At 37.9% G+C, this 72,089-nt stretch overlaps 1 protein-coding gene across 1 annotated transcript; it reads left to right on the forward strand.

The window, feature by feature from the left end:
* Positions 1 to 456: 456 nt before the first annotated feature.
* LOC128317503 (uncharacterized) lies at positions 457 to 34,910 on the forward strand. Its single transcript, XM_053229704.1, has 3 exons — positions 457 to 1,079; positions 3,077 to 3,158; positions 30,694 to 34,910. Exon 3 carries the CDS (start codon positions 33,781 to 33,783, stop codon positions 34,672 to 34,674), a length of 894 nt encoding a protein of 297 aa, XP_053085679.1. The 5' UTR covers positions 457 to 1,079; positions 3,077 to 3,158; positions 30,694 to 33,780; the 3' UTR covers positions 34,675 to 34,910.
* Positions 34,911 to 72,089: the final 37,179 nt, after the last annotated feature.

Below are 72,089 nucleotides of genomic sequence, written 5' to 3' on the forward strand. Positions count from 1 at the left end.
ATGCCAGACAATTTAAGGGCCTGTCCCAAACACTAGTGTTCAGGGCTTATTAGTGCTCTTATGGCAGCCATTTTAAGGATCCATCCTAAACACTAGAATTTAAACCTAGTCAGAGTTTTTGTATTTTAACCATTTTCAGGCTCCCTTCAGTTCATTTCTTGTTTTTTTATTTTCTTTTAAAATCATTTTCTTTCATTTTCATTCTTCCAATCTTTCTTTTGTCTTTCTTCCATCAACCCATCTTCTTTCTTTCATCTTCTAGTCCTTCTTAATCTGTCCATCTTTTTCTTTTTCTTTCATCCATCTTCCCATCATGTGTGATCTTCTGTTCTTTCTTTCTTTTTGCCATTCATCGTTTTCTTTCATCTTTCCTTCTTTTCTTATATCCCACCTTTCTTTCTTTCTTTCTTTCACTCACCACTATTTAAACAATGAACATTAACACTTTTAAGCTGTTACTTTTTTAATGAATTTTTTATAATATATTTTTAAAAATCTTTTCTTCATCCCTTGACCACGTTGAGCTCTTTGCAGGCTCAGTGTTTCCATCAGACATTAACACACCAACTTACTTTTTGATGATCTTTGTGATGTGGCTGTGATGTTTGGGAAGGTGCAGTAATAAATGGAAGTCATTATTGGTAATGGAGATTAGCCCTGCACTGGATTGAGGAGCTTCTCCTTTATCTCTGCTCCGTCACCGTGCTGGAGCTCTGAACCATATTTACAGCTCGTTTTTACACTGGCACCTCCATAATGAATCCAGTAAATGGAGGTGATGCATACTGTTCCGAGTGATCCATCTCATTAGATACGAGTGCAGGAATGGCATAATTACACAGGGCAGCCACTGCCCCGCCCGTACTGACACCGGGCCAGCTATTGACCATTACGTCTGGAGCAGTGAAGCAAGCATAAAGAGCAGCTCACGGATAAAAAATGTACGTAAAAAGCACCTGGTTAACTTTTATAGCTCCTTCACGGCGGCAGGAGTGATCATCATTTGAGCTATAAAGAAACTTTCAGAGTCTCTGGGTCACTGGAAAGTTCAGCATGGGCCGACAAACACAGATACTGAGGTATTAATCCAGCTGATAACAACCGCAGAGTGTGTGTTTGTGTGTGTGTTTGTTAAGTTTGTGTTGCCAGGTTAATAATTCACCTCCTCCTGATAGAATTTGCCAGCAGATGATGTCATATAGCAACCAGCCAATCAGCAGCTTCACTTCTGCTCAACCTCAGTGGTGTTCTCACACACACACACACACACACACACATACAAACAGTATGCGATTACTATAACCACATACTGGCTCTTCTTTTTTAATCTTTCTTTCTGTTTATCTTTCTTTCTTCGCTAACAATTGACATACAGTGGGTTTGGAATTTGATTGTGTTATAGATGTAATTTAAAATGGATTAAATGTTCTCTTTGGCCATTAATCTGCACACAATAACCCTTTATGACAAAGCAAATACAAAAAAGAAAAACAAGTTTTTGGAAAATTTTGGAAATGTATTAAAAAGCAAAAAAATTTAAATCTCTTATTTAGATAAGTATTCAGTAATTTGGCAGCAATTACGGCTTTGAATCTTCTTGTGTAAGTCTCTACGATTTTGAACAATTTTGGACGGGGAGCACCTGTGAACTGCCATCTGCAGATGTGTTCACAGATGTTCTATGATGGGGTTCAAGTCTGGGCTTTGGCGCGCCACTCAAGGACATTCAGAGACTTGTCCCGAAGCCAGTCTGTCATTGTCTTGGCTGTATGCATCGCTGTTTTGCTAAAAGTGAGCGTTCACACTCTGGAGCATATTTTCTTCAAGGGCCTCTCTGTATTTGGCTGCATTTACCCTTCCCTCAATTCTGACCAGTATTCCCATCCCTGCTGATGAAAAGCACCCCCACAGCATAATACTAACACCACCATGCTTCACTGTAACGATAGATCAGCCAGTTGTTAAGCAGTACCTCATTTTGCCAGATGTTTTGCCTTTTACTCAGGAGTGACTTCTGTCTAGCTACTCTGCCAAGGCCTGATTGATGAGTTTTTTTTTTTTTTTTGAGATGGTCGACCTTCCAGCAGGTTCTCCCATTTCTGTAGACTTCTGAAGTTCTGTTAGAGTGGCCATTGGGTTCTGGGTCACCTCCCTGACGAAGGCCCTTCTAGCCCACTTCTGGTGGTTTCAAACTTCTTCCATTTCACAATGATGGAGCCCACTGTGCTTCTGGGAGCATTCAAAGCTTAAAAATGCCTTTGCCCAGATCTATTTCTCAATTTGATCACGGATGTCTACAGAGAATTCTTTGGACTTCATGGCTTGGTTTTTGGTCTGACGTTCACTGTGAATTGTGGGACCTTATACACACAGATGTGTGCCTTTCTAAGTCATGTCCAATCAATTGAATTTGCTGCAGGTGGACTCCAGGCAAGTTCTAGAGACATCTCAAGGTAATTAAAGCAAATAGAATGAACCTAAGCTCAATTTGGACTGGTTTAGCCAAGGGTCTAAATGCTAATAATAAAGGAAAGATTTCAGTTTTTGATTTTTAAAACATTTGCATAAATTTCTAACTTTATGTTTCTGTTTTTTCATTATGGATTATTGTGTATAAGTTGATGGCAAAAAAAGTCAAATTGATCAATTTAAAATTAAATCTATAACACAATAAAATGCACACAAACTGAAAGTCTTAATACTTAATACCAAACTGTACAAGGCAGCACAGCAATGTTGACTATTATTATATTATATGCACTACAAAACAAAAATAAACTAGATGGCAAAAAAAAAACATTATATAAAACACCATTTTCCATTATTCTCGTAAACGGTGTAAGAAACTAACAAAACCGTTAGGCAGAACTAAAGAACATTGTCCTTAGAATAACACTATCACCCTTAATGTATGCATACTAAAGAAACAATATCTGAAAGCACTTACATTTTTTTCTCTTTTAGTATAAATATATATATATATAATTTAAGACAATTCACTCTGTGGTATGGGTTTGTCCACCTAATTGTTGACCACACTTTTTTTGCTGTTCTGGCTTTTTTTTTTTTAACACAGCTCTGACACTATCATGTGCCTCCTGCAGGGAAGCTCTCGGGTTCCCCAGACAGAAAACCTCTCATTGGCCCGAGGACTGTGGGTAAGTGTGTCAGGAACCTTATTGCCGTATCCAGGCTTGTGGACAAGGCTGAAATCTTGAAGTCTTGCAGATGGAGGGACCATCTTGCCAGCTGCCCAGGGGGGTTAAGCCAGGACATGAACCACCTTAAGTTAGTTTGTTCAGTACATATAGTCACATGGGGGCCCTCTATGTATGGCCCAAAGTACTTCAATGCCCAATACTCTATTACAGCCAAGCATTATTTTTCTTGAATTTAATATGAATTTACCTCCTTGGATGGGTACTAACTTTGGATGGGTCTGGCAGGATACATTCTGGATACAGAGGTCTTCCAAGTTCTATTCAATGGTTGGGGAAGCAAATATAGTGTAAAGCAAATGTAATGAGGCCAGCAAGGACTGTGTTAATAAGTCTTTGAAGTGTCTCTGGTGCATTACTTAAACCAAAGGAAAATACCATGGATTAGTCCTCTATGTATGGCCTAAAGTACTCCAATTCCCATATTACAGCCAAACATTCCTTTTCTGAAGTTGAATATGATTTTTTTTTTCATCTTGTGCAAGGCATGGCATACATATGCCACAGCGACATCTTGCTCTTCATCATTGTTTTTGCATTAAAGCATCACAGGCATCTGTGTGAATGAAAAATACACGTGTAAAGTCAGGAAATCTGAGGATTTGTGCAGACATCAGGCAGCACTTAAACAAAATCCATGGCAGCTTGGCAGTTACTGGCCCATGTAGGAGGTAGCCTACAACATTTCTTGTGAGGGCGAACAGTGGCTCAGCATGTTGAACATAATCTTGGATAAATGGTAGTACCTTGTCAAACCCAAGAACTCTCTGACCTCTTTCACATTTGATTGGATTTTGCACCCTGATGCCTTACTTTGGACAGTAACCAAGGAACAGTGGAGTCGAGTGAGGACCTCAAAGAGGTCTTCCAAATATTATTTGAAGGTATGTCTGTACCACTTATCCTGTCCCAGGGGTCTCAGGGCACACCCTGGATTGGGTGCCAACCCATTGCAGGGCACAATCGCACACACACAATTTAGAGATGCCAATCAGCCTACACGTCTTTGGAGGGGGAAAGCGGAGTACCCAAAGGAAACCACCGAAGCACAGAGAGCTCCCCACACACAGGGCAGAGGCGGGAACAATCCTGGAGGTGCAAAGCAAACGTGCTAACCACTAAGCCGGTGTGCCCCCCATGAAGCAAATGTAATGTGCCTTTGAAGAGTTGCCTGCACATTACTTAACCTCCACAATGTGAGATGAAAGCAGTCTTGGGTCTTGAAATTCAAAGACTCACCAGTCATCCTCTCCTTTTTTCCATTCTCTATTTTTGATACATATTTTATTTCCCTATTACTTTAATCATGATCTTGAACAATTTTTATTTACATTTTTTAAAACTCTATAACTATATTTTAGAACAAGATAGCATATCCTCTTCAGGGTGTTCTCTTGCACTGATTTCCTCTTCTCTTGCATTGATTTGCTCAGCTGAACAGCCAATCAGAGCTTTGCTCTCTGATTTGCCATCTCCCTTTCTGTCTCTGTCTCTCTATATCTCTCCCTCACACCCACACCACCAGCTGCCTAATTTGACTTTAGCATGAAATCATCTCACCTCACACTAGCACACAGTAACCTCTGACACATATGATTCGTGAATAATGGCGCTAGGGTCATGTTTAATGAGTCCAACCTGAGGCCCTGCCAATTTCTGCCTGCAAAGATTGTGGACTTTTACTTAGCAGGGCTTAAGGGAGCCAGATAGTAGGGCTTAGTGATCAAGCCAAGATTGTTAGACAAGGGATTGGTGCAGAATTCCCTCAAAAGCCCCCTTTCTCAAGAAAAACAAACAAAAACATGAATGGAGAGAGAGAGAGAGAGAGAGAGAGATGGCAAATCAGAGAGCAAAACCCACAATTCCCTAGCTATACTTTCTGTCATTCATTCTATAACACTTACCATCATCAGTCCATCAGTCCACTGAGATAACCACTAATTAGGGCACTACACAGTGAAGAAGTTGTGGTTTTAGGCACGATTTAAGAGCAAACCCTACACTCACTGATCTTAAGTATACTGAATGTGCACTTTCACTGTACATTCGCTTGATTTCCTGCTTACTTTACCAGAGTAAATGTCAGCGCCCTTTGAAAGTCGAACGCTAATGTCTTGTCGAGAGCAGCTGCAGGAAAATAGGAAGACGTCGAGCGTGAAAAGACTGAAAACTTCATGAGGAACGGTATCGTGCTTTTATCTGACCTTTTACGCTGAACATTAAACACTTATTCATTGTCGAGGGAAACACCTCAGCTCAGGGTACAGAAAAACAGCCTAGCAGAGATGCTAAGATGCTGTTATGTCGTCGATACTGTACTATTGGCTTAAATCAGTCACATGGCTACTTGCACTGCGTATTCGAAATCCTGAAATGTGTTAGCTAAAAATGGATTGCTAGCTAGCTAAGTGCATCATAAAATAATGCATTAAATAGAACAGGCTGCTTAGCGTTAGCTATGGAAGCCCTGAAGGGTGAGGTAAATAAGTAAATAAACAATTAATTTTTTTTAAATAAATAAACAAACGCGTTCCTTAGTCAAATTTCCAATTTATATATTTTTCTGTTTTCTGTACCATAACAAAATAGGAGAAGAAATAATTTCCAGCAGAAACGTATCGCTGGGAAAAAAAATATTGGGAGCTAACTGGTTAATGGTTAGCATATTAGCTAAGAGCTAGTTACTTACGTTAAATGTAGGGTTTAACGACAAAAAGGCTAAATGTAGGCAGATAACACAGGAAAAATTAACATTGACTAACATTCACTTGAATTTTTTTTTTTAGGTTGCCCTAATCTCAGACACTAACAGCTAAGCTGCTAATGAGGAAACAAGTGACTCATTAGATAAATCGCTAAATAGGATCAGCTCTGCTAGTTCGCTAAATAGGAACAGCTAAGCTAGCTTGCTAAATAGGAACAGCTAAGCTAACTTGCTAATTTACCTTTACCTGGGGATTCAGGTAGGGATTCAGATGAAGCAGCTGTAAAGGGAACGCTAACAGAAAATGTTAACTAACGTTAGCTAATAACAAATAGACATTAAGGCTACACAAAGAAGGAGTAAAAAGTGTCAGCTGTAACAGGGGACTTCCTAAAATGACACAATCTGAAGTTACACACACACACACACACACACACATGAAGCTGTAATGGCTAAACAATTCATTAGATTCCTCACAAACACCTCATCTGTGTGTGGACGCGTCCCAAACCACATGCCCTATTCACTTCGTAGGCCACATAAACATCATCATGAGTCTGCTGTGTGTGCGTCCCAAATCAGTGTGTGTTTTTGTGTGTATTTACTGTAAGTATATTCATCCTGGATTGAAGACGTTTGCATTAGTGATACTGAGATGACTGACTGCTCATCCATCCAATAGGATGCTGCCGTAAATGGAAAAAGGGCGGAGCTTTGAGTCTGTTAATAAGTAAATATAAATGAAGTGGTGAGGAAATGTGTAACTTCTGCTGCTGGAGGTGTGTGTGTATGTGTGTGCGTGTGTGTGTGTGATTCATAAGGTTCATTAACACACACACACACACACACACACACACACACACGCTTGTCCTCCTCCCAAGTTTACCACCAGAAAAATAATCAGACTCAAGTGTGTGTGTGTGTTTGTGTGTGTGTGTGTGTGTGTGTGTGATAAGAAGATAAAATGAGTAAACAATAACCTTGACACAGACACCAAATAATAGTCACACGTCTCCACTTCCTGTCCTTCATCTGATAGAGAGAACAGAGCAAAGAGAAAAGAGTGAGAGAGACAGAGATAGAGAGAGGAAGAGATATGGAGGAAAATAGAGAAGGAAATGAATGAGGGGAAGAAAGAAGGAGACTGTAGGACTGTTTGAGTTTGATCGTTGGCGTATCACGGTTCTCCGTACAGTAAAGATCCAGAGCGCTCGGAATACGTTTCTTATCTTCATTACTGCATCATCATCATCATTCAGCGATCCGGTTTACATCACTCTGCTTTTTAATGAAAATCTGCATACACAACATCATTATTAATGAAACTATCCCTAATTAAACAAAATCTTCTTTCTTTCCTTCTTTCTTTCTGTCTTTCCTTCTTTTGTCCTTGCTTTCTTTCTTCTTTTTGTGCAGTATTGCTTTTCTTTTTTTCTTTCTTTCTTGCTTTTGCAGCCATAAGTTCTTTCTCTTTTGCTTTTCTTCCTTTCTCTCTGTAGTCTTTAGTTCTTTCTTTCTTTCTCTTTGCAACCATAATTTGTCTCTTTTGCTTTCTTTCTTTCTTTCTTTCTTTTTGTGCAATATTATTTTCTTTCTTTCTTTCTTTGCAGCCATAATTTCTTTCTCGTTTGCTTTTCTTTCTTTCTCTCTGTAGAGTTTCTTTCTTTCTTTCTTTGTTTTTGTGCAATATTATTGTTTGCTTTTCTTTCTTTCTTTCTTTCTTTGTTTTTGTGCAATATTATTGTTTGCTTTTCTTTCTTTCTTTCTTTGTTTTTGTGCAATATTATTGTTTGCTTTTCTTTCTTTCTTTCTTTCTTTCTTTCTTTGCAGCCATAATTTCTCTTTTACTTTTCTTTCTTTCTCTCTGTAGTGTTTCTTTCTTTCTTTCTTTCTTTGTTTTTGTGCAATATTATTGTTTGCTTTTCTTTCTTTCTTTCTTTCTTTGCAGCCATAATTTGTCTCTTTTTCTTTCTTTCTTTCTTTCTTTCTTTGTTTTTTGTGCAATATTATTGTTTGCTTTTCTTTCTTTCTTTCTTTCTTTGTTTTTGTGCAATATTATTGTTTGCTTTTCTTTCTTTCTTTGTTTTTGTGCAATATTATTGTTTGCTTTTCTTTCTTTCTTTCTTTGTTTTTGTGCAATATTATTGTTTGCTTTTCTTTCTTTCTTTCTTTCTTTCTTTCTTTGCAGCCATAATTTCTCTTTTACTTTTCTTTCTTTCTCTCTGTAGTGTTTCTTTCTTTCTTTCTTTCTTTGTTTTTGTGCAATATTATTGTTTGCTTTTCTTTCTTTCTTTCTTTCTTTGCAGCCATAATTTGTCTCTTTTTCTTTCTTTCTTTCTTTCTTTCTTTGTTTTTTGTGCAATATTATTGTTTGCTTTTCTTTCTTTCTTTCTTTCTTTCTTTGCAGCCATAATTTCTCTTTTACTTTTCTTTCTTTCTCTTTGCAGCCATAATTTGTCTCTTTCTTCATTTCTTTGCAGCCATAATTTCTTTCTATTCTGCTTTTCTTTCTTTCTTTCTTCTTGCATTTCTCTTTTTGTGCAGGTCATTCAGCAGATGCAAATTTGCACAGATAACTTCATTAGCATTGTTTGTGCTCGTGACACAGAAGACTCTCCCGGCTAGTCAAGGATCACTTCATCCTGAACCTAGAGAAAGTCCGTTTCAAATGAAGTGTCCTCGATCTGCTTAGTGAAAGTGCGAATTTCCTCAACAACTGTTGCTATGATCTCCATATTTTCATTACAACCGCTAGAAGGTTAAACCCATTTCGGAGTTTCCTCAAAAAAAAAAAAACAAAAAAAAAAAAACCTGTTAGTCCCACCATAGTGTTTGATTGACAGATCTACAGTAAAAACATGTCTCATTTTTGGTGGAATTGAGGAAGTGTGATGATGAGAAAGCACAGTAGCAAATGGAGCAATTGCCAAAGGACTTTGCATTTGCATTTTAATTCCTGCAGCCATTTTATATGATATATATATTTTCATGATATATTTATATCATGAAAGTGCAACTGAAAATATATTTTGCAGTTGAATTTGAATGATGTCTTACATTATGTGCACAGAGAAAGAGAAGAGGACTGTGAGACAAAACAGAAAAATACACAGAAATGGAAAGAAAGAGAGAGAGAATATGAAAGAAAAAACAGTGCAATGAAAAAAAAACAGTGAGGGAGAAATGGAGTGAAAGAAACAGTCAGGGAGGTAAAAAGAAAAAAATAGAATGGAATAGCAAAAGGTGGAAAGATGAGAAAGATGGGTTAAAGGATTAAGGAAAGAAGGGGGAAATAGATAAGAAAAGAGTGGGTGAGTGTGAAAGAGAGAAGCAGAGAGAGAGAGAGAGAGAGAGAGAGATTAATTGAAAGGGAGAGAAAACGGGGAGGTAAGTAGACAGAGATTGAAAAGAAATAGATGAAGAGAAAGAACAAGAGGGAGATAGTGAATAAGGGACAGAGAGTGAAGAGAGAAAGAAAGACAGAGATAAAGACATGGGGAAGACATGAAGAAAGAGGAGAAACTACAGGAAGAGACACCACTAGATGGCAGACTTGAGTGGTGCATCACCTGTGTCTCTCTCTCCATCTCTCTCTCTTTCTGTCGTGAGAGAGAGAGAGAGAAATAGAGCAACTAAGAGACAAGACCGAAAGAGATCAGTGTGCAGTCTCTCTCTCTCTCTCTCTCTCTCTCTCTCACTCGTTAACAGACACACACACACACACACACACACACACAGAGGAAACCAGTGCATTTCCCAAGCACCTCTATCGATTTTGTGTGTGTGTGTGTGTGTGTGTTTGAGAGAGAGAGAGAGAGAGAGAGAGAGAAAGAGCCTGCACATTAAGAGTAAGAGTCATCTATAATGATGTGTTCTGTCTGTAAGTCCCGCCTCCCACATTTGCATATTCATCGCCTGCGTCACCTGTGACATCACTAAGCCAATTTCAGCAGTAGTGTTTATTTGATCATAAACAGGGAATCAACTGAATCCTTTTTTTTTTTTTAATCTTGTTATACATTGCACAATACATTGCACATTAATAACAAACCCAGTTTCCGTGCAATCGAAAAAATGACCTTGTAGTAAACAATAAATGTTCACTGCAATAAATATAAACATAAAATATTTAATATAAAATATTTTTTTAATTCTTAGAGGATCATATTTATTATTATATATTTTCCACACTGGGTTTAGAGAAATCACATCCACCCTATAAAAAAAAAAAATTATAATTATTTTAATTTAATTTAATAATATTTAAAGATTTTTAAATGTTATTTTTCAAGCTTTAAATATTGAATATTCTCATATACTCCTTTTTTTTTTTGTTGTTGTTTTTTTGTCTTTCAGATCCGGTGACTGAAGTAAACAAAAATACTTCAAGACGAAATTTTTTTTTTTTTTTTTAAATTCTTGGTTATAGGGGGCGGAGCTACAGTTGTCATAGTTTTCACATATCCTTATAATGATGTAATAATATGTTCATATATTAATATTTATATCAATACAACACAACAATATTGAATTCTGGATTCTGATTGGTTAGAGGGTGTTGATTCCTTTTCTACATCAGTCACTGATATGGTAAAGGAGATTTTTTTATGTAACATTTATGGAAGGAGTCTCCAGTGTCAGCACTTGTGTCTGATGGAAAGCTGTAACTGTAACAATACACCTACACACAACTACACAACTGACATACTAACACAATGCACAAAGTGATTCAATACATACAGCTAAACAATATGTACAACTACACAATACACCCAACTATATCATGCACACAACTCTACTGTTGCCTATACAATGTCGGCTATGTGCTAGCAAGTTATGTGCTGCACAACACACACAATTAGATTATGCACACAAATACAGAATACATACAAATACACAATATGCAACTGCATTATACACCCAGCTAAACAGTACAGGCTAGAATACACAATATATACAACTATACAATACACACTAGACAAATGTACAATACCCGCAACAATACACAAGTACACAATATACCCAAATACACAATCAGACACAATAAAACAATTCACACAGCTAAACAATATGTACAATTGTACAATAAAAAACACAATACACACGGCCACATAACACACCTAGAAACATAATACAACTACATAATTGATAGTCACTCAATGCAAACAACTACTCCACACACAGCTACACAATCGTGTGCACACAGCTAAACAATACGGACAACTACACAGCACAAACAACAAAGAGCATAAGTTCACAATAAACACAACTACACAGTTGCATAGTCACATAATACATAAGACTGCACAATGCACACAAGACAATATACACAGCTACACAATACAAGTGTTGTCATGAATTTTTATTCACTTGAATGGCGAGCATGCTTCCTACACGTTACGTTTCACTTCAGTCCCCATGCTAGTATCAACGTTTGTTGCTCATTAGCAGTATTGCCTTGAGCTGTTGTTAGCTAGTTAGCAGTAAGCCGTACACTGTTGTTAGCAGCTTAGCGGTTTAGTCCTCGACTGTTGTTAGCAGGTTAACAGGTAGCCTTGTGCTGTTGTTAGCAGGTTAGCAGTAGAGCCTTGGCCTGTTCTTAGCATGCTAAGGGTTAATCCACTCCCGTTTCTCTGGTATCTTGAATTAGAAGTTGTAAAGGCCACCTGCAGTGAGTTTAATGTTCACTGAGGAGGGAGGAACGTTCCAAACGAAGCTCAGCGCTTTAGCTGCAGGGAAGGGAACAAGTGAAAAAAGGAAGTAAGCTTTAGAGATCATTCTAGACTTGATGAACCGAAGGGTTAATGATGCTCGTCTTCGGCTCATCACTTTCTTCCTTCAGCGCTTTGATCTTAGTTTTAATTAGAAACCCGCTCAGGTGTTCTGGAGGGTGTGTGTCCCAAACGGCCGCTCGCGCCCTCCATAACTCGCTTACTAGCGTTGTTGATGTAACACAACATGTAGAGAGCGTATAGGGAATATTGTTACATCACACTCTGTACATGTTGAGTTATATCACACTCTGTACACAAGAAACTACACAATATATACACTACACCATGGATTACACAGACACAGCACACACACTACACCATAAACTACACAATACACATGCTACACAAAATACACACTAAACCATAAACCACATAATACACACTACACCATAAATTACACAGACACAGCACACATAATACACCATTAACTACACAATATTCACACTACACCATAAACTACACAATATACTCATTACACCATGGATTACACAGACATAGCACACACACTGTGCCCTAAACCACACAATACACACTACACCATAAACTACACAGAAACAGCACACATAGCACACTGTTAATCACACAATATTCACGCGACACTATAAACTACACAATACTCACACTTAGCACACCGTTAACTACACAATACGCAGACTACACCATAAACTACACAATATTCACACTACACCATAAACCACATAATACACACTACACCATAAACTACACAGACACAGCACACATAGCACACTGTTAACTACACAACATTCACACTACACTATAAACTACACAATACTCACACTTAGCACACCGTTAACTACACAATACGCAGACTACACCATAAACTACACAATATTCACACTACACCATAAATTACACAATAATTACATAATTCACCATTAACTACACCATATAGACACTAAACAACTACACAGTACAGTACACCATAAATTACATCACTCACACAATGCATAATAAACCACACACACACATACACAATACCACAGATTTGCACAGATTAGACATTCCAGCTAGCAAAGTTTAATATTTTATGTAGCTATTAGCTTTTATTTTAGTTAACATACTCCTATAACAGCTGTCATTTTTTTAGCAAGCTAGCTTTAGCAAACATTTAGGCATTTATTTAATGATAGAAGAAGATCAATTGATTCTAACACTGACTGAGGCAGAGCACAAGAGAACATGCTAACTCAGAATAACAGGATAGTGAGCGCTGATCAGACAGCATGACGTATTCTAATTAGCATGTAGTGCGCTAATTACATGCGAGTGTACACCATAATGTCACAGGAAGTGACTTCACCCTCCTCTCTTCCTACAGAAACACTAATTTACTTCAAAGGTTGGTCTTTTTACCCAGCATGCTCTGGGGCTGCACGCCCCTGAAACTGATAGATTATTTTGTCGAGTTGTCACGACTGGAGGTTTAAGTGAAAAGCCTACGGGTGGACGGCTAATTAATTCAGTTCCCTCTCCTGCACAAACACATCAGGCGGCTGACGCAGACACACACTCACCGCATTTTTAAACAGCAGTGAGACCGGTGGAACGACAGACAGATAGAGAGAGACAAAGTCCTGCTATGACTGTACAGAACAAATGATCAATACGTCACTGGGGAGGCAAAACAAACAGAAAAACATTATTTGCTGGAAGAGAGAGAGCTAAAAAAAAAAAGCTGATGATAGTTAGCATGTCTTTTTATATTATGCTACATCTAGCTGTCATTAGTTGTTAGCAACATTAACATTTTTAAGAGAAATATTGCTCAAGTGCATAATGTCCTGCTTAACCCTGAGAACTTATGCTAACTCACAAATATCCCTCATAACAAGCTAACTCGATAATTTTCTGTGAAAATATGCTAATTCTCTGTACTTGTGCAAACACTTTAACAAAATAACTCTAAAAACCTACCAAATATAAGCATCTTTTCATATTTCAACTTATAGGAAATCATGCTAATTCACCATCATAATGCTAATATACAGGCATGTTAAACATGCTAACTAATACCAAACTCTAGAAATATGCTAATTCTCACTCCTCAGGTTAACTCATAGACAATTTATCATATGAAATATATGAAATATTGCATTCTTTTCTAACACACACGCTTTTTAACTCTGATAACATGCGACCCCACGTCTGATAATGATAATACTTAGGACCTTTAACACTGAACTCATGCTAATTCTCCATTATTGTGCTAGCAAATAGTGTTCTTAACTTGGAAAATGTGCTAACTCATTCAAACATGTCAACTCTGATCACTGACAACATGCTACCTCCCTTTCCTCATGCTAATACGTAGATTATTACCACTGTAAACAAGCTAGCTCCCTTTCCTCTTGCTAATGTGTAGATTATTGCCACTGAAAATATGCTAGCTCTCTTTCCTCATGGTAATATGCAGAATATTACCACTGAAAACAAGCTAACTCCCTTTCCTCATGCTAATATGTAGAATATTAACACTGAAAACAAGCTAACTTCCTTTCCTCATGCTAATATGTAGAATATTACCACTGAAAACAAGATTACTCCCTTTCCTCATGCAAATATGTAGATTATTACCACTGAAAACAAGCTAGCTCCCTTTCCTCATGCTAATATGTAGATTATTACCACTAAAAACAAGTTAGCTCCCTTTCCTCATGCTAATATGTAGATTATTACCACTGAAAACATGCTAGCTCTCTTTCCTCATGCTAATATATAGTCTCTTAATGCTGAAAACATGCTAGCAGTCTTTCATTCATCTTCAGTAGCCCATTAATAATGAGCAAGGTTATTATATATTAGATTCTTAACCACTGAAAACAAGCTAGCTGTCTTTCCTCACACTAAAACATATGCTAATTAACCCTGAGAACATTTTTGTGTGTTCAAAAACAGCAGCAACAACAAAACATTTTTTGTGTATCAGCATGAGTACAGAGTTAGCATGAGTATGTGGTATTCTGTCAGGGTTACCTTGCCTCTGGGTTAGCATGAGGAATGAAGCTTAGCATGTGTAAGAGATCAACCCTGAGGCAATACCATAATTCTGAGAAAAGTATTATGGTCTTATGTACTGCCATGTTTTAGCTGACAGAAGCCGACACTTAGAGATGCAACCCTCTCTCTGCTATGCAACAGCAGCATCAAAACTCACTCGCTGCCCCCTCGCGCCCTTCCACACTTCTGTGATGAGATTTGAGTCGTTCCCCGTGGCTGCGAGGGCGGAAAGGACAGAACCACATCTCTCCATCACGCGCAGCTCATGACTGGAGGAACTAAAGTGTGTGTGTGTGTGTGTGTGTGTGTGAGTGTATGTGTTTAGCGGTGACCTCAGAGTCATCTGATGTTTCCCTGATGGAGTGTGAGGTCAAGCGTTCAGTGACTCAGATGCCTCGGAGAGTTTTTTTACACCTTCACTTTACCTGGCCTAGTTATTGAGGCACTACTACACTCTTAAATAAACTCTGAGAACATGCTAACACAATAATCTTATGCTAGCAGACAGGTGTCTCAACCCTGAAAACATGGTAACTCAATATTCCTAATGCTAACATGCATGCGTCTTTACCCTTAAAAACACGCTAACTCAATATTTTTATGCTAACACGTGCATCTTTACCCTGAAAACATGCTAATTCAATATTTTCAAGCAAACGCATGTGCGTCTTTACCCTTAAAAAACAATATTATTATGTGAACAGAGACGTCTTAACACTTAAACACTTAAACATAGAAGCATGTTACCTGTAAAAAGACATTATGCTCATTATATGCAGTATGTACGTTGGTTAGCAATTTAGCAGGGAAGTTTAGACAGCTAAATCATACTTCTTGTTCATTTTTAGCCAAATGTTAGCAGGCCACCTGACTTCCATTCCCTACTAGTAAGCAAGTCTTAGCATAAAAATAGTGAGTTAGCATGTTTTCTGGGTTATTAAAGGGTTAAACAGTGCCTCAGGAACTCAGACAGGTGAAGTAAAGCTGTAAAGAACTCACCCAAGGCGTCCGACTCATCAAACGCCTGACCTCACACTCCATCAGGGAAAGAACAGATGACACAGAGGTCACCGCTAAACACACACGTTTGCTTCTTCTAATCATTGAGGGGTGTGTGACGGAGCGATGCAATCCTGTCCTTTCCGCCCTAGCAGCCACAGGGAATGACTCAAATCGCATCACAAGTGTGGAAGGGTGTGAGGGGGCAGTGAGTGAGTTTTGATGCTGCTGTAGCGTAGCGGGGGGATTGTCATGTCCCGGAGGTTCCCTTCAGTTTTCCTCACACGCTGTCAAGTGTCAATTTTAATACGTCAGTTTTGATTTGTTGAGTTGTGGTTTGTGCAAAGAACTAGTTCTTTGAGTTCGTGTGAGCTCAGGGTTCATGTTAGCAAACTACGTTAAGTTTGTCTTTGCTTCTTGGAAATGGGTTTAAGTAAAGTAAAGTTTAGGTAAAGTGGCCTCTGGCTGCAAAAAAGTTTGAGAACGACTGGTCTAGCCATTCCAGATTTTTTTTTTAATAATAGTTGGCTTATGTGGCTTAATGTGTGGCTTAGTGGTTAGTCTGTTGGCCTCACATCTCCAGGGTTGGGGGTTAGATTCCTGCCTCTGCCCTGTGTGCAGTGTTCTCCCTGTGCTTCGGGGGTTTCCTCTGGGTACTCTGGTTTCCTCTTCCAGACAAAAGACATGTGTTGTAGGCTGATTGGCATCTCTAAATTGTCTGTGGTGTGTGATCGTGCCCTGCAATGTGTTGGCACCCCATCCAAGTCCCCTGGAATGGGCTCCAGGCTCCCCGTGACCCTGGCTAGGATAAATAGTACAGAAAATGGATGGATGGAAGTTAACCGCCCTGGTGGCCATAAGATACGTACATCTTTGTGGAAATCCAAATTTGACTTCTATAATTGTTATTTAAACTATGGATTATGTTTCTGAGATTAGGTTTCATAGCCACTGGAACAAGTGTGTCAGCTTGAATTTTATACTTGGTTTAAGATATTGCTTACGAAGCCAGGAGCCAGATTATACCAGAATCAAAAGTTTATCATATTTTCGTCCCACCACATTTGAAGGCCACCTCTGACCTCTTTTTCTTTAGTTTCGCTCCATATTTGTTGGCGTTTCTCTACTCTCCAGTTGGTGTGATGTTCTTACAACGGTCACGGGGGTTCAACCAGGCGGGAGGTTAAGAACATGTTACGACTATATTGAAACGAGGTCTAAAACCAAAAAGTTTTCATACCGAGTGATGAAATAGCACTTAAGATTCTTGATATGACATAACTCAACCGTTAGTGTAATTAAAAGTGAGGGGACTCTGCAGAACCGGTGATTCCCCTCATGCATAATGCAGCATCGATTGATTATTCATGCGGTTTCAGACGACTCTTCTCTAAAACACACGCAAGGAGGCGTCCAAATTCTCAACCTGTGAAACGTGCCAAAAGATTTCTCCCAAGACTTTTCCAATCTCGGTAAAAGAAACGTGACTTGTGTGTCTAAGTCGGGACGCTAAGCATTTTTCTTATCTCAATTATTTATCAGGATTTATAACAGTGCTTTTGAATTCTGGATTCTCTTTGGTCAGAAGGTTGATGAATTTTCTTTAACACCACCTCTGACAACAGTTCTGGCTATAATCAGAGGTTTACATATATTAATGTGCTTGATCTAATAAGTTATCTTTCCTCGTTCACAGGGACTTGTATGGTTGATGAGTTATATAATCTAAGGCTGGTAATAAATAACGTGTTATTTAATTTAGAAAATATATAAGCTACTCTGTAAGTAGATGATTATTTAACATTTATGGAAGGAGTCTCCAGTGTCAGTACTTTGTAACACGAACAGGCTGCATATTTTTTTTGTTTGTTTATTAACATCGAGTGAAAAAAAGAGAGGCTGGTGAAGAAAAGACTGTTCAATGCTGCTATGACAGAAGTGACAATGGGAACTAACTTGTGTCGTGGAGGTTCCATGACATTAAGTATACTATAATTGGATAAAAAATACGACATGTTGTTTGCTTTAATAAATCGCAATTGGTGGCAAGTTGGTAGAAACAGTAACTCCGCTTCATGTTAGGCCCCACCCCATTGTGGATTATTTTTTTATAATAACACTTACCCAAATGTTTTATGCCTTACTTTGGATATGACAATTCAGTCTTCCATGTTTTTCAAACTAACATGGACCATGTAAAAACAACAACAACAACAAAAAAACGCTACCAGAGAACAACAGAGGACCTATAGCAGAACCTTGAGGGATGCCATATTACATTTTTTCAGTAAAAGTAATATTAGAAACATGTGATATTTCAGTCCGAACCCCTTAAGCTGTAATCACATGCTTTGGAAGTATAGCCTCTTATTTTATAAATGTAGCACAAATTATGATTAAAAAACACAACATAAACATTGCAAAGACGTAAATTATAGAGGTGTACAAAAAAATTGAATAAATGAATAAATGAAATGCAGGGAAACGTCCAGCATTCTCAGAAGTTGTTGATTTAAATTGTCTGTACGTCAGCTCTCATTATCTCTGTATATGTGTAATGGCGCCGTGTGTTTTCCTGCGGATGTCTTTGATCATCGTGTGCATTAAGCCGGGCCGCGTCTGATTACGCACTCGGGGTGTCGCCTTCAGCTTGTGCACTAATGACACTTTCACAACAAAACAAAAACAACCGAGTGGACGCACTCTCTGGGTAAAGAGCCCTGAGCGGAGCAGTCTGCTCGTATATTTTTATGTTTTGTTTTTTTTCCACAGAAGTCCTGAGGGGTGATGAGTGTTGTGTTTGTGTGTGTGTGTGTTTGTGTGTGTGTGTATGTGTGTTTGTATGGGGGAGAGGCAGAATAGCCTGCATCACCGTGGGGCTGTGGTGTAAATTATTGATCAGTTGTTGTTGTGTCTGTATGATCGGTAAAGGCACTCTCATAAAAACTGCACGAGGATCACTACAGTGCTGACAGGGGTGGGCCTGGGGGGGACGAGGGAGGGCGAGGGGGTGGGGCATATGGTGTATGACTAAACCGTGCATTCATTAAAGGTTTGGATGGAAGAGCTTAGTCTGTTTAATTTTCTCTGTCTCTCTCTGTTTTTTCTAACCTTTCTCTCTCATTTGATCTCTTTCTGTATCTGTTTCTCTATCAATATGTCTGCCTTTACTATATCTGTTTCACTTTCTGTGTCTGTCTCACTCTCTCAACCTTTTTCTATATCCATATCTCCCTTTTAGTGCCTATTTGTCTCTCTCTTTTTTCTCTCTCTCTCTCTGTATTGATCTATCTCTGCATCTCTCTCTTTCAGTATCTGTCTCTCTCTCTCTGTGTCTGTATCTCTCTGCATGACTCGTTCTCTCGTTCTTTTAATAAAAGAATATATATATATATATATATATATATATATATATATATATATATATGTATATGTATGTATATAGACAAACTATAACAAGGAACGAAGGAAAAAAAACAATGACCTAGAATATACGGAATGTTAACTAAATTAAAAGAATGTAGTAAATATAAATTATACAAAATATAAAACATTATAATTGCTTGTTTTATAATGGGATTAAATGAGGCTTTTTGCTATTTCTTATATTATGAATAGTGAATATGAATGTAGCTGCCAGCCGTGCACTACCTTCATATTCCCCTAAAACACAGCTCGGTTTCTGCTCAGTGCCGAGAGAGAGGATGGGAAGGCTTTTGTAAATTTATGGTAATAATCCTGCCTTCTGCTGTTATATTTTGGACAGGCCAAAAAGAAATGTGTCTGTTTCAATGTGTTGTTAGTCACATTGTTTACAGAGTCTTTCTTCTTTAGGTTTATGTGTCAGTGTGTCTTCTTTTTTTCTGTTTCTAAATTGTGATCACCCACTTTGTGTTTGCGAAGAATTTGTCTTTACTTCAGCTAATTGGATTTGTCTGTTTAGTGTTCTATACGTGTTTACTTTGGTTTGGGATTTTCATTTAATTTTTCGTCTGTTTATTGTACATAGTTTTTAAATTTGTTACAAATATATATTCGGTCTGGATTTGGAGGGGTTTGAGTGAGTTTGTTTGAGTGGGTGTTTGAATGGGTGTTTGGGTGAGTGTGTTTGAGTATTTGTGTTTGGGTGAGTGTGTTTGGTTGAGTGTTTCCGTTTGGGTGAGTGTTTGGGTCAGTGTTTATGTTTGGGTGAATGTTTGTGTTTGGGTCAATGTTTGTGTTTGGGTGAATATTTGTGTTTGGGTCAATGTTTGTGTTTGGGTGGGTGTTTGTGTTTGAGTGGGCGTTTGTGTTTGGGTGAATGTTTGTGTTTGGGTAGACGTTTGCAATTGGGCAGGTGTTTGTCATTAGGTGGGTGTTTGCGCCTGTGTTTGAGTGGGTGTTTGCGTCTGTGTTTGAGTGGGTGTTTGTGTTTGTGGAAGTTGGGGAGTGGTTTAGGTGGAGACAGAATTTTGCTTCTCTCTTTTTTTATTTTTAAACAGAGGGGAATATTTGGAATATTACTGTCCCAATTTTTGTCACTGCTTAATTTGCCATGTAGAAGTATCAGTGTAATTATTGAATTATAGCCAGATTGTTTTGTCGAATTTGGATTTGATTGTGTGGAAGGTTCTGCGTGCTTTACTGCATCTGTACAGCCAGGTTAAAGCTCCCTGTGGTACTGGGGTTTGCACTGAGGTAACTGTAAGGTCTTTTCTGTCGGAGTTATGTGTTACCTAATGTGAAGTGATGTGTTTTTCTTGTTTACTCTGTTCTGGAACACCATCATGCTGGTTTTGTTCTTATTTACTGATCGAGTCCATTTATGGCAGTTCTCCACAAGGATGGACAGGTTCCACAGTAGACCCTCTGGTGTAGGAGACAGCACGACTAATTCATCAGCATAGAGCAGTGTGGTGGAGGGAATTCAGTGATATTGAACAGAGTTGGACTTAGACAGTATCCTCGTCTCACCCCACATTCTTGTTTAAAAACTCAGTTCTTTCCTGTCCAATTTTCACAGCACACTCATTTTCTTGGTACATTGATTTAATGATATCATAGACTTTCCACTTTCCTACCTATACCAGACTGGAGGCGTTTGAACATCAGTCCTTCATGCCAGACTGAGTCAAATGACTTCTACAAAAATTCTTCCCATTTTGTTTTTGCTGGTTGTGTTTAAGAGGGTGTGAAGAGTATAGATGTGTTCTGTGTTGTTCTGTGTTGTTTGGGTAGAAAGCTTATATGATTCTTATTTAGGATGTTATATTTTTGTACAAAGGTGAGAATGTGTCATTGAGAATACCGCAGAACACTTTACCCAGACTGCTGCGAACACAAATGACTAGTTTAGGGCTTTAAATTTGTCACTATTTTTGAAAATGGTCGTGACGAGGCCTTGGCTCAAGATTGTAGGGAAACTGCCAGTGTCAAGAAAGAGGTTGAATAATTTATTTAACTTACTTAATTTACCTTGTACCTCTTGTTATTACTATAATCATTCCATTGCTGATTACATCTGATCCACAGAAAGTTAAATTTTGTAATTCAAAGGATTCTGCTGTTTTGATGGCAGTTTCCATTTCATGTAATATTCTCTAATTTCTGTTTGTTCAGGATTGACAGGTTTGATTAGATCACTGAAAGAGTTTCTGCCTGTTTGTCTTTCTCTCTGTCTGTCTCGTTTTCAGTATCTGTGTCTCTGTATCTGCCTCTCTCTGTGTATCTGTCTCTCTTTTAGTGTCATTTGTCTCTCTTTCTGGATCTATATCTCTCTGGATCTGTCTCTCTCTCACTACATCTGTCTCTCTTTCTATGTCTCTCTGGTGATTCTGTAACCCATCACGGGCTGGGGAGGGGCTCTGGAGGTCCTGTTCGTTGCCATGGTAACCGGCTCATCGCCGAACCTTCCGACTAGAAGCAGCCAACATTTACACACACACACACTCATGCAGTGAGACAGGTGAGGTGAGGTGTAAGAGGAGCGTCTGTCCACACTCTACACAATGAGAACAGAAAGTTTTGTTTCTGCTAAACACTGGAGGTAAAATGCGAACATTCACTTGTTAAATTAACTGAAAATGATAAATTACAACAGCTGCTTCATCCTGATTTTGCTGAGAAACCAGACCTCAGGCTCATCCATAGGGCCAGGAGAGGCAGAGCCCAACTGTATATATCAGTCATTCAACAAATGGTAATCTTTATAAAGTCCTCATTCACAACTTCATACATTTTAAAATCTGTTGAAATACTAATTACCTCTTTTGAGTGATGATGTTACTACTTGACAGCTATAAACAATTGATGTTCCAGAGTTATTATTGCACCTAACGGTCAAAAATGAAACTTCCCAATGCCCAGTGGGGCAGGAATCACTCTGCTCCATACTTGCTCTATGAACATTTTGTTTATGATTGGAGGACGGACAGAAGACAAGACAGTTAATAATATTACCTCTTTTGTGCTAGTCCCATACACTGTGATAATGGCAAAAGGAACCACACCTGCTATATAGAATAGTAGTATTTCTTTTTCAAGTTTTAAAAGTGAATACTGCCATGTACAAAATCTTTGGTTATTAGCTGCTTAGAGTAGCGCTAGCTCTGTGTTAATGTTATATTAACGTTACAACTCAAGCAATAGAAATTTGACAGTAAGTAGTGTAGTAGGCTAGCAAGCTAACTAAGGTTAGGTAAATTATTGTAAGTTCTGCCCTTATTGACCGAGGCATGTTTCACTCAGCCAAATCACAAGCAGATAAAACAGTATGATAAAATGGGCAGTAGCTGGTGCTTGGCCCCCTAGAATTTCCTCAGTAGAGCTGTTCCTGCTATCCATTTCTTTCTTTCTTTCATCGATCCACCTTGTAAGTGCCATATTTCCTTCATGAAGTGCACATTTAGACTTTTTTCTCACATTACACACACTGTAGTTTTGTTTTCTCTCTTTGTGAACTTCATTTCTGACCACCATCATGAGAGTAAAAACATCCTGCACTATTGCCATCCCTGGTTACATTCACCATCTTCAGCTGAATGTTTACAGTGTGGGAGTTTCCACTCCTCTGAAAGGGAGAGCCTGTGTGTGGGTGTGAATTATATACAGGTATGTGTATATTTTTGATGTATCAGTGGGTGGTGAAATTAAAGTGGGTCGGTCTTTCATTCTTTCTTTGCTTATTTTTTAATTTATTTATTTAAAGGAAGGAAGAGTACAAAGAATGGATGGATGGATGGAGTGATGCATTAAAGAAAGGAATAAAAGGTAAAGAAAGATTTTTAAAAACAGAAAGAAGAGAGAGGAATGAAGCTTTTAAAAAGCTAAAGGTCCACTGAAATTCTCCACAAAATGGCTGATGAAGGAAAGATGAAATGGTTACTGTTTATATCCTCTAAATTTGGCTTTTCATTTGCCCTGAATTTAGTGGGAATAAATAAACAAGTTAACTGAAATAGGGAACTTTGCAGGCAGGTTCTCCTGTGTGATGAATTGCGCTGTTGGGTTCTCTCAGAGCTGAAGGACTTCCTGTGCTAAATGATCTCTCAGTGTGTGGAGGGCGGAGGGGGGGATTTTGGAGAAGGGCTGATTGTTATGCTAATGAACGGTGGCACAGATTCATCATGGAGTGTTTCCTGCCTCTGGCATGTAAACAACACCGCATACGCTATGAATTATGGGTACATTGTGAAAGACAAGGACCTGCTTTTATTTTTAACGCTCCCTCATCGACCTGAGTGTGCCCTTAGCTGTCCCTGTACCACGGATTTTCTCCTACAGGTTGTAGCAGAGTGTTGGGCCTCTAGGGGGCACTGATGGGAGGGAGGAAACCAGATCATGTTGCAGTGTGTGGACGATGGAGTTCCGTGAATGTAAATGTCCGCGGTGTGATGAATGTGTGGTCATCGGAGCCACCTCCGGAGCATCACTGGATCTCAGGTTTCTTTAGCATGCCACTAAGTCTGTGGGAAAAAATAGAAAGCAATAAACACTGCATGATCTCCTACACTGTTTTCCGGAGGAGGAACATCAGATTAGCGTTGGGTGAAGAGGCGGCCAACTGATACATCACAACACAACACACCACAAACATTCATTATTAGCACATATGCTATGAAAAAAGAGAAACTGCATATCGATGAACAGCCTGAGACGGAGCAAAGACAAGCTGCTACAGTTAATTACAAAGAATCAGACAAGCGAAGCTGACACCGAAACCTTTACTCCCAGAAACAGAAAGCCCCAAAGGATTGTGGGATTGATGGATGGTATATTGGAGATGGAAGGCCAAGAGACTCTACTTCTGATTAATCTGCTTCTTTTAGACAAGGACATTAGCCACTGACCTTAAGCACACATCCATGGGACAAATGGAAGGAAGCTAAGATACACCTTTTAACAGCTAGCATGAGGAAAGAAAGCTAACAATAGTACTACATGTTGCTATTTAACATTAGCTCAGCTTTAATTCTAGAACAGATAATACACGCCATGCTAACACAGGCCACTTAATGCATTCAAAAGGCCATATATTTAGCTCCTGGGAATTTAGGGTCCTGGGGATATACAAGGAGTGCTGGGATTGGTAAGGCCATGGGAACATAGGATGTTAGGAATGTAGGGCTTTGGAAAACATAAGGTGCTGAGAATGTAGGGCCCTAGAGACATAGGGTGCTGGGAATGTCAGACCCTGGGGACATAGTGTTCTGTGAATGTAGGGCCCTAGGGACATAGAGTAGGATACTGGGAACACAGGCTCCTGGGGACATAAGGTGCTGAGAATGTAGGGCCTTACAGTCATACATTAGTGTACTGGGAATATAGGGCACTAGGGACATAGGGTGCTGGGAATGTAGGGCCCTGGGGAAATATAGTAGGATATTGGGAACAAAAGGCCCTGGGAACATAGGGTGCTGGAAATATAGGGCTCTGGGGACATAGAGGTCTGTGAATGTAAGGCCTTGGGGACATATAGTAGGATACTGGGAATATAGGGCCATGGGAACATAGAGTGATAAGAATGTAGGGCCCTACAGACATATAGTAGGATACTGGGAATGTAATGCCCTGGAGGCATAGGGTGCTGAGTATCTAGGGTCCTGGGAAAATAGGGCGCCGAGAAAAAAGCTGAACCTGGATAATTATTTTGTTCGTTCCGCATTCTGGTATGAACATGAGGGGGTTTTGGAAGCTCTGTGAATTCCGTATGGGGCAATATGGAGGACGAGAGAACATGGCCATCTGTTCTGACGTGAGAGATCACGCAACAGCAAAGTGACCTACAAAATATCGAATTATTTGGGTGTGAAGTTGTAGCTGCCAGGACATCTGTTAGCTTAAAATAAAGAGCCGCTAATTTTACCTCAGAGGAAATCCTCGCTTTGAACAAACTGGGAATGACATCAAGAAATAAAACACACACACAGTTTTCTAAACCTGTAAGTGTTGCGAGTGTGAATCGGACGCTTTTTTCCCCTTCCGGACTTTTCCACAGCCTCGTCTCATCAGCAAAGTTAGCAATTCACACCACATGCTGCTAATGAGACGGGACGTTAAAAATAGACAAGGAGAAACCCGAAGGACGATGGCTGACAGTAAAATAAGAAGAATGGTTGAGTCTAGCACAAAGACTTAATTATTTTTCCATCACACTCACACACACACACTTTGACACATCTAGAGAAGTGCTAATGCTAATGCTAGGTCAAGAGGGCTCCATAATATTTTAAGCTAATTAAGACCCGTGGCCTCTTCAACTCAACTAAGCGTGTCATCACAAGATCAAGGGCTACGTCCCAAATGCTAGCACTTGATTATTAGAGTTTATTCTTAGGGAAAGAACACAGATAGTGTGCACAGAGAAGAAAAAGACTTGAACTCTGTGCTATCATAGTCTGTTAGCTTTTAAGAGATGAATAACCAAGGAGTCATACTCACACTTTATATCAGAAGGCACAGCATTAGCTAAACGCTAATGCAAGGAACAGAATATTTTAGCCATGAAGCTTGGAAATATAGGGCCCTCAGAATATTAGCATTAACATGGAATATGTTAAAAATAAAGTTTGCCAAAGTTAGCAATCTAGCTAGAAAGGATAGCTGACACTAGTTTTTGGGATGGAGCCCAAAAAAATGTCCTAGTAAGAACACTAACTAGGCACAAAGTCAACCATTTGGGATGAAGCCTTGAAAAGGCTGATGTTCTAGTAAGAACACTGACTAGGTGTGAACTCCAGCATTTGGTACAGAGCCCTGAAATGGATGGCTTTCTAACAAAAACGCTAAATAAAGATGAACTCTGTCAATGGAACATTAAGAACACTCACTAGGCATGAATAGTGCCTGGGTTTGGGATGGAACCTGAAAATGGTGGACATGCTAGAGGTGAACTTTTAGCATTTGGGATGGAAAACAATGCCCAATATTCTAGTAAGTCATGAATTCTTCATTTGGGACAGAACCTCGAAATAGCTGACATTCTAATAAGAACACTAACTAAAAGAGTGTACTTTTGGGACAGAAACTTAAAAGGAACACATCCAAAGTTCTAGTAAAAATACTAATTAGGTCTGCATTTGGGACAGCGCCTATTTCTAGTCAGTGTTCCAATAAGAATCCACAACTAGGTAGTAACTGTAGTGTTTGGGATGGGGCCTCAAAATGTCCAAAGTTCATGTAAAGAACACTAACTAGGGATAACCTGTAGCAGAGACTTAAAATGGCCAATGCTCTAGTAGGAAAAACAGCTAGTCCTAAATTCTGACATTTTGAACAGAACCCTATAACAGAATAGCCGATTTTCTAGTTAAGATCACTAACTTTAGTGTTTGGGACGGAACCTTCGAATTTTCCACGTCCAAAGTTCTAGTAAGAACACTAACTTGGAGCCTACAATGAGCTGCCTTCTTGTAAGAACACTAACTAGGGATTCATTTGAGCATTTGGGATGGGAGATTAAAACGAGCACATGTTTCCTGGTATTAAGAATTTATAGCAGGAATGGTATGCTAATGCAAAAACATGCTAACAGTTGAAGCGTGAGTGTATGATCCATGGTTGAGCGAGAGTGAATCCCTGATTCATCACCTTGCTAATACACAAACCCCCCACCACACACACACACACACAAACACACACACACACACACACACACACACACACACACACTGCCGTAGGGACTATGACCCGGATTTTTGTAATGGCGCACTCAGAGGAGTGACAAGTTACATGTGCATGAAACATGGCTTAATCTCTTGCTCCGAGTTAGCGCAGCCACGGCGACACAAATCAAGGAAATGATGTCAAGGAAAGAAGAACGATTTGATGAAGAACATCGGCCCTGGGGAAAATGGTGCTACATGAAAATGAGACGGATTGGAAGGAATCACACTCATCCGTCAGCTTCCCGTCAGTAAGGGCGTTTGGGAAAAACCTATCAGGCTACATGCAAACACATTTAGCGTGACTGGATGCTTCTGGTGCTGCGGCGTTGCTGACTTGTCACTAAAATGGCCATGTTGAAGTGATACTTAGACTTTACCCTCTGTTTCTCACATTACATCACTCAAATCGCTAAATATTTATCGCTAATAGGCTCCTAGTTAGCGCAGTGGTTGTGTTTGCTTATTGAGCAACAGCTTTGTTCCATATGTGTCATTCAAAATGGCTAAACGTTAATTATACTATTTATTAATAATCAAGCTAACTTGTCGAACTTCACACTTAGGCTGTGTATTGCTAATCACACTCATCAGGACGCAATTCAGCTTGGCTAATTTAGCTAGCTAGCAATAACCAACACAGTAAATTATCAGAATGTTTAGTAAGAAGGTTAGGCTGTCACAATACATATTTACAAAAGTAACATTCCACTCCGGTAGTGTTTGCCTTCTAAGAACTTTCTAAATGAAAAAAATTTCAGAACTGTGTCTAGATTTGTAGCAAGTCTGATTTAGCTAACCAAAATTAGCCTTACTATTCCACTTAAGGGTGGATGTGTTGTACTCTCAACCATAGATTTCCTGTAGTGCTTTATGGTAACTGTGTGGTAACTATGGTAACTCGGGTTGTTGTAATCTCGACCATAGATTTACTATAGTGCTTTATGGTAAGTATGTGGTAACTATAGTAAATCGGGTTGTTGTACTCTCGACCATAGATTTACTGTAGCGCTTTATCGTAACTGTGTAGCAACTATGGTAACATCGAGTTGTTGTACATTTGACTGTAGATTTACTATAGCGCTTTATGTTAATTGTGTGGTAACTATGGTAACTCTGGTTGTTGAACTCTTGATCGTAGATTTTCTGTAGCGCTTTATGGTAACTGTGTGGTAACTATGGTAACCAGGGTTGTTGTACTCTTGATTGTAGATTCACTATAGTGCTTTTTGGTAACTGTGTGGTAACTATGGTAACTCTGGTCGTTATACTATTGACCATTTTCTTATAAAATTATGATATAAACATGGTTTCCAAACCACTTTTTTTTTTTTGCCAATTTCGGACAGGAGCCAGATGATTGGTCATCACCGCTTTGCTTAGAAACCAGCTGAGGTAAATTAGTAACACTGATTAAAAACAGTCACTTAGCATAAAGAAATCAGGGTCTACGCCCTCACTAGTAGTAAACAAGCTAATAGTTGGTTATGTAAGATGGCCGCCCGTGTAGCCCGCATTCACAGTTGAACTTGTTGTGTAAAATCACTGGTCAAAGAAGGTATCTGGCAAGATGTTTTGGTTCAGGAAACTTCCTGTTTCCAATAGTAGTTGGTTTTGCATACATACTGTATATTGTAATCTTTTGCGCACACAATATTGTTACCATGGATACGTCAATAGATCATAATTTGGAGAGGTACCGCAGAAATTCCAGTCCATCGTAGCTAAGCGGGCTGGCATGTTAAGACTAGCATATAATAGTGGGAACCGACAACTGGCTAGCAACCTGCTCACGTATTAGGCTATCGTAGCTTTTGGGAGAACCTAGCATTTTTTTTCACCCATCATGCACAGACTATTTTAGATATCTGATTTGGGAAAGGGAGATGGGAACGGGGTTGTGCATGGCCCCCCTGGTGGCCCCACCTCCCCAGAAAGCCAGCATATGAATGGCCACCATAACAAAACTGTAGACAGCAATCCCATAATTCCATTCATCAGACAAGATGCTTGTGGGAACAGTCAGAATAAATAATCAGTAGTATAGTCATTTAAAATGGACAGGTCTATAGCGAACGCAAAGGATTCGCCTTGGAAAAGAGGATTTAAACTGAATTCTTGATCAACTTTAAATATTATATATTTCTGTATAAATCGGAATAATCAGATTTGACTCAAAGTCTTGGACTGTTTGGATTTTTTTTCCCAGCATGTGAAAGACCCCCCAGCCCCCCCTTTTTTTGTTGCAGTTTTCATTAACTATGCTAAAGCACAGCGTCTGCTTGTTTTATGTTTTATGCACAAGGCAGCATGAAATAACCTCAAGTTGACGTTCCATTCTGCACAAAGATTACACACCGAGAAGTTTTCTTTCTTCCTCTGAGACCACGCAGCGTTGCTCTCTGTCTCTGTTCTGACTTCATTATGAGCTTTTCTGTAGAGAACCGTGGATCAGGATCACGAATATTTAGCATTCCTCTTATTAAACAGCTTTAATGAGCGAAACACGGTCAAACATGGCTAGTCAACTTGAGCTAGCGCCGATTTTGTTTTTTGGAGTCTGTGCTTTTTAAAAGGATGGATGTGTGTTTCATTCGTCTGAAGTGGAACATAGTGAGATAATTGGTATGATTAAAAAATAAGCATTTGCTTGGGCCAATTTTGAGTTTTTGTATTTGTGAGCTAAGTTAACATTTCATCCTTGGCAGTAGTGATCTTTGTATTTAGTTTGATGTACTTTAGTACATCGTTTAGTTTAGCTTTAGTAAATCGTTACACCAGCAGAATGTTATAATTTTGTCTGTCTGGGTGTCTGTCATTCTTGAAAGGAAAAGAAAAAGAAAAGAACGAACAAATAAAAATGGATGGGTAAAGATAAGAAAGTAAGTAAGAAAGAAAGAAAGAAAGACAAATAAATGAGAAAAAATGAGAAAAAGATAAATGGAACACTGGTGGAATGATCAAAATAAAAGAAAGAAAGAAAGAAAGAAAGAAAGAGAGAAGTGGAAAATAGGGAAGGTTTGAAGAAAGAACCATTGAAAAATGGGAGACGAGAGCAAGTACAAAATAACGTAAGAAAGAAAGAAAGAAAGAAAGAAAAAGAAAAATGGGAGACTAGAGGAAAGAACAAAAATAAAAGAAAGAAATAAAGAAAGAAAATTATTAAAAATGGAAGGCTAGAGAAAAGAACAAAAATAAAAGAAAGAAAGAAAGAAAGAAAGAAAAGGAAAAATGGAAGGCTAGAGGAAAGAACAAACATGGAGAACTCTACCATTCAGTGTTGTATGTATTTTCTCAATATTAATTTTGGACATGAAAATTTGACTTGTTTATCTTGAGTTCTTGTTCATATTTAACCTAATAAGAGCTTTAGTACTGACATGTCTATCATTCTTGTTCACTTTGATCAACCCTGACATTACAATCAGGTAAACAAGAGATATTCATATGAATATTACAATAATTATTATTAATATATATTAATATTATTATTAATACATGGCTGTAAAATCTAAAAAGACGGCCTGGGGTGGCGCGACAGAGCATTGCACCACTACAGGATGCCTCAGCAATGGTATTGCATCAGCTGCTCTTGCATATCAGAGGCCAGGCTCCGTTTTAAAAATTAAATATTTTTCTCCCCCTTAGGAGGAATCTCAGAAGGAAAAAGGCATGAAATATTCGTTTGCATGAAGGATGCATTGTGGGCCCCAATGGCACTAGGAGGAAAAATGAAAGAAAAAAAAAAAGATGAAGAAAGGAGAGAGCAGGAGAACTGACCCAGAGGAAAAGATATATTCAAAATACACTCACCTCTTAATCTCATTTATTTCTCCTAGACATGGTCCTAAGATTCTGCTCCTCAGAGACGTGTCTCACTCTCTGATTAAACATCAGCACTACTGACGTTCAGCTCCTGGTTTCTTCTCCTGTGTCCCCGAGAAACCCACGATGCACACTCAGTAGTAAACTGAACAAGGCTGATGAAAAAAACTGAAGGTCAGAAGAAACTGAAGACCAGCAAAAAAACTGAAGGCCAGGAAAAATAATGGAAACTTGAAAGAAAGAAAGAAGTGTATAATAAAGAACAAAAAGCAAATGCCTGAAAATAAATAGAAAACTGAGAAAAAACACGGAGAAGACAGACAGACAGACAGAAAGAAAGAAAGATATGGAAGGCTAGAAGAAAGAACAAAAACAAATATCTGAAAGAAAGTGATAGAAATAGAAATAATAAATAAATAGAAAATAAGAAAAAACACTTTTGAGATCAGATTAAAGAAAGAAAGAAAGAAAGAAAGAAAAATGGAAGGCTAGAATAAAGAACAAAAACCAATGGCTATAAGAAACTGACAAATAAGAAAAAAACAAATAATGAAAGAATGAAAATATAAGGCTAGATGAAGGACAAAAATAAAAAAATATGAACAATGTACAATTAAATGAAAGTAAGAAACAGAAAGGAAGAAATGGAAGGGCTAAACGTTAAGGGAAAATGGAAGACTGGAGAAATATTAAAATAAATATGTATGTAAAGCACACTGTCTCTTGATCTTATTTGGTACAAAGTGTGTGATTAGCAATTAGCTTATATTCATCTTTTTTTATTCATTATAAGGTGTTGGATAATTATGCGTATAATTGGAGTGTAATTATAACGTGCGAGTTTAATTGGCTCTGGTGCTGATGGAGGTCACGCTGCTGTTTTACTCCCCACATGATGAGCAGGTTTGTGAGGCTCCACGTTCTCCGTTATTAAATAACTCACTGCTAACGTGTTTTCTTCCACCTGTAAAAGGGAATCGTTAAATAATCGTCAGACTGATGCATATTCATTCCCAGTATTGAGTGAGTCTCGTAATCCATCATCATAACCTTTCATACGGCAGCGATTCATCACACGCCGCATGAAATCCAATATGGAGATCTCGGTTCTCCAGTGCGAGATCGATTTGGAGCTGAAATATGACATTTATAGTATTTAAATAAATAATCGTGTAATGCTGCTTCGGCTTTGTGGGACTTTAACGTTTATTCACGTACAGATGTTCAGTAACAGTTGGAGTATAAAGGTCAGGGGGTGTGGCCTGAGGTGGAGCCAGAGTTGGAGTGAACCAATCAGAGTCTGAGGAAGGTTTTGTCCAAAATACGAGAGCTCATGTCTGATGACAGTCTGAGTTTTTGGATAATCTCGGGAACAGGACACCTATTGAACAAGCTAGCTCATGTTACTACAGGTGCTGGAGTACGTTAGCTACATAACATAACTAGCTAGCCAGATAGTAGCTCCAGAAAAGCAGCCAGTAATTAGAAATACTAGCTCACGAACATTTGACACATGTAAATGATTTAAAACTGGTTGCGCAGAATAGAATAAGTCATCTTGTAAAATGTTGAAAACATGGAACTCAAAATCCGCAATTTGTAACACTCATAAGTGTGTTACACTTACGAACGCTTTGTAAAAGTGGAAAGTAAAGGTTTCATCCATGTTACTCTTCTTCAAGTAGTTCTGACTCACTGATGTCCTTATTAATATAAACCTGTGAATGCCATGCTGTTGTAGAAAATTAAATAACACATATCAGCAACGCCAATCATATTCGAAAATTCAGCTGTGCTGTGGTATAATCATAAATAGGTTGAAATAAATAGGTTGAAAATCCAGAATAATCCAGAAATGTAAATAAAAATAAATAAATGAATAGGTTGAAAATCCAGAATAATCCAGAAATGTAGGTAGTAAATAGAGTTAGCTGTATGGAAGAGCAATCAGTGAAGAACCAATACACTATAACAGTATAACTCGGTTCCACCAGAAGGAATCTAATAGCAAGCTAATATCTCTAGAAAAAAAGGGAGTAAATACAGCTAGCTACAGGTGCTGGAGTATGTTAGCTAAACAGAAATAGCTAGCTAATAGCTACAGAAAAGTGGGTAATAAATAGAGCTAGCTCATGTTACCACAGTTGCTGGAGTAAACATTATAGCTAGACAGTTAATAGCTCCAGAAAAACAGGAAGTAAATAGAGCTAGCTTGTGTTACCACAGGTGCTGGAGTAAACATAATAGCTAGCAAGCTAATAGCCACAGAAAAACAGGAAGTAAATAGAGCTAGCTTGTGTTACCACAGGTGCTGGAGTAAACATAAGGGACATTCTACCAGAAACGTACATTATCTGTCCTTGACTTGTTACAGTGAATAAAAAGTATTTCATCCAAAAAATGTCTAAACTGACTGATGGTTTTGTGAGTTGTTCTGTAAAGGAATATGTCATTCAATAGGTTCTGAGATATTTTTTTCTTTATTAAAAACACTTTTGAAAATTAAAAATCCTGTCCTTGTCCTTGTCCTCAGCCAAATTGGACCTACAACTTTCATAGTTTTGTTATGCTACAAATTGTCATTTAGAAAAAACTCCATCAATAACAAGTTTAAGTTGTTATCATTCACATCAATTGATTAAAAACATGAAATTATACATAAATTCCACAAATAAATACTACAACTGTCCCCATGTTTTCGGTCAGTCCTGTCACTTTTACATAAAACTCAAGATAAAATGTGACATCATTTGACCGAGGTGAAGCTGACACTGATCAAGGGTGAGTTCTGTCATTGAATTGTATGATTTTAAGCTTGTTTTTGTATATTTTCTTTTGAGGAGGATGAGCTAAAGGGTCAGGCCCTTTCACGGTAAAACATCCTAGAAAATAATGCAAATGTTTTAAATCCAAAACATGTCTAAAAAGGTTACTGAAATTCCTTGATTGCATGTTAACTGTTTTTATGCTAGCATGCTAGCAGGCTGAGTAATGGCAGTTTAAAATGGCCGACCGTCAGGCCCTGTCACATCAGGCCCTGTCACATCCCTGTCACATCCCTGTGACAACAGTACAGATACAGCAGGGAAGTGAAGAGGAACATGGCTGAGAACGAATGTATCATACATGTGGACTTCTCTGAAAATTATATATGTAAATATGCATCTGAGATCCAGGCAGTGCACTTTGGAGCATCCCATGAGCAAGCAACTCTGCACACTGGAGTTTTATATGTAGGACCAGACGCTGAGCCAGTTTGCTTCAGCACCATCTCGCCATCACGACTGAAGGGGCCCCCAGCCATATGGGAACATCTAAGCCCCATTCTGTCCTATGTCAAGAACCTCTTCCCTGCTGTCACAGTGGTCCATTTCCTCAGCGATGGACCTTGCACGCAGTACCACCAGAAGGGGAACTTCTACCTCTTCACTTCCCTCCTCCACAAAAAGGGATTCCAAGCTGGGACGTGGAATTTCTTTGAGGCCAGCCATGGTAAAGGGGCGACAGATGGGGTTGGAGGTGTTATGAACAGGAGTGCGGATCAGTTGGTGAGCCACGGCTGCGATATCCACAATGCAATGGGTCTGTTTGAGGCCTTGGTGCACACAGGCACCACTCTTAAACTGTTCTACGTAAGCGAAGAGTCCATTGACAGGGCAATGAAGGACATGCCATACAGCATCCCCCAAGTCCCATCAACAATGAGAATACACCAGGTTGTCACTACATCTCCTGGGCATATGTTGTACCGGGACGTGAGCTGCATGTGCACTGTAGACAAGATTCTACAGTGCACATGCTATAACACAAAGGCATTCAGCTTCAACACACCAAGCACACCAACGACAGAAGAGATGACTCTTCAAGAGGGTCCAGAAGTCATTCAAAAGTGGTGCGTCATAAAATATGACAGAGACATCTACCCAGGCATCATCACCTCCATTGATGAGGTTCAGGTGCAAGTGAGATGCATGCACCATGTGGGAGTGAACTGATTCTTCTGGCCCACCAGAGAAGACATGATCTGGTATATGTTCGATGATTTAATTTGAAAATAATTAGAAAATAATTATCTTGAATTTCATGTTATTGTTCTGGTTATTACACTCGCGTACACGTAGCACAAGACGGGGTTATTGTTTTCACTCCTGTCTGTGTTTGTGCCATTCTAGTTGCTAATTGTTATTGTTAAATTAATTTTACCATATTAATAGTATCATTACAATTTTGTTTTCACTCCTGTCTGTATTTGTGCCATTGTGCCATTCTAGTTGTTTATTGTTATTGTATCTGGCCATGTTATTGTTAAATGGAATTTTAATGAATTGTTAAATGAAATATGTTTATTGAATTAAAAAGATGTTTGGACTATATCAGTTGTCAGTCATATTCTAATGAATTAGGTCCTTATTATATGTCCTTGGCTGAACTTTACCATAGTCTAATATTACATTAACATTAAAATTATAATAATAATAATAATTTAAAATAGGAATGGTTATCAAAACTTAAATAAAGAACACAAAACGTAACTTTTTCTGCATCAACGAAATCCATAAAGTCAGTCCTGTCACGCCACAGTCAATCCTGTCACACAGGAAATTATGATATAAAAATGTACTATTTGAGGAAATATTGATGAATTAATCTCTTTCACTGTGTAGATGAAGGTGGGGGTATATATCCACTACTATGTTTTTGTAAAAATCTCCTATGTAAAGGTAGTTTTTTACAAGTATATGAGTGCCTGGTGGGTATTCTGTGATTTTGTGTACTACAGTTGACCAAAAAGTTGCTTATATTTCTTATAGGAATTACAAAACCATGTTAGATACAATCAGGGAAATGTGACCAATAAGAAAATTCTTTTTGTATCAAAGAAATTCATTAGGAAACCATTCTACCATATACAAATTTGTCTGTGACAGGGCCTGACATTTTAGGGGTGAAATGCGTATAAAAATGTATTTTATTCAATCATAAAAACATGCTGAGATGGCATGGTATGTGTTTCTCATAGTTTAACATGTCCTCCATATGACTCAACGTTCAGATTTAAGACTAAGATCTTTTTTCCCCCAATATTTTTGTAAGTGGAAATGTACATTTCTTGTAGAATGTCCCATAATAGCTTGCAAACTAATAGCCCCAGAAAAACAGGAAGTAGATAGAGCTAGCTTATGTTACCATACATTCTGGAGTAAACATAATAGCTAGAAAGCTAACAGCTCCAGAAAAACAGGTAGTAAATAAAGCTAGCTTGTGTTACCACAGTTGCTGGAGAATGTTAGCTAAACAGAAATAGCTAGCTAATAGTTCCCAAAATAAATACAGCTAGCTCATGTTACTGTATATATGAGTGGACAAAATGACAGTATACTCAGTTTTGTTTATTCACTACTGTTACACTGGCATAGCTTTCATAAGCTCATATGAGATATTCCTACTCATGAACAACTATTCCCTTTCTGTAAGGGTAAAAAAAAATTGAATTAGTTAACTTTTTTTGATGAACTATTACATTACAAATGTGGAATAAATAGTTTATTGTTAGTTCAAGAATAAAGTCGTGTCCATTTTTGTTCAATAAATTTTATTTTGAATTAGTTACATCGTGGCGCCAGTAATTTAGCCAAATAATAAATGATTTGCAATTTTTTCAGATTGCAATCTGTGACCATCAAAACATAACTAGCTGGAAATAAATAGCCCAAAGTGTTATGGATGATCAAAACCCTTCCTACTAGACCCTGGACCTACTCCACTGCACTGTCATCCACCTTTCCAACCTGCTCCAGCAACTGATGCTGGACACCCCATTGTGCCACAGGCTGCATAGATACACAACAAAACATTTTCTGCATTACTGATGCATTTTTAAAGGCAAAGGGTTGTCATGCCAAATATTAACTTTGTTTAGTTTAATGCTGTTTATTGCTTTTTATAGTAGATATTTTTTTTTATGTATAAAGGTTTAATAGGAGCCATTTTTGCGCCTAAGATGTTTGCACATTACTGTACATACACAAACTGTTCAAAAACAAAATTTAATTATTTCTGAACTAAACACAGCAAATGAACACATTAATGAATAATTTTAAAGTCATAGCTAATAATAATAATAAAAAACTTGTAACTTGTGATTTAGCATGTGTACTGGATCTCTCACTGCTGATTACTTAAATGTGGACTGGATTTCTTTTCTCATTGCTGATTAATTACCTGTATAATAGACTTCCCATTGTAGATTACCTTCTTGTCTTGTTTGTGATTACTTACCTTGTGTAACATCTAGCCCGGATTCTGCTCCACCAGACCACCAGAGGGCATCTGCCCCTGTGTTTTGTACCCCTTTTTCTACTACTCTCATTTCCTGTTTGAACAGATTAAAAAAAACATGGACCTTAAACACAAAGTGAAGTCTTACAGTTGTGAGGCCTGAGCCTTACAGTTTCTGATTGCTTGTGTCTTTTGACCTTTTTGCCTTGTCTAGTTTTTGCCTCTGCCTAGCCCTTGTCTGCCTTGATGTTGATCTCTGACATTTTGGTATTTTTTGACCTTGGCCTGTTTATCACCTCTCTGATTTTGGATTGTGTCTTTGGATGTGTTTATTGTTAAAACTGATCTAGTCAATAAACCTCGTGCACTTGGATCCTTACTCTGTGTCTCCGAGTCCTTCGTTACATCTTGGCACTTACCTGGGCACCATCAGTGCATGCTCATTGCCACCAGTTCAGTATGGGTTCTTCATAAGTTACTAACATAAAAGAACCATACGGGCCTCCCCAGTGACTAAGGCTGTAGCAAGTCCCACTGGACCCATTAATGTATGATCAGTGTCACTGCTTCCAAATGGATTTCTCATGGGTTACACCTAACAGCACACAAACATTTCCGCCTAACAACCAGAACCATACGTGCATTATAGGACATGACACCAGCAGACATCCCTTCACTAATCTCCAAATAAATAGATCATCTTGCTTAACTGTCTTTTGGCCATTTTGTTTTCTCTTCTTGCAAAGTGACTTTGCAAAACAATGAGGATGCCAGCTTTACATCTGGATCTGAACATAGATATGTTTCGCTTCTACACAAGTGATAAACATTCTGTACGTCTGTAAAGCTGTGAGAAGAGATCTTTCTCAGCGCTTTCAGTAAAAACTTGGCTGACATTGGCTGCTGTAATACCATGCCCACTGAGAAGTTACCTCTTTTTGTTTTAAGTGTCTTTTGATTACATTTCTCTGTGGTCTGGCATACAAACAGCATTTCAGCTGATGGTTTCTGGAGACCACCTCTATCCTTTAAAAGACAAAAAGATCTGATGTGTGGCACCATCAGACATTAATGCATTTGGGCAAGGAAGACAGATGATCTTCACTATGAGGCCTGCAATGTAACTGATCACTGCCTTTGTATTCTAAGAGACTTCATTTCAGCATCTTCTGGCAAATCCACTTCTACTGACTTCCACTACCATTCATCTTGCGACGATGTCAGCAGCATGTGTTGATAGCATTGTCTTAAAGGAGACAGTTGCTTGTGACTGTTTTCACTTGCAGATGTTTGTAGGATCCCCTGAACTGTCTGACATTGGCATTGTTGTTGTGGCCATGCTGTACAACAGCAAAGATAAGCTCCAAGTGGTCCCGACTTAGCTTATAGGTGCGAGTGAGACGATATCTGCACTGTGCATTGGTCTTCTCACCTAGGTCTTGGTGGATGTTAAGCACACTTCTAGTACTCACAATGAAGCCATAGATATGTCTTCTTTTTCTTCATGTGATGTGGTGCCGTCTTGCCATACTGTTGGACCTTCAACTCACAGAGGCATTCAGGCATTCTGCTTGTTGCAAAATGGTCTCAGCATGCTCTTTAGTTGATGGCTTGAGTGGAACTTTAAAACATTTTCCAAGAGGATTGTGACTGTTGTGGACATCAAAAGCAGCATCGACAGTGTGCAAAAAAAAAACTGCCCAGTTGCTGCACTTCCTGTGAACTCCTTGAGCTTCAAGGCATTATCACAGCATTTATAACATCTGACACACTACTACCGAAAAGCTGTGCTGGCAGGTGGACTTTCATTTTCTGTTTTCTCCACTGGAAATGAGTCATCTTCTCCATTGCCAAGCCACAGACCATCTTTCTCCTGAAGTTTATAGAGTGACTCAATGTGCTCCCACTTAATCTTCCTCCCATCTTCTGTCTCGAAAATCTGACAAGAAGCAAAGGCATTGCGAAGAAGCTTCAGCATGTGATATGCATCCAAAAGCACATGTACTTTCTTGGATGCAAGATGTAAGGCTTCATGTCTGTGAGGAACCAAAGTGTTTTATCATGACCAAGTTAGATGATGTTAGATGATGCATCACAAATCAAAGCGACAAGTTGAACACCAACTTTGTGAAGTCTGCTAAGACTCTCTCTCATGAAGTTGGCTTCCTCTGATCCGTCTATACCTTTGATGAACATGTACGTGATTGGAATTCTCCATGACTCTTTAAGGGCTACCACCTTGAGGACCAATGCTTCCGGGGCTAAGATGTTGTCAATTTCACCACCGCCTATGTCAAAGTAGTCATGGATTTGGTCTCCCCCCAAAAATCAGTCATTTTATGGATATAAATTTCATCCATCATCAAAGCGCAGACTGTCTCTTTGCCCTTCTCTCTATTTGCTTGAACATGACTCTTCAAGGCCATGGTAAATCCAGGATCGGCTGAGATGCTGCTGTACCAAGTACATATGGTGTAACTCTGTGGTAGCGCATGACTGAAATTTATATGCATCTGCTAAAACAACGTTGCAATCTGCTTCAGTTCTTCAGAGTACTTGGCTGGGTTTTTCCCCCCTGCTGTATCATACACAAAATGTATTTTGGTACTTCATCAATTCATTCAAGCAAAGAGGAACAATGACTTCTTCTTGAGTTCTCTTGTGACCTCCTTCAATGTTAAGACTTTTTCTTGAGTTGCCTGAACTTTTGGCACTGAAAATCTTCATCTTCTACTTACACACCCAATGTCTCCATCTTCATTTCTCCTTTTCAGTGTCCTTTGTGACTGCAACTAATCCTCCATAATTGTATTCTTCCACACAGTAACCCTGAGAGGTGTCATTAACAACCAAGAAGTGCTCACTAGCCCTTGGTGTTCTGTCCATCCTAAGCATCTCCTGCTGGAGTGCAGCATGCCTGAAATGAGAAACTACTTACCTCGGCATTATTACTTACCAACATCCTGAGCCTTATCAATGATTTCGCAGATGGCTTCGCCAAATATGTTGGAGCACTGAAGACGGTAGGTACAGCTGTGTCCTTCATGTGACAGTGACCCTTAAGTGAAAACACTGTGGAGATCAGTGCAGATTCTTCTAACAACTGCTTTGTACATGAGTCTAATGGAAAAAGTTTGTGTGAACAAGTGAAGTTGCTCATTGCTGTGCACTCAGCCATTTTGATCCACCAGTTTCTCCACCTTTTCCTCCCGCAGCCTTTTTGTGTAAGATCCATGCTGTATCTGGATGGATGTGAAAAAGGCTGAAGAACTTTTACAGGTCAATACATAACACACTCATCAGAAGAGGGGCACATGAATGAGACGGTAAAAAGCACCAAGAGCACAATTTATTCCTCAAAAACTCCAATCTTATTTTATTTACTTTAGAAAAAAAAATATATTTTCCCTCTCTCACTATACAGCTGTAATGGTTGTATTGCTAGAAATGACTATAACGGCTAACAGCTTTGCTGAAAACCTGCACGGCACCAAAATGACCCAACTTTACTCTCCATTTACTGTTTACATCTGCAGCACCAGAAAAAAAAAGAAATCACTGTAACAAAGACATCAATCAATAAAATGTTGGCTTCACATGAGCACTTTAAAAAAAAGCAATATGTTTTCCTTTTGCTGGCTTTATTCTTTTTTTTCTTTTCTTTTCTTTTTTTTTTAAAGAGAGAGATGAGAAAGAAAAATCCCTTAGAAATTTCACTCTTTTTGAGCAGTGAAGTGAAAAAAAGAAATCCACCAGTTTGGGAAATGTGGACACAACATGTCTCAAGCTCAAACAAAAAGACAGACCCCCTAGTGACAATAAAAAAAAAAAAAAAAAAATTAATAATAAAAAAAAAATTTAAAAATGTTTTAGCTGTGAAATACCCCCTGCAGGTAACTTGTCTGAATTATTGCATATCTATCTATCTATCATGCAAAAAAAAAAAAAGCTGAGTTCTGTAATTTTAATTGGTGTATTGAAAAACATGTCTCAAGCTCTAAGAGAACCAAATGTAGTTCTCATAGCACAATGTGCTAAAAAATATTATTATAATATTTTATATTATTATAAAATATCATTACTATATATTTAATGGTAAAAATAAGTATGTCCTCCACAGGCAAGATGCTTGAATAATTATTATTAAATATTATGAACATGCATGATTTATTTTCCCAATTTCTCCTTTTGTATTATTTAATTTTAATTTCTTATTCTTTCTTATTCTATTATTCTTGTTCTTCTTCTTATTATTATTTTACAATCATTATTGCTTTCTACAAATATATCTTGTGTGGCCTATATAATTTTTTTTCGCATTTTCCTTATCCCATGTGAAAATTGAAATATTTCATGCGATGTGAAAATTTTGATTATTAAATTTGATAAATTTGGTCAGCTGCAATAAAAAAAAAATAAATAAATAAAAAAAAAAGCATTTTGGGGAAATGCTGACACAATCTTAATGTAGATCCCAGAGCGTTACAGAATAGTGTTATCAGATCAGTGATAGAAATATCTTCCCCAAGTAAAATGCCTGAAAAATGAATACTTTTTCATTTCTTCTTCTTTTACATTATTTTAATATTTTATAAATCTTTACTATTTTGTAATATTCTTATTTTAAATTAAATGGAGTCCATAACTTCTAGAGAGGCAAAGCAGTTAATGAAATGGCATGGTACTTTTTACATTGTTGAACTTGATTAGATGCCAAAAGGAGTCCATTCGATGGATGTATAGCATACAATCATTGGCTGACCTTTGACACTGGAGACTCCTTCCATAAATGTTACATAAACATCTTCACCATATCAACAATTAAACACTTTTTTTTTTCATCCATTTATGTGGAGCATCTGCAATACCCTGCCCAGTCCCTGTGAATGAGCTGTTACTATAGAAACGCTAAGATATTAATATAAATCCGTGATTTGCAGCTGCGCTACTGTCAGAGCTGCTGTTATAGAAAATTAATCAACACCTTCTGACCAAGCAGAATCCAGAATTCAACAGTGTTGAGGTATAAACAGAATATAATTCAGCGTGAAAACACAGCTCGTCTCGTTTTCACCACAGAAGCATGACCCTGATGTCCGGCTGTATTTGAACTTGACCACTCTTAAGCACAAAGAAGACTCATTAGACCTCAGATACATTTTTTATACCATTAATTCAGCAGAAAAATCGATCCGGACTTCCGTAATTTGGATGAACTTTAGAAGATGGAAGTGTTATGGGTGGGAGAAAAGGGAAACCGGGGAGGGGGTGAGACTTTGTGTGCTCTTTCCCGCTCGATGCAATCTTCTAAGAGTTTCCATCCATCACTCTTTTCTTGTTTCCGCGTTCTCTTTTTTTTCTACCTCGCTCATTTTTTCCTGCCGTGTAACTGAAGGCTGCATTAGTGTCAGGCTGTACAGCGAGCGTTAATGTAAACAGATGAATTCACAAAGCCACTTACGACAACCGGCCGAGGCCTAATCGCACTTCTGATCAGCGCAGATAAATCTTGAATGCTAACAAGATTACGCAGGAGAGAGAGAGAGAGATGCGCGTTAGGCTAACACTAATTCTCCTGATGCTCGACGGTTGACCTTGAGTTTCAGTTTAACCGTTAAGGAGAAACAAATAATTAAACAATAAAACGTCTGACTAGCATTAAAGTGAACAGGCTAAAACACAAACTAGCATTATAATAAACAGACTAAAACACAAACTAGCAATAAAACACAAACTAGCATTATAATAAACAGACTAAAACACAAACTAGCATTGTAGTAAACAGGCTAAAACACAAACTAGCATTAAAACACAAACTAGCATTATATTAAACAGACTAAAATACAAACTAGCATTATAGTGAACAGGCTAAATCACAAACTAGCATTATAGTAAACAGGCTAAAACACAAACTAGCATTAAAACACAAACTAGCATTATATTAAACAGACTAAAATACAAATTAGCATTATAGTAAACGTACCAAAACACAAACTAGTATTATAGTAAGAGGATAAAACAAACTAGCATTATAGTGAACACGCTAAAACACAAACTAGCATTAAAACACATATTTACAAGCAAATATTTACCAGTAATAATCTGTCTTCAAAATAAAATAATAATTATTATTATAATTACTTTGATTAATGCTCACAAAATACTAAGACACCAGAAAGACAGATAAATGGGATGGAGTGAATATTTTTTCACTATGAATATTTTCTCCCATTGTGGAAGTTTAGTGAATGTGACGGTTGGGTTTTGCATAATGAACTTGCACTCTCCACAGACACACACACACACACACACACGTCGCCTCACACACCACTCTGAGAGAGAGTATTAGAGTTTTAGCACAATTATACGACAGGAAGGTGGCAGGCGCCGGCGCTAATGTGAATTAAACTTTCATCCTGCTGTTATAACGAGCGTCAGCGAGGAGACAAGAAGAAAAGTTTCCTCGTCCACTTCCCCAAATGACTCAGAAGTGTGTATTAAAAAGAGTGTGTCTCATAAGTCTTATGATAATAAGCTATAGCGCGCTAACTTTCAGTGTTGTTAAGCTCTAGCGTGATAATAAGCTGTAGTGTTCGCTAACTTATAGTGATAATATGCTATAGTGAGCTAACTTTCAGTGATAAGCTATAGTGAGCCAACTTTCAGTGTTAATATGCTATAGTGAGCTAACTTTCAGTGATAAGCTATAGTGAGCTAACTTTCAGTGATAAGCTATAGTGAGCTAACTTTCAGTGATAATAAGCTATAGTGAGCTAACTTTCAGTGATAATATGCTAGTGAGCTAACTTTCAGTGTTAATATGCTATAGTGAGCTAACTTTCAGTGATAATATGCTATAGTGAGCTAACTTTCAGTGATAATATGCTATAGTGAGCTAACTTTCAGTGATAATAAGCTATAGTGAGCTAACTTTCAGTGATAATAAGCTATAGTGAGCTAACTTTCAGTGATAAGCTATAGTGAGCTAACTTTCAGTGATAATATGCTATAGTGAGCTAACTTTCAGTGAGAATATGCTATAGTGAGCTAACTTTCAGTGTTAATATGCTATAGTGAGCTAACTTTCAGTGAGAATATGCTATAGTGAGCTAACTTTCAGTGATAATATGCTATAGTGAGCTAACTTTCAGTGTTAATATGCTATAATGAGCTAACTTTCAGTGATAATATGCTATAGTGAGCTAACTTTCAGTGCTAAAATGCTATAGTGAGCTAACTTTCAGTGTTAATATGCTATAGTGAGCTAACTTTCAGTGATAATATGCTATAGTGAGCTAACTTTCAGTGATAGTCCAAGGTGAGCTAACTTTCAGTGATAATAAGCTATAGCGCGCTAACTTTCAGTGATAATAAGCTATAGTGAGCTAATTTTCAGTGTTAATAAGCTATAGTGAGCTAATTTTCAGTGATAGTAAGCGATAGTGAGCTAGCTTTCAGTGATAGTAAGCTATAGAGAACTATAAGCTATAGTACGCTAACTCGCGGTTGGGAATCGGACCATTCGTCTCAACAGAAATTCTGCACACTTGTCCACTTTCATCTCAGATATAGAAAAGCGTATATGTCACCCTACACACACACACACACACACACTGACAGAAAAGCTGAAGCGGTGATTCATGGCTGCCGTTTCCACACCTCTCCGCCAGAAACTTGCATCACCTGCACTTTCAATAATTGATGTCCGAAGGCAGAACGTCCGACGTGGAGTGTAATTAGTGCACTTCACTATCGGGAACGTGAACGTGAATCATGAACAGATTTTATTGGAGGAAAAAAAAGGTGGACGGAGACAAAGCAAGAAGATTTCACACACATTCATCATCTCTCCACTTCGCTGACTCGCTTTAATCATACTTTCCTTTTTTTTCTTTTGTCTTTTTTTCCCCTGTCCTTTCTTTCTCCATCCCTCTATTGTTCTTTGTTCATTCTTTATCCCTCCATCCTCTCATTTTCTTTTTGTCCTTTCCTCCTTTCTTTCCCTCGATCCTCTCATCTTTTTCTTCTTCTTCTTCAACCTTTCTCATTCCCTCCATCCTCGCATCCTTTTCTTCTTTTTCTCCTTTCTTTTTCCTTCCATTCTTTCATTCTTTACTTCTTCTTCCTCCTTGCTCATTCCCTCCATCCTCACCTTTTTCTTTTTCTTTCCTCCTTTCTTGTTACCTCCATCCTCTCACCTTTTTCTTCTTCTTTCCTCCTTTCTCATTCCCTTCATCCTCTCATCTTTGTCTTTTTCTTCTTTCCTTCCTCATCCTTTCATCTTTTTTTCTTATTTTCTCCTTTCCTCCATTCTCATTCCTTCCATCATTTCATTAGTCTTTTTTTTTCAGTCCTCTTTGCTCCCTTTTCTTTCCCTCCCACCCTCTCATCATTTTTAGTTATCATCTCTTTCTTTTTTTCCTCTTAACCTTTCATCTTCCATCTTCATCCTTAATCTTTCATTCTATCCTCTCATCTTTTTAACTTTTTAGTCCTATCTGTCTTTTTCTTTTTTCCCTTCTTTCTCTTTTCCTCCACCTTCTTTTCTTTCTTGCCCTCTTTGTCTGGGTGTATTCTTCTAATTTTCTTCTTTCCTCCTTTCTCTATCCCTCCATCCTTTACATTTTTCTTTCTTGCTCTCTAGGTTTCAGTCTTGTCCCTTTTTTTTTAGTCCTGTCTGTCTTTTTCTTTGTCTCGTTCCCCTCCATCCTATCATATGCTCTCTCTCTCTCTCTCTCTCTCTCTTTCTCTCTCAGCAGCTGATCTTATTTATATTGTCGTGCAGCTTGTTGGCAAATTGAATCGAGCCGAGGGTCGTGTTTTAATATCGCATGTAAAGATAGAGAAGATAGATCATGCCTACACACACACACACACACACACACACACACACACACACATGCTGGCAAAGTGAAACTGTTGGAGCAACACTGCGGACCTGTATGCTTTTTTCACACACACACACACACACACACACAAATTAGTCACTCTGGGCGAAAACCATTTTTGTTTGCCCAGAATTACCACACACAGACACACAATGCGAACCTTTTTGCTTTTTTCATACACATGCACACACACACACACACACACACCTAATTTAGTCACTCTGGACAAAAAGCATTTTTCTTTGCCCAGAATTACCACTCACACACACACACACACACACACACACATACACAGTTTGGCTTCAGTCAAACCGACAGCTAGGAAAAAAAAAAAAAGAAATGAGAAGTGTAGTTTGAGTTCAGCAAATCAAAGTGGAAAAAAAACAGAAAGTGTGTTTAAGAGCCAACAGAAATGCGAGCTAATAAGAAAAAAAATACAACTACAAATACAAAAAAAATAAAATAAAATGATGACAAAATGACCGCCTGTCACTTGCTTTTTTTTTGTGGAGGGAGAAATGATAAACAGTTTCTGTGAAAGCGGCTTGAAATGTTTTACTCTGTAATTTATTTCACGCACATTGATATGAAAAGCAGTAGAATAAACTGTCAGAGTCTCTGTTGGTATTAAAAGATGAATAGAACAGCGTGGAACACACGAGCACTCCTCATCAACTCCGCTAATCATAAGTTTTTATTTTAGCTAAGAGGAACAACATAACACTAACTCCAGTTACTACTCAAACAGGTTAACATTGCTACCCACACTAACCCATCGATGTGTTTTTTTTGTGGCTAACAACCAGTCCTAATGCTAATCACATAATCCTACCTGCTGTACTAACATTATTTAATGTGTCATTTCAGAGAGTTCATTTAAATGATTCGCTCCGATTCGTTCACCATTTTGTTCTGTTGCAGTTGAAGATTCGCTGGTTCAAACACTGACACACTGAATGAATGAGGAGCAAATCTCTGTCATGACCAAAAGAGTCACTGATTCAAACACTGAATCACTGAATGAGAGAAGAGTGAATCACAGTCACAACAGAAAGATTCAGTGATTCAAACACTGACCTGCTGAATGAGAGGTGAATCATGGTCACTAAAGAAAGATTCACTGATTCAAACACTGTCTCGCTGAATGAAAGATTCAGTGATTCAAACACTGACTCACTGAATGAAAGAGGAGCAAATATCTGTCATGACAGAAAGATTCACTGATTCAAACACTGACCGTATGAATGAGACCGGAGCAAATCTCTGTCATTAACAAAAGATTCACTGATTCAAACACTGACTCAATGAATGAGAGAAGAACGAATCAAGGTCATGACAGAAAGATTCATTGATTCAAATGCTGACCCGCTGAATGAGAGGTGACTCATGGTCACGACAGAAAGATTCAAAGATTCAAACAATGACTCACTGAATGAGAGAAGAGCGAATCTCTGTCATGACCAAAAGATTCACTGATTCAAACAATGAGTTGCTGAATGAACAATGAGCAAATCTCTGTCATAACCATAAGATTCAGTGATTTCAAACACTGACCTGCTGAATGAGAGAAGAGCAAATCATGGTCACGACAGAAAGATTCAGTGATTCAAACACTGACTCACTGAATGAGAGAAGAGGGAATCATGGTCATGACAGAAAGATTCACTGATTCAAACACTGACCTGCTGAATGAGAGGTGAATCATGGTCAGGAAAGAAAGATTCACTGATTCAAACACTGTCTCGCTGAATGAAAGATTCATTGATTCAAGCACTGACTCACTGAATGAAAGAGGAGCGAATCACAGTCACAGCAGAAAGATTCAGTGATTCAAACACTGAATGAGAAAGGAGTAAAGCTTGGTCACGACCGAAAGATTCACTGATTCAAACACTCACTTGTTGAAAGCGAAATGATTGAATCTTAGTGACCAAAAAATTTGCTGTTTCAAAAATACTGACCTAATGAATGAGAGAGAAGTGAATCTTGGTCATGACTGAAAGATTCACTGATTCAAACACTGACCTTAAGTTTGAACCCGATACCTCTGACTGTCAATTAATATACAAGATTTCCAGGGTTCCAGCTCAGGAAAATAACATTATAGAGTCCGTATCACCCAGTGCTAACATTTTTGGTACTTTGCTACTTATAAAAAGTCAGCGTTAGGCTGAAAATAATGAGTTAATAATCATTGTATCTAACCATACAATGCTAACCCAGCTAACCCTGCTATGCTAATAGTACTGATAAAGTGTGTTGAAAATGGCCAAAAAGGCCATATCTTGTGATATCAAGATAAAAAAAAGTTGTTTTCTCGAGAGAACAATTTATTTTTCTGCTATGTCGAAATGCATTATTGGGCGTTCTATCTATCTGTCTATCTATCTATCCATCCCTATGTTTGTTATTGCTAGACCATTTCCAAATTAGTGATCCTGAACAGGTGGTCAGTTTTATTTCCAGTCAATTTGAGGGACCGGGATGTCTCCATGGATAGATGGATGGACGGATAGATGGATGGATGGATGGATGGATGGAATTTATTGATCCCGAAGGGGAAATCAGGATCGAACCCACGATATTGGAGTTGTAAGGCCATAAAAACAACTTTTGTTATCTTGAGATCACAAGAAAAAACAAACAAATAATGCTTGGCCTTTCTGGACTTTCGTAGGTTTCTTTTAAAGCTTGTCGCTTTCGAAATAACAGTGAGCACACTGCTATTGATTGTCTACACACACACACACACACACTCTCTGAGGCAGCAGGAAATTACACTCCATATCTCTGTGAGGGAATAATGAAGTTGCACGTTGTGTAACCACGGCGATGTCAACAGCGCGACGCGAACACAGCGAGTATCTTTAATGAAAAACACAAAAGAGTCGCTCAGTCACAAGCCAAGTGAATATATTTCCATTATTAACTTCTGATAGACAACTTAAAGTACGCAAATGTTTCTGAAGGGGTTGGAGAAGTGGTGGTTCAACACATTAAAGGAGAAGTGCAGCCAACAATCAAATTAACCTAGATGTCACCATTTATCTGAAATATACTCCATCAGACATGTTTGGTATCTTAAAGCAAGACACTGCAGGTCGAAATGATGCATTTGGTCATGTCAATCATTTTTCTGATTTTTAGATAAATTAGATTGTACCATGTCTACACTTAGTAGTAGTAATAAAACTGTCAAAACTTGTTTTTGTTCTTGTCTACTCGCAATCACCACATTATCTACAACTTAGTGACTTTGAAGAAGGCTAATGACAATCATGTTGTCATATTTCCCTGAAAAACAATTCCTACTATAAATATCATGTCAGCTGTCATTATCATATTTACACTCACAGGACACTTCACAGGTCAAGAGCTTCGGTTAATGTTCACATCAAACATCAGAAAGGGGGGAAACAAATGTGATCTCAGTGACTTGAAGACTTGAGGAAAAAGACCATGTCACCTTTTGTGTCGAGTTTTTTATTTCGATGACCCTGTGCCTCTCAGATTCCTGTTCATCGCTGACAGCAGTGAGTTGTAGTCCATCCAGGTTCAACATGTTGTGCATTTTGAGATGCTTTTCTGCTCACCATTGTTGTAAATAGTGATTATTTGGGTTACCATAGCCTTCCTGTCAGCTTTAACCAGTCTAGCCATTCTCCTCTGACCTCTCTCATCAACAAAGCATTTCCAGCTACAGAATTGATGCTCACTGGATGTTTTTCACACCATACTGTGTAAACTCTACAGGTTGTAGTGTGTGAAAATCTGAAATACTCAACCTAGCCCTTCTGGTACCAACGAACATGCCATGGTCAAAGTCAATGATAATAAAAGTGCATGAATAAATGCACATATTTAGTTGTAAAAATTGAAGATTGTGATAGCTACTGAAGTCAAAATTAACTTGCCTTACTGACAGTGTAAAACAGAAAATCAAACCTATCTTTCTTCCCCAATGTGAAATGCTTATTTGAGTGGGAGGGGCTTTGGTTTTATCCATCAGCATTTGATTGACTGATGAAAACTCCCCACTATCCAGCTTTGTCTGTTAAAGGATTTCACAGCCTGGTCACTTCTTGGTCAGTTTTCGTTATAACAAGAAGGATGAGTCCCATCAGCTTAATGAAGACCAGCCCAAAGTATAGCAAGAACAATTGTGATAACAGCTAATGATAAGTGGTTTGGTGCTGAATGGATCATTCTATACAAGTGTTGCCAATTCAGGTTTGGATAAAAGACACGCAATTCACAAAAAATATACATTTCCAATTGAATTTCTGGGGTAGAACTGGGGGACAATGAAGAAATCATCTGAGAAGAACATATAAACCCATGTTATTATTAATTTATTCAATCATTCATTCTTTCATGCATTCATCCATCTTCAGGAATCACTTTATCCTGGTCAGGGTTCTCTGGTTTATCCTCTGGTTTCTCTGATTTACTCACAAAAACATGCTGGTAGGTGGTTTGCCTATGCTAAATTGCCCTTAGACAAGATGATTGAAGAAGGCTTACCTTCCTAGGGGTACCAAATCAAATCAAATAAATTCATTAGTTTGTCTACCAGAAAAAGAAAAAGCTTCAGTGTGCCACCCAGAAAGAAATGGCTTGATTTTAGAAACTAAGCTGCCCTTTGACCAAATCTGAGGTGGGAATAACAAATTATCCCAAGATCCCTGAGCTTTAATGTGTTGCAATGGTGTTGCTAGGTTATTTATAATAGACTCAAGATCTGGAAGGGGTGGGGGGAAGAGGGGGGCCAAAATAAATAATATCAGTTTCATTTTCACTGAACTGGAGAAAAGATTCATTGAGAAGGTTAGGTGAGCACGGATCATCAGGCCTGAGATGGAGATCAAGCTAAGTATTGTCAGCATAACCAATTCTTCCGAATGATATTGAGAAATAAAACCATATACAATACAAGGACTTAATGTTGATCTTTGAGATACTCCACAGCCAGTAACTGTGAAAGTGTAAAAAAAAAATGCTATCGTTAACTGAAAATGTCTTGTGACTGAGCTCGAACCAGTAGGTGACCCCACCCTGACTTCCTGGTTTCAAGGAAAATAGGTCAACATACAGAATCAAAAGCCAGCTCATGGGTACTACCCTAGTACAGCAGTCTCCTGAGTTCTAGCATAACTACAACATTGACTTCCAGTTCATTTTTATTTCCAGGATATATTAGCTTCACAGCTCTAACCAAACTTTGCGAAGTCTTGCCAGTTCCTGAGTTGAGGAAATTCTAAGCCTTGTTTATTGCTGCATTTAGACCCTTGGTTTATTTCTAGCATTACAATAAGAGTTTGTCATTAGAATAGCTAAACATAATTAGCTAAATAGCTAAATAAAATCCAAGAGCTAAACAATACCAACAGAATCTATATAAATCATTTTCTATTTACATGCATAACACAGACCCACGATTTCAGCAACATCACAATAAACGACAATTCCTTTATGGACAGATGATGTCAAGGGGGATGACAAGCTTTATCACTTTCCACAATGTACAAAAATATTTATAATTACCACCTGATGCTAACTGTTGAAAAAAGTGTTTGGAGCTTCATTTCCATTGTGGAGTAAAGACAATAAAAATACTTAAATAAACGTGACAGTTGTATTGTTCTAAAATTTACATGTACATATGGTTTGGGGCAAAAAGACACAACACTAATACACAGAAGTAGCAATGGTGTGTTTATAGGACACCACGGGCGTGTTAACTCACACACATACACACACACACACACAAACACAGACGGAGCAAAATTAATTAACAGAGAAAGACATGCAGATGCTGTTCTATCAAAAACGACCGATGAAAAGCATTTTATTTCTGAAGAATCCGCTGTGTGTGTTTCAGATAAGCTTCACAGTGAAATATATAAATAATACACACACATACACGCTAATTGATTTCTGAGTGGTTTTTTCCTTCTCTTTTTAAGTTTTGAATTGATTCCCAGTTTCCAGTGTTTGCAGCTCAAACAGAATTAAAGCTGAACTCATGGAGTATTAAAGAAACTTGTAACATGATTAAACTGTCATTTCACATCGACACTAATATGAAAAATACACTCTTTTCTGTGACTCCCTTCCTTTAAAAGATATGTGGCTTAATTTTGCACACACACACACACACTTTCACACCTACAGGCAATTTAGCAAATCCAATCTTACTATCTAAATGTTTTTGGACAGTGGGAGGAAACGAGAGTTCCCAGAGGAAGCCCACACATCCAGTGTGTGTTTTAGCCTGTTTAGTATAATGCTAATTTGTGTTTTAGCCTGTTTAGCATAATGCTAGTTTGTGTTTTAGCCTGTTTACTATAATGATAATTTATGTTTTACCCTGTTTAGTATAATGCTAATTTGTGATTTAGCCTGTTTTCTATAATGCTAGTTTGTGTTTCATCGTCTTTACAATAATACTAGTTTGTATTTTAACCTGTTTACTATAATTGTAGTTTGTCTTTTAACCTGTTTACTAAATTCTAGTTTGTGTTGTATCCTGTTTACTATAATGCTAGTTTGTATTTTAGCCTGTTTTCTAAAAGCTAGTTTGTGTTTTAGCCTGTTTACTATAATGCTAGTTTGTGGTTAAGCCTGTTTACTAAAATGCTTGTTTGTGTTTTGTCCTCTTTACTAAAATTCTAGTTTGTATTTTATTCTCTTTACAAAAAATTCTAGTTTGTGTTGTACTCTATTTACTACAATGCTAGTTTGAATTTTATCCTGTTTACTATAATGCTAGTTTGTGTTTTAGCCTGTTAACTGCAATGCTAGTTTAACTTAGATTAAATCATTTTTCACTAATGCTAACATCTATGACTCAGAACTTAAAAAGTGATGAAATTAAGCTTTTACATGGATCCTACAAGAAAGAAAAACAAAGGCTAACGTTACTAATCCAGGGACTAGGGAGTAATACGACCTCATGATAGCAGTTATTTTATTTCCTAGTTCCATTTAAAGCACGAGGGAAAAAGCAGAGCTCTAGCAATGTGCTGCTATAAATTATAAATATGAACCTTTATCGATTGCAGTGACCTTCTCTCAATGTCAGAGTGAAAAAGAACGAACATAATCGATGAGTGATACTGAAACCTGATGACCTCAAAGAACCTCTTCATACACCTGAGACTAGCAAAGCTCTCCTCATTCTGTCTTTTTTTTTTTTTTGTCTCCTGTCTTTTTACCCTTCTTTCTTGCTACTTTTCCCCTCATATTTTTGTGGCAGGGTGTGTGTGTGTGTTCTCTCTGAATGCTGAGAGAAAAATGGAAGAGTTTTTCCACACACAAGTCCAGGTTGGGGTTTATTAATAATGAACTGTTTACTGTTTAACGCTGTTTACTATAACGCTAATTCATGTTAAATAAATTTACCCTAATGCTAGCTTATGTGTTAGCCTCTTTACTTTAATTCTAGTTCATGTTATATATGTTTACTATAATGCTAGTTCATGAGTTAGCCTGTTTACTCTAATGCTAGTTTATGTTATATAAGTTTACTATAATGCTAGTTCATGTGTTAGCCTGTTTACTCTAATGCTAGTTCATGTTATATACGTTTACTCTAATGCTAGTTATCATATGTTATATAATTTTACTATAATAATGCTGGTTCATGTGTTAGCCTGTTTACTCTAATGCTAGTTCATGTTGTATTAGTTTACAATTACGCTAGGTCACGTGTTAGCCTGTTTACTCTAATGCAAATTTATGTTATGTAAATTTACTATAAGGCTAGTTGCTGTTTATTGTACTGTCTGAATTGTTTTTTTTAGCCTATTCCACTATTTGGAACTGCATTATCAGCAACGAGCCTCTATTTATTTAAAATAAACTGCAGTATCACATCGTCCTGAGTCTGCAGCAACCTGTCGCTGGGCGTCAATCCAAATCTACAGAGTTCATTTCTGAGTGTGTACGATGCCGATCCGTCACTTTTTCCATTTAATTCCGCTTTTCAGTTACTCTATCATCTCGGCTCGAGAGACGACAGGAAGCCCATAATATTCACCGCTATAATGTCAGGAGGCGAATTAGCATTTGCTTTGGCCGTATTATCTCCTGTTGGATTTCCATAAACATGTTTTTGCAATGCGGCACTGCTGAATAATGCATGAAGAACGGCCTCTCGTCTCCGTCAGATATTCAGCATATTTCACACGCTCAGCCTCTCGCGCAGCTTTCCGCATTAATATGCATCGCTCTCTGGCCGTGATCTGAACTGTCGTCAAAGCCAAAGTGGAATTACATTTCAGGGGTTGCCGTGGATACAATCGATGATTTGTTTCAACAGAATTTCCATCAATGATTCATGCAGAGCTGTCCAGAAAAATACAAATATGTGACCGCTTTATTTCTTCACACTTCATACTGTAGTGTGTGTGTCTGTGTGTGTTTGTTTGTGGACCTTCATCTTTTCATCACCATAAAGAACAGTTTTTGTTTTGTACTTATTAATAAAGCGTAAAAGTAAACTAATGTGTGTACAACAAAAGAGCAACAAAAAAAGAAGAAGGAACGAAAGAGAAAAATTGCTTTAATAAAGCAAAGAAATGCAAAAAGAAAGAAAGAAAGAGAAAGAGAAATGAAAGTGATTAAATAAAACTTTTACACATATTCTGTGGGGGCAAAAAAAAGAAGAAAAGAAAGAATGAAAGTTAAGAACGTTAAAACAGAAGACTAGAAAAAAAGTGACGCAAGAAAAAAAATGGGAAAGAAAGAAAGAGAAAGAAAGAATGAAAGAAAACGAAAGAAGGAAAGGTAAGTATGACATGCCAAAAGGAAGGAGGCAAAGGATGCACTAAAGAAAAAAGTTTGAAAGAATAAAAGAAATAATAAGAACACAAGAAACGAATTTGTCACGAAATATCCTCTGAGAAATCCTATCATTGTTAGCCTGTTAGCTATCATTAGCAGAAACATCCAATTATGAATATGTCTTAAAAATCTATGTTAAAAAACGTATTTATAAATAAGACTCAAACATCTACTCAGAAATCCTGTCACGTTAGCTCATGTTTTCAAATGAGCGTTATAATGACACATTTATGGAAAATACACCTCAGAAATCCTGTCACGTTAGCTTATGTTAGCTAGCTGGCTAATGATATCTTCCTACTTAAAAACGTCCATATATGGACATAAATGCATGTCTTCTGTGGTCTTCAACCTGATAGGCGACTTAACAAGTAGCTTGTGTGTGTGTGTGTGTGTGTGTGTGTGTGTGTGTTATGAGTACTCCAATATCAAATAATCACCATTAAGAAGGAATGTTAGAACTGATTTTTAACGACAATGTAGTAAGAACTAAACTAGACAGTTCTGTTAAAGATGGAGCCTAAATGGCTGACATATTAGTATAAAACACTAACTATGAATGCTAACGTTTGGGATGCTCAGCATTCTATTACCAGATATAATATTTACCAAGTGGATCAGAGCCAAAATGGCTGACATTCAAGAACACTACACATGAATTCCACCATTTGGGATAAAGCCATAAAATGGCCAACATTATAAGAAGTAACTACTCATGAATTCCACTGTTTGGGACAGAGCCAAAATGGCTGACATTCTAAAAAAAAAAAAACAAGCACTTCTGTTTGGGATGGAGCCAGAGTGGCTGATATTCTAGTAAAACAACAACAACAACAACAAAACGCTTCCGTTTGGGACTGAGCTGAAATAGTCAACATTCTGATGAGAACACTAACACTAGTTGTGACTAGCATTTGGTATAAAGCCCTAATGGATGATATTAGTGAAAGTTTAAGTATACCGTTTGGCACAGGGCCACTGTGGCTGCCATTCTAGTGAGAACACTGACTAAAAATGAGTGCTAACATTTGGTTTGAAGCCTTAAAATAGCCAATAATCTAGCAATTGGGACAGAGCCAAATGACGGACATTTAAGGACACTAAGTGTGAATCGTACCATTTGGGACAGAGCCTTAAAATTCTATTAGGAACACTAACAAATTCCAGCATTTGTGGCAATGTTTACTAGATATTAAAGCTAGGATTTGGAACAGAGCCTGATCCAAGTCCTAGTCCAAGATGGTGGCTCATCCAGATTATTGGGCTTTTCTACAAATCAAAACCACCTGTTGCAATGCCAACTGCATGCCCAGCCTTCTTACCCAACATGCCTCTCTAATGCTCTTGGGCTCAGTGGGCAAATCCCCACATCCCAAAATCTAGTGGAAACCCTTCACAGAAGAGAGGAGACTGTTGTAGCAGGAAAGGGGGACTAGATCTATAGTAATGCCAATGGTTTTCGAATGGGATGTCCAAAAAGTACATATGGATGTGATGGTCAAGAATCTGCAAACACCAATCAGCCATAACATTAAAACTTCCTGCTAATATTGTGTTGGTCCCCCTCGTGCTGCCAAAACAGCTCTGATCCGTCGAGGCATGGACTCCACAAGACCTCTGAAGGTGTGCTGTTGTATCTGGCATCAAGACGTTAGCAGCAGATCCTTTAAAGTCCTGTAACTTGCGAGGTGGGGCCTCCATGGATCGGACTTGTTTGTCCAGCACGTCCCACAGATGCTCAATCGGATTGAGAGCTGGGAAATTTGGAGGCCAATTCAATACCTTGAACTCTTTGTCATGTTCCTCAAACCATTCCTGAACAATTTTTGCAGTGTGACAAGGTGCATTATCATGCTGAAAGAGACCACTGCCATTAGGGAATACCGTTGCCATGAAGGGGTGTACTTGGTCTGCAACAATGTTTAGGTAGGTGGTACATGTCAAAGTAACATCCACATGAATGGAAACAAATATTAGCATTCAGCATTTAGCATTCAGCATTCAGCATTTAGCATTCAGCTCCAGCTCATTTGCCCCGATTAGGAGGAGGCACCTGTTTTGCACGCATTAGCAAGCTGGCTGTTTAAAATTACAACCTCATGCTGTGAAACATAAGCTAAAACACTGACAGGCAGGAAAAAAAAAGACCAGCTCAGTGTCCTCAGGGACGTGTTGTCTACGCACGTCGCGTATTTATACACATTAAGTACACTAATTCTGAGAGTGGGTGTGGAGTCACACCAAGCATCATAATGACCTGGAGCAGGGAACTAGCTTGAGAGCAGTTCGAGACCTTGGAAGAGTTAGTGTCTTTTTTTTTGTTGTTGTTTTTTTTCCTTCCTGGTGTTATTGTGTTTTAGCCGAGGACGTCTTCCGTCCTTGTTCGCAGCACTTGGCGTCTCTCTCACAGACTCTGTGAAACATCTGAGGCTTTAGGGATTAATCACTTTAAATGCACTGAATATTACAAACACGAGTACGCGGGCATTTATTGGAGGTAATACTGTGGGTGAACGTGATGGAAGGAAGGATGAAAGAAAAAAAGGAAGAAAGAAAAAAAGAAATAAGAAACCAAAAAAAGAAAGAACAGGAAGGCAAATGAATGTCAAGGAAAGAAAGATAATAAAACCTGGAAATAATAATAAGAAAAGCTAAAGACAAGACCGCTTTGTGAAAAGAAAGAAATGAATGCAAAGAAGGAAGAAAAAAAAGAAAGGAAAGCCAAAAAGGAGAATATAAGTGGAGAAAAAGAAAAAGAAGGCAGGAATATGGAAGAAAGACTGAAGTTGAAAAGGGAGGAGAAAAAAAGGAAGAAGGTTAGGACAAAATATTGCATGTGAAGAAAAGAAGGAAGTAAAAAGACAAATACAAGAAAGAAGAAATTATAAGAGAAAGATAGAAATAGACAATGAGGAAAGAAAGGAGGTAAAAATTAAGGAAAAAAAAAAAGAATTATAGTTATAAAACCTGATGCAACAACATGACATTATGACATCATCGTCATCATCATTATGATGTCACCATTCCATCAGCGTGTATCAATGGGAAATATTTATAGTATAAAGTTATTCGAAACATTCGGGTGGCACTTAGACAGTGGACATTTTTTGGATTTTCTCCTCCACTCTCGGAGTGACGGATAAGCGGATTAGGAGTGACGATGCAGGACCAGCGTGCGGGCGATTCATAGCCTTGTTTATTTTAGGCATTCAGCTCGTCTTCTAGTGTCAGTAACGCCTCTGACATGGTGCCCAGAAATGACCACCGCTACCGATTGTCTCCTCACCACGCAGCTCTCATACAGACTGTGACTCAATCTGTATCTGCTGTAAATACTTCAGCGGTGATGTCACCCGATGACATCATCGAGTCGCGTCTCCCGTTCTGGATGTTTATAGATTATTTATTACATTCAGTCTAGGGGTTTGCAGCCCTGAATTTCTGCCCGTGACTGATTTCTTTTTCATATCAAAAAAGCAAAATAATTTCAACCTAAACATTAAAGTTTCTGATTAGTTTTTATTTTATTGTCTTATTTTATTGTCTTGTTCACGCACAAAATCCAACTCACTGTAATCTTTTATTATTTGTCTTTATTTTTTAATTAAGCCTCCAAGGGTCTTCTTACTAGATAAAGTGAAAGAAGGAGAGTAGGAAAAATAAAAGAAGAAGAACAAAAAGAACAAAAGAAATTTGACAGAAAAGAGTAAAGAAGGAATTAAAAAAAAAGAAAGAAAAGAGAAGGAAAGAAAGAGTACTATGGAAGAACTATGGAAGAATTTTTTTTTTTTTAAAAAAAGAGAAAGAACAGGAGAATGGAAAGTAGAAAAAGGAAATAAAATGAAAAGGAACAAAAAAAAAGAACCAGAAAGAAAGAAAGAAAGAAAAGAAAAAATATTAAAAAGTAGAGAAAGAAAAGAATAGAAAAAGATATGAGAGAACAAAAAAGCAAAAAAAAAAAGAAAAGGAAAATAGAAATACAGGAAAAGGAGAAGAAAAAAGAGTGAAAATTAAGAAAGAAAAGAGAAAAAGAGGTCAAAGATCATTAAGAAGAGACCATGAACATGCTTTTATACACAAAAAGAAAGAAAGAATGAAAATGAAATGAGAAGAAAATTGAAGGACAGGACTAAAGAAAGTTCAACTTTACTGACTCAAACTTTAAACTTCTAATGACTAAATACTTAGATTCGATTTATTTATTTACCCAACTCACCACCTTTTTTCTTTTCTTTTCTTTTTCTTTGTTTAAGCTTCAAATGCAATGATGCATGCATTTATAAACATACAAAAATTAAGAAAGAAAAAGAAGAAAGGGAAGAAAGAAAAAATTTCTGAGTGAAAGGAAACTGGAAAGGAGCCAAGAAAGAATTTAAAAAAGAAAAAGAAAAGAGTAAAAGAAAAGGGACTAAAGAAAAAGAAAGAAAGAAAGAAAGAAAGAAAGAAAGAAAAAGAAAGAAAGTGGACCAAAAAGGAGAGAAAGAAAAGAGTAGAAAAAGATACAGGATTAGAAAGGGAAAAAAGAAAAGTAAGGTAGAAAGAGGGAAAGAGAAAGTTTGGAAGAAATGCATAAGGGGTTGAAAAAAAGAAAGGAAAAAAGAGTGGGAAAGAAAAAGGAAAAAAAGAAAATGAACAAAATAAAGAAAGAAAGAAAATGACGACATGGAAAAAAGAAACAGACAGAAAGAGTAAAGACAGGAAAAGGAACAAAAGAAAGAAAGTGGGAAAAGAGAACAGTATGAATGAAGGATGACAAAAAAGGAGAGAAAGGAAGGAGTAGGAAAAGTGAGAGAAAGGAATAATGAAAGAAACAAAAAAAGAAGACAGGAATGCAAAATAAGGAAAGATTAAAAGAAAGAAAGAAAAAGAATAAGGGAAAAGAAGAAAAAGAAAAAAAAATGCCATCATTCCCTCGCAAGTTCTTCCTCCATTCTGTTTACCCTGATCCTCTCTTTCCACCTCTCCCTCCCTTATTTAATCGGTTAATCTCTCGTTCTTCCTCTTTCCATCTGTTACTCAGCACAGCTGTCTGCATCTTTATCTGTCCCTTAATTCACTCTATCTCTCCACTTCTCTCTCTCTCTCTCTTTCTCTCTCCCTTATTCAGTGTATCTATCCCTCCCTATTCTTTCTCTCTCTGTCCCCATACCTTTGAATGTGTGACTCCATCTCTCTCTGTGTTTCTCAGCACTCTTATCATTATTGTTCCTCTGTATTCAATCTCTCCCTCCTCCTCCTCATCTCTCTCTCTCTCTCTCTCTCTCTGTCATGTGGAGATGAGAGCGGTTTGCTGTCTCACTTGTTTTTGCGCTGTTTCAGCAGATCTGACTTTTAAAGTGGATCGAAAGAGTTTATCACCATCATACACACACACAGACACACACACACACACACACACACACACACATCTGTCCTTCTCCGTCTATTTCATGTTAACAATTTTGTTTGTATTAATGTTCCTATTTGTGTTTGTGTTGGTGTTTGGGTTAGTGTTTGTGTTGATATTTGTGTTTTTGGTGGTGTTTGGGTTAGTGTTTGTGTTGATATTTGTGTTTTTGGTGGTGTTTGGGTTAGTGTTTGTGTTATTTGTGTTTTTGGTGGTGTTTGGGTTAGTGTTTGTGTTGATATTTGTGTTTTTGGTGGCGTTTGGGTTAGTGTTTGTGTTGATATTTGTGTTTTTGGTGGTGTTTGGATTAGTGTTTGTATTGATGTTTGTGTTAGTATTTGTGTTTGTATTTGTATTCATATTCATGTTTATATTTGTGTTCATATTAGTGTTTGTGTTCTTGTTGCATTAGTGTTTGTGCATATATTAGATTTTCGTATTTGTGTTCATGTTCATGTTTATTTGTGTTTGTGTTTGTTGTGTATTACTGTTCTTCACTGTATTTGTGTTTATATTTGTGTTTATAGTCGTGTTTGTATTTTTGGTTCATATTAGTGTTTGTATTAGTGTATATGTTCCTGTTGTATAAGTGTTTGTCTTTGCATTTGTGTTCATATTTGTGTTCATGTTCATGTTTGTATTAGTGTTTGTGTTAATGGTGTATTTGTGTTCTTCATTGCATCTGTATTTATATTCGTGTTCATTGTCATGTTTGTATTTGTGTTCATATTAGTGTTTGTATTAGTGTTTGTCTTTGCATTTGTGTTTCTATTTGCCTTCATAGTCATGTTTGTATTTGTATTTGTATTAGTGTTGGTGTTCATATTAGTGTTTGCATTAGTGTTTGTGTTCATGTTGCATTAGTGTTCATCTTTATTTGTTTGTGTTTGTGTTGATCTTCATATTTATATTAGTCTTTGTATTAGTGTTTACATTAGTGTTTGTATGAGTGTTTGTGTTCTTGTAATAGTGTGCGACTCTGCGTTTGTGTTTGTATTAGTATTTGTGTTCATATGAGTGTTTATGCTAGTGTTTGTATTGCTGTTTGTGTTCTTGTTGTAATAGTGTTTGTTTTGCATTTGCGTTCATATTAGTGTTTATGCTAGCATTTGTATTAGTGTTTGTGTTCTTGTTGTAATAGTTTTCGGGTATTGCATTTGTGTTTGTTTTGTGTTTATAATAATAGCTTATATACCATCTTCAGGTTGCGCTAATCACACAAATGGGTGAAAAAGAAGTTGACTAATTTCTGTCCTGAGCTCATCTCACACACTCAGTAATCAATTGAAAATGCTCAAAAGCACCAACGAGCCAAGAGAGTCCGATTTTTTTTTAAAAAAAGAAAAGAATAAACACTAGATTCTGTCTCCAGACGTCGTATTGGCATCTGAATAAGAGCCATAAACAGCCCCAGCGCAGGAGGCTATTAAAATCGGCTGATTAAAACCGGTTAGCATGCAGGCTGCGTCCCAAATCGCTCAGATTAAAATCAATACCACACTCTGATTTCCTGCATTTCATTCAGACAGAGAGAAAGACTAACTTAAGTAGAAGTACATCGCTCTTATACATCATCTCACCGTCAGGATCAGTGTTGATTATCGGTGACATCATTGATGCATCTTTACCAGAAAATCGTTCCTGCTTCATGCTGCTGTCCTTCTTGCTCGAATTTAAGAAAGCATCCTCAGACAAGCAACAAAAGGAGCTAAAAATAAAATAAAAAAGGCCTTTATCTGGTCTTGAAATGCAATTCCCATAATTAATAGTCAGGACCGTAAGGGACTGCGCTAATCTGAAAAAGCAGGCCATAATGGAAAACGTATTAGCATTAGCGCTCCATCTGAGTGGTTTTTCAGCCTGACTTTTTACTTCGCTTTATTTATTTTCTTTTCTCCCCACACTTAATGCTTCTGGTAAACCGAGGCAATTTATTACACTCCACGCTTTTATTGCACTCCAATCGAAAGCCCGCAGGAATATTGCAGTGTTTTGTAAGCGAGTGTCGACCGACAAAGATACGTTCAACTTTTTTTTTTTATTGATTTCGTTTCCATTCCTTGTGAATGATATTCATTATTTTTTTCTTTCTTTCTTTCTCCACAGGCCTTAAGAAACATCAGTGTAGTATAATGTGACCTCATGAATTCAGGGTTTTATTAATGACAGATAATGAGAAGCCATGATTTTTTTAACGTTAGCAATAAAGGCTAGTGTTTTTTTTTTTTTTTTTTTTTTTGCTTTGCGTAATTAAACAACAGCTTCATTTTTGTCATCACACCAAACTCTCAATAAAATAATTTTATTAGTTATATAATTATATAACTATATAATAACTATATAACTTATTAATAACTATAAACACTAGGAATCATCACTAGTTATGGTTCTTTCTACAATGTCTGCCATTTTAAGTCTCTAGCTGTGTCCGAAACTGCTCCCTATCTCCTGTATAGTGCACTATATCAGATGACGGCCATTTTGTAGTGGTGTCCAAATTCTGAGTGAACAACTTCATTACCCTACTTTCGTTCAATCCTTTATACCCACAATGCACCATTCGGCCAACGCACTAATGGACGGCAACACCGGAGGCGTCAACTTTTACAAATGTAAGTGTAATTTTTTTGAATTAAAATATATCTGTATCAAGATATTTTGAACAGATTGATTGATTGGCACAGTAATTATTATCAGCCACTTACAAGTTTGCGCTGTAACTTTTAAATTCGTAACTGTACACATCAAATGATAATTTGGTGGATTGTTCACATATATTAGTTAACATATGTATGTACAGTATTCACATACGTAATAGAATATAATGTATTGATGACTTTTTAATTGATTTAGGGATGGATAAAGACGTTAGGCATCTTATTATGAGCAGGAGTTCCAATGGCCATCTCTTCTTTGGGCACAGAAACTCTGCCCAGGTTGGATGGAAATGAGTTGAGGTATAATTGAGGGGATCGGGTGTGATATCACCTGCTAAAGCAGGTAAAAAGTGGGAAAATCGGAAAAAAATCATACAAGGTAAGTCAATATTTATATACAGCTTGTATACGGCTTCTAAGTTTACACCCAATGCAGCATCTGGTGGTTCTTTGCCACTCAGGACAGTTGAGGGACTTGTACACAACTATCACCAAAGGCTACAGTCATTTAATGCTCAATATTAAAAATCACAGGGGTGTAAACTTTCGAGGAGGATAATTTGTGAAGTAGTGATTATTTTGATTTGTGGATGCAGAGATATATGTTATGCTGTACTGAGATTCTGCAAGTGGTACTTAAACATTATATATAGATAGATATATAGATATATAATGGGTGTGTGTGTGTGTGTGTGTGTGTGTTAAGGTTTATATTTTTAATTAAACTCATACTCACCATCATACTTTGAATTAACATCATACTGAATTACTTTATCCAGTCAGAGCCTTTTTATATTAATAGTATTCTTACATTAAATTCTGTTGGGTTGTACGTCATTTGCTTTTAAAACTGGTTTTAGGAGCTAAGGAAGCCACCTACTGGAGTTGGGACTGAATCGGGGGGAGTACACTGCAGGAACATGGAAGTGGTACAGCCTCATGGATGAGGCAATAGGTGGGAGGCCATCCATCCGGCCATCCATCCTAATTGCCTCATCGGAAGAAAACTCCAGTGAGTTCCACTGATTCAGTCCTGGAGGAGCCAGGGCAGCAGGATAGGAGAGGGAATGGAGCTGCAGGGCCAGCAAAGAGGCAGAGAAGGGACCCTGTGCTGGAGGTTTTAGAGAAAGAGAGAGGCTGAGAGGACAGAGGAGAGAATGAGAAGAGATGAGAGAAGAGAGACTTCTCTCAATTCTAGATAGAATTTTATTTGGAATAAATAATTTGACTTGAGTCATGCTTGCTCTTCTTTTTTTATACTAACAAACAAATGCACTGATCTGTCAACAGTTACTCACCTTTATGTCATTCAAACCTGGATGACTTTCTTCTGCAGAACACAAAAGCTAGAATTTTAAGGACTGACAGCATCACTCACCATTCATTTCATTGTATGGAAAAAAAATATGCAATGAAAGTGGATAGGGACTGAGGCTGTCAGTCCTTAAAGTTCTGCAAAACAGCTCCCTTTGTGTTTCATGGAAGAAAGTCATGAAAGTCAATGACGTGAGAGTGAGTAACTGGTGAGAAAACTGACATGACATTGCCAACCTAAAATAACTACACACTATTAAATAATTGTGTATATAAACACAGATTTTATAAATAACCATGATGTCCTAGGGCTGGAGGAGGATCATCATAATTCGGAGCAGAGACAGCTGCAGCCAAGCGGTCTCTAGTGTGTTCTCCAAACTGCGAGTCCATCACTTGCAGGTCATCAGGATCATTGCCGTTCAGTTGTCCTTCTTCTGGCTCCATGATGTCACCGTTTGTGATGCAGATGCCGTGCAGTATAGTACAACAATCGATGACCTCTGGAGCAAATTCTGGCTTCACTTCAACAGGCTTGAAGAAAAGTGACCTAGATCGTGTTTTCAAACTGCCAAAGGATCTCTCAATGATGGACCGAGCTTTTGCATGGTGGAAGTTGAAACGACGCTTACTTGCATCATCTATATGGTGTAATTAGAGAGATTGGGTGACCAAGACAGGGGAAACCTCCATCTCCTAAAGTGTGGTATACTGCTGGTGGGTACAGTGCCTTCAAGTAGATTGGGCTGTTCCTGAGCACTCTGGAGTCATGGACTGATCCAGAGTGGATACACTACTCTGTGGTGGTCACAGAGTGCTTGTAACTGGACAGAATGAAATAACTTTCTGTTTCAGTAGCATGTAGAATCAGTAGATGGACGCTTGATTCTAATGTGACAGCCATCAATGAATGCTACAGGCAACTGCACCAAAGACAGGACTGCCAGCCAGGTTTGCAAAGCCTGTTCTGATAGAGACAGGAAGTGGATTACTCTGCATTTGATACGAAGGATTTTTTTGAGACTCTGTGGACAATCATGTGATCTGTCGAAAGGGGCATATCAAATTCTCTGCAAACAACCCGTAAGACGTTGCACTTGCCAGCCAAAATGTAAAGACCAGAATTTCAAAATCCTGGCCCCATCCATGGTCATGATCTTCATGGAGGGTGTTAATGAGGTAGGTCATTGTTTGCCTGTTAAGCCAAAAGTCTGGTCTGAGGTCACTTTTCCCATCCAGGTACAACCTGAGGACAGGCACTTGGTGGTTGCTGTAGTGCAAAACTGGAAGAATAAATATACTATAAGGGATTGTTTTAAGGTAGAATGTGTTACATGTGTAAACCTTCCTACTAGACAATAAAAAGGGTATATATATATATATATATATATATATATATATATATATATATATATATATATATATATATAAAATGTTAATTATGCATTATTTTGTCTTTAGCTACCTCCAGCTACATATTAAAAAACCTGAAAATTAGTTCTCCCAACTCTTATGTAAGTGACACACAAATAAGTGAGCCATATTTTATGGAAGGAGGGAATATGATTTAGTTGCATTTGTTTCTTACAGGAGTTGGAAGGATCTAGTATTCGGTTATTTAATTAACAGCTGGATGTATTTTGCGTAATGTCTTCTTACCAATAGGTGGCATCTTTGAGCTAACAAAGCATGCCTTATAAGTTGTTTCTCTTTCTGAAATATGCCTTTTTTCTTCTCCTCAGGAAAAGAAGTTTTGCCAAAACCAAACCTAGCAAGATGGAGGACATTTTATGCCAGGTTCACCTCAGGAGACAGCTTGAGGACAGCGACAAGAAACCTCGCGAAAATGTGTATATATGTTCATACACTTGTGTTTAATAAATGTGACAGTAGTGTTTTTATTCTCTTTTTTATTTTTAAATATAATAAATATTTATTAGACATAATAAACATAATAGGGCAAGTGTAATGTTTATTTACGAAAATGTGAAAGAGTGCTCTCTGATGTATGGTATTTACGTCAGCGTCCGAATTCGCTCACTCATTTTCGTTCACTTCTTCCCCATATAGTGGACTCAAATGTCATTCGCTGTATAGGGAATAGTGAACGAGTGAGTGATTTCGGATACAGCTCGTCTACTTATGTTTTTTTTTCTAGAATGTCAGCCATTTTAAGTCTCTTTCTTAGACTTATAGCTCTTCCTAAAATGTCCACCCTAAATTAGATCATTGCTAGAGTTCTTACTAGAACTTATTTTATTTTAAGGCCCCATCCCAAACACTAGAAATCATCACTAGTTAGCATGGTCATTAGCGCACTGACTGTTTTAAGCCTCCATCCTGAACGCTAGAGTTCATGACTAGTTTAGGGTGCTCACTAGACAGGCAGCCAATTTAAGGCTCTGTCCCAAATGTTGGAGATCGTTATTAGCTAAGGCTCCGTCCCAAACTCTACAATTCATCTCTAGTTATGGTTCTTTCTAGAAAGTCAGTCATTTTAAGCTTCTTTCCCAAACACTAGAGTTCATGGGTTGCTAGTGTTCTTGTTAAAATGTTGACTATTTTAAGGCTCCATCTCAAATGATGGAGATCATCATTAGCAAAAGTACTTACTAGCACTTATTAGAGTTTAAGGCTCTGTTCCAATCACTTGATTTTCACTATAATACAGTATTTTTAAGGCTAAGAACTCATCCTTCTTTACTGTTACACTGTTAAAGCCCTCCTTTAAGCCAATACTAGCATTCGGGACACAGCCCAGACGGTTTATAGCAGGTGTATGGAGAATCATTGGATGTGTTTTAGTTGTGATAAACCCTAAAAAAGTGTGTTGCTATAGTTACATAAGTCTGCTAGTGTGGTAGCTCTAGCACATTAGCAACATCGATCTTATTGTGACTCGAGTGGAACTCAGCAAGGGTAGAAGTACAACATGGCGCAGGGTCGTCCCAGAACTTCCCCTCTTTACAAGGCGGAGAGGAAATAAAATATATATATAACAGATGGATGGATAAAAGACGAAAGAAAACAAGAGCAACAAAACACATCGATCAAAGTGCGGGCGAGAGAGGAGCACTTTGACTAGACTAGTGTGTGTGTGAGAGAGAGAGGGAGAGAGAGAGATTAATAACAGCTGAGAGAGGAGGGAAGTGTAGCACTCAGGAGGGATGATAACATCGTAAACACACACACACACACATACACACACACACACACACAAATTCAATTCCAGATAGCTTTACTGGCACAGACTCCATTAAGTGTAACATTGCCAAAACTTAAAAAAAAAAAAAAAAAAAAAAAGAAAAAACAGCCTTTCAGAAGTTTAACCATTTTTTTTTAAAACCTGGACAAAGAAATCCCTCTCCCTCTATCCGGCTGTGTCCCAAACCACTCTACTAATCCAACCGTCCTTATTAGCATTCACTTCAGCAAGTCAGGAAAAAGAGCTTAGCCTTTTCATGTACTTGCTGGATAACAGTCTAATTAGCAGTTAGCATTTGAGAAGAGATTAGCTATACACATTTATAAAGCAACTCGCTGCTTGCACTGCATTATGGGTAATACTCCAATAGCAAAACTAAACTTAAGTAACCTCTCTCTCTCTCTCTCTCAGTGCCATGGCTGTTTTAAACAGCTTGTTTATGGTCGTTAAATCTCTCCTCCCTCTGTTTCTCGGATTATAAACGTCTAATCACCGCCATTTGTTTGCCTTGTTTGGGAAAATATTTAAATGACTTTGGCCTTAATAAGTACAGTGCTATTATATCTCTTCTTCTTTTTCTTCTTCTTCTTCTTCCCTTGATAAATATTTTCTAGTATATATGCATATATGTTACATAACTAATACTATTTTCTCATTGAAACACACTGTAGCGGTGGTTTTTAATCAACAATTTAAATTCCAACTGACAGCTGATGATGTCATAATAGGCGTTACGGCAGCCAGCCAATCAGCAGCTTCGGCTTCAACTGCTTCCCTTTTTCTTGCTTTTTTCTTTCTTTTTAAAAATATTTCCTTCTCTTTTTTATTTATTTTGTTCAACAGTCTTTCTTTTCTCCTTCTTTCTTTCTGGTATTCTTTCTTTCTTTGCTTTTGTTCCTTTTTCTCTGTTCTTTCTATTTTTCTTTCTTTCTTTCCTTCTTTCTTTTTTTTCTCCCTTAAATTCATATTTTTTTTCTTCATTATTTATTTTTTTCTTTTTAATTTTTTTCTGCCATTATTTTGTATTATTTTCTTTCTTTCCATTCGATTTCTCCTTTTCTTATTCGTTTTTTTTTTTTTAGAAAAATTCGTATTTTTCTTCTTGTTTGCGTTTCCATAGTCATGAGCACCGTGGTGCAGATCATCAGACAGTAAACATGTCTCGGCAGACGGCGTGGGTTTGGGGGATGCTGCGGAACGTGAGAAACACAGCTGTACTGGCGTCTGCACTCGGCGTGTGTTTGAAGTTAAACAGTGTAGAATTAAACACGGACGGCGCTGATGGAGGTCGAGGATGGGCTTGTGTGAAATGTCAGGAAGTCCCTGCTGCCTCAGCGCAGTTTAGATTGTGATATGACACTCATGCTCGTGCATCAAATCAAACACACACACACATGTGATCCATCAGTGGTCTTCTCATGGCAGCATCTCAAATGGAAAAAAGAGTGTTTAAGAGAATTTAAGTGGTATTTTTTGAAATCTTTTCTTTCTTTTTTTCTTTTTTTCTGTTTAAGTTTTTTCTGGCGTTATTTTTCTATTATTTTCTTTCTTTCTTCTCCCTTATATTCATGTTTTGTTTCTTCATTATTCATTATCTTCATTTTTTTCCTGTTTAATTTTTTTCTGCCATTATTTTTCTCTTTGTTTGTTTGTTTGTTTCTTTTTCCCTGTTCTTTCTATTTTTCTTTCCATCTCTTGTCTTTCTTTCTTTCTTTCTTTCTTAAATTCCTATTTTCTTTCTTCATTATTCTTTTTTTCTGTTTAATTTTCTTTCTTTCTTTTTTTCTTTCTTTCGTATGTCCTTCCATTCCTTTTCTCCTTATTCATTTTTTTTAAATCTGGATTTTTTTCTTCATTCTTCATTGCTTCTACATTCATTTTAAAACAATCATTTGAAAACTGTCTCTTTAAACAGCCTGGAAGATTCCAGAAGTTGATGTCATGACTATAGAAGCTTCTGATTGGCTAGCTGGCATAATTAGGAGTTAATTGGGAACACCTGTGGCTGTATCATGAGGAAGTTATTAGCACACAAGCTAAAATGTCTTGCTAACTGTTGTTAGCAAGCAGCTTTCTTTGCAAAAGGGCAGCAACTCAATTTTTAAGAGTGTGATTGAAAGTGCACACTTTTTTTGTTCGACTTCAACTAGAATTTTTTTTTCTCAGTTTAGAAATTTTGTTCTTCCAGCTAACACTGTGTCTTTAGCTAACAGCTCTCGCTAAAGGGTAACGTTTCAGAGGCACTTTGAAATGTCCCCGGATTATTTTCTTTGTCCTCAGAGGACACGTCTCCATCCTCGACACGACCATACACACTTTCCATCTTTAATTGACGATGTTTTCACTTCAGTCGGTGTTAGCTGAGGTGCTGCTGATCTCATGAGGCGTCGCTAAAAGCGTTGCTGCGTCCCAAACTACAAGTGTCTTTTCTCAGCACTTTTAAGGATTTAGGACACACTGGTACTAAAGTAGGTCAGGTTCCTGTCACAGGACAGTTTTAAATGATTTCATCATCCTTATAAGGAATTTGATTAAGAATGAATCAGTTGTCTGTCTTAATGTTAGCATTGTACCAAAAAAACTGGCTAATAATACTGTAATAACACACATGATTTGGAACACAGCCAGCAGACTTCTGGAGATGCCTTGTCGCATTCAATAAAGCCACACTTCATGAAGTAAAACTTGATTTGGAATACAACCAGTTCAATAATGTTCAATAAGTCTACACCTGATACTTGATACTGAACTTAATTTGCCTTAATTTGGAACACAGCCGATCATACTTTCAGAGATGCCTTGCTGTGTTCAGTAAGTCTAGACTTGATTAACTTTATGCGGGACACAGCCAATCAGACAAAGATGCCTTGGAGTGTCTAGCACTTAAATTACTTGATTTGGAACACAGCCATTCAGACCCTCAGAGATGCCTTATAATGTTCAGTAAGTCTACACTGTTAACACTTGATTTGGAGCACAGCCGGTCTGACCATCAGAGATGTTTGCAGTGTTCATTGAGTGATGGTTACTTAACTTAATTTGGGACACAGCCAAATCAGACAAAGATGCTTTGTAGTGTTTAGGAAGTCTGTGGTTAAGTAACTTTATTTGGGACACAGGCGGTTCGACAGTAAAAGATGCATTATAAGTCTACTGTTGATACTGTTAAAACTTGGTTTGGAGCACAGCTGGTCAGCAAGTGTACACTTGATTAACTTCATTTTAAACACAGATGATCAGACATTCAGAAATGAATGCCCTGTAGTGTTCAGTAGGTCCACAAAAGATGATGCTACAAGTTGATTTGGAACACAGCCAGTCAGATATTTTAAAGATGCCTTGTAATATTCAATAAGTCTACACTCGATTGCATTAAACTTGATTTGGAACACAGCCAGTCAGACTTTTGGAGATGCCTTGTAGTGTTCAATACAGCCACACTTGATGAAGTAAAACATTTTGGACTTAGTCGGTCAGCCCTTGTAATGTAATGGCTGGTAATGTTCACCAAGTCTACATACTGTTAAAAGTTGATTTGAACACAGCCATTCAGGGATGCTCTGCACTGTTCATGGCATCCCTACTGAGGAAGTCTGCACTTAAGTAACTTAATTTGGGACACAGCTGGCCAGAAGTTCAGAGAAGCTTTATAATGTTTGACAGGTCCCCATGTGATGGTTAGAAGTTGATTGATTTGCAGTGTTCATTAAATCTACACCTGTTGGTAAAACTTCATTTGGAACACAGCCGGTGAAGACATTCAAAGATGCTATGTAGTGTTCCGTAAATCTACACTTGATTAAATGAATTTGGAGCACAGCCAGTCAGACATTCAGAGATGCCTTGTAGTGTTGAGGAAGTCTGCACTTACGTAACTTAATCTGATTTACAGTCGTTTTTTTCCCCTTTTCTGTTTGAAAGCCAATTCGCTACACTTTGAGCTCAGAGATTTAGAGGTGACAGCTGATGAATTAATGGAGGAGGAGAAAAAGAGGTGGTTTTATAAGATAAAATATCATTTCCCCCCATTACTAGCCTCCTATTTTAATCATTTGCAATGGAACTGTCATAAAGCTGTTTTATTGCAATGTTATTAATACAGCAAGACTGGTTGATGGTAGATCATGCTTTATATGGTACACCGCTGCTCTCCCTGAATGTAGACAAGAAGAAAAAAAAAATGATTGTGTTCTACAGAAAACAGGCAGGATCACACCTGTCCATTTAAGAAGAGGGGCAATACCTTCAAATTCCTTGGTGTCCACCTCAATAAGGATCTCACCTGGTTATAGCACACTGGAGAATGAAGAAAGCACTTCACACCTCTACAACAATTCTGTCAGAGCCCCTGAATCTTTAGATCTACACCTGGACCATCGCAGGAGCCTTGTCTGGTAGCATAACCTGCTGGAATGGGACCTGCACTGCTCTTGACTGTAAAACCATGCAGTTTACACCAGATGGAGTAACTGATCTCCTGGGATTTTCACACACAACAATCGCTAGAGTTTTCACAGAATGGTGTGGAAAACATCCAGTGAGTGGCAGTTCTGTGGGTCTTGTTGGTGAGAGAGGACAGAGGAGAATGGCCAGACTGTTTCGACATGAAATTAAGGCTACGTTTATGACACTGTGCAGTCAACCTTATCCAGAGCCATTTATACAACCGAGCAGTTGAGGGTTGAGGGGCTTGCTCAAGGGTCCAGCAGTGGCAGCTTGGAAGTGCTGGGATCTGACCTTCCAATCAGTAGTCTAACATCTTAACCACTGTCTCAATCTGCCTCGGCTCCAGTAACTCAAATAGCCACTCTTTACAGCCGTGGTGAACAGAAAA

This window comes from Pangasianodon hypophthalmus, chromosome 26 (assembly GCF_027358585.1).
Source record: "Pangasianodon hypophthalmus isolate fPanHyp1 chromosome 26, fPanHyp1.pri, whole genome shotgun sequence".
NCBI classification, from domain to species: Eukaryota; Metazoa; Chordata; class Actinopteri; order Siluriformes; family Pangasiidae; genus Pangasianodon; species Pangasianodon hypophthalmus.

Coding starts and splice junctions, on each gene's coding strand:
- LOC128317503 (XM_053229704.1), top strand. CDS start 33,781: ATGGCTGAGAACGAATGTATCATACATGTGGACTTCTCTGAAAATTAT.